Below are 70403 nucleotides of genomic sequence, written 5' to 3'. Positions count from 1 at the left end.
TGGGTGGAGATTAGAGATAGTAAGGGGAAAAAGTCACTGGTGGGAGTAGTTTATAGGCCCCCAAATAATAGCTTCACGGTGGGGCGGGCAATAATCAAGGGAATAATGGAGGCATGTGAAAAAGGAACAGCAGTAGTCATGGGGGATTTTAACCTACATATCGATTCGTCAAATCAAATCGCATGGGGTAGCCTGGAGGAGGAATTCATAGAATGCATACGGGATTGTTTCTTAGAACAGTATGTTACAGAACCTACAAGGGAGCAAGCTATCTTAGATCTGGTCCTGTGTAATGAGACAGGAAAAATAAACGATCTCCTAGTAAAAGATCCTCTTGGAATGAGTGATCGCAGTATGATTGAATTTGTAATACAGATTGAGGGCGAGTAAGTTGTATCAGAAACGATTGTACTATGCTTAAACAAAGAGGACTACAGTGGGATGAGGGCGGAGTTGGCTAAAGTAGACTGCAAACACAGCTTAAACGGTGGCACAATTGAGGAACAGTGGAGGACTTTTAAGGAGCTCTTTCATAGTGCGCAACAAAAATATATTCCAGTGAAAAAGAAGGGCGGTAAGAGAAGGGATAACCAGCCGTGGATAACCAAGGAAATAAAGGAGAGTATCAAATTAAAGACCAATGCGTATAAGGTGGCCAAGGTTAGTGGGAAACTAGAAGATTGGGAAAATTTTAAACAACAGCAAAGAATGACTAAAAAAAGCAATAAAGAAAGGAAAGATAGATTACGAAGGTAAACTTGCGCAAAACATAAAAACAGATAGTAAAAGCTTTTACCGATATATAAAACGGAAGAGAGTGACTCAAGTAAATGTTGGTCCCTTAGAAGATGAGAAGGGGGATTTAATAATGGGAAATGTGGAAATGGCTGAGACCTTAAACAATTATTTTGCTTCGGTCTTCACAGTGGAAGACACAAAAACCATGCCAAAAATTGCTGGTCACGGGAATGTGTGAAGGGAGGACCTTGAGATAATCACTATCACTAGGGAGGTAGTGCTGGACTGGCTAATGGGACTCAAGGTAGACAAGTCCCCTGGTCCTGATGAAATGCATCCCAGGGTATTAAAAGAGATGGCAGAAGTTATAGCAGATGCATTTGTTATAATGTACTAAAATTCTCTGGACTCTGGGGAGGTACCAGCGGATTGGAAAGCAGCTAATGTAACGCCTCTGTTTAAAAAAGGGGGCAGACAAAAGGCAGGTAACTATAGGCCGGTTAGTTTAACATCTGTAGTGGGGGAAATGCTTGAAACTATCATTAAGGAAGAAATAGCTCGACATCTAGATAGGAATAGTGCAATCAAGCAGATGCAGCATGGATTCATGAAAGGGAAATCATGTTTAACTAATTTACTGGAATTCTTTGAGGATATAACGAGCATTGTGGATAGAGGTGTACCGATGGATGTGGTGTATTTAGATTTCCAAAAGGCATTTGATAAGATGCCACACAAAAGGTTACTGCAGAAGATAGAGGTATGCGGAGTCAGAGGAAATATATTAGCATGGATAGAGAATTGGCTGGCTAACAGAAAGCAGAGAGTAGGGATCAATGGGTCCTTTTCGGGTTGGAAATCGGTGGTTAGTGGTGTGCCACAGGGATCGGTGCTGGGACCACAACTGTTTACAATATACATAGATGATCTGGAAGAGGGGACAGAATGTAGTGTAACAAAATTTGCAGATGACACAAAAATTAGTGGGAAAGCAGGTTGTGTAGAGGACACAGGGAGGCTGCAAATAGATTTGGATAGGTTAAGCAAATGGCCTAAGGTTTGGCAGATGGAATACAATGTCGGAAAGTGTGAGGTCATCTACCTTGGGAAAAAAAAAACAGTAAAAGGGAATATTATTTGAATGGGGAGAAATTACAACATGCTGAGGTGCAGAGGGACCTGGGGGTCCTTGTGCATGAAACTCTTTTGAGTTTACCTGCAAAACATAAAACATTAAGACCATGCCGCCCGACCTGGGTGACACAGCAGACATTTTCAAGGCCCCTTTTTTTAAAAATTATTTTTTTTGGTTTTTTTTTTGGGGCGCTAAAATCAAATTTTCCCAGTGCCCCCTATAAAAGGGGAGGGGGACACTAAAAGCACCGGCAATGAAAACAAATTAAACTTTAAAACGTAAAATCAAATTAAAATTTGGTTGCCGGGCGTGATGATGCACTCCAGTCACTCCGGTGCCCACCTCTCGCGGAAGGCCGCGAGCGTACCGGTGGACACCGCGTGCTCCATCTCCAAGGACACCCTGGACCGGATGTAAGAGCGGAAGAGAGGCAGGCAGTCAGGTTGAACGACCCCCTCGACCGCCCGCTGCCTGGACCGGCTGATGGCACCCTTGGCCGTGCCCAGGAGCAGTCCTACGAGGAGGCCTTCGGACCTACCCGCTCCCCTCCGCACAGGGTGCCCAAAGATCAGGAGAGTGGGACTGAAGTGCAGCCAGAATTTCAGGAGCAGCCCCTTCAAATAGTGGAACAGGGGCCGCAACCTTGTGCACTCCATAAAAACATGGAACACGGACTCCTCCAGACCGCAGAAATTGCAGGCGGCCTGGGAGTCCGTGAACCGGCTTAAAAATTTGTTGCACGGCACTGCTCCGTGCACCACCCTCCAGGCCAAGTCCCCGATGAATAGTGGGAGGACCCCTGCGTAGAGTGCCCTCCATCGGGGACCCCCGCCTCCTCCGGACGGCAAGATGGTACGCCATGGCGTGTCCGGACGGCCGGCGAGGATGGCAAAGTTGAGGGTGTGCAGGAGCAGCCCGTACAGGAAACCCCTCCGCGCGGAACTGAAAGGCACGGAGGGGATTTCCTCGAGGCGGCTCAAGTTGTGAGGCGCCGGTCCCCGAGGGAGGTTCCGGGGTTTGGCGCCGATGAGGAATTCCGTCCGGACGGGGGTCAGTTCGGACGGGATCTCCCCACGTGCTTGAGCCTCCTCGATGCACCTAACGGAGTCAGGGCCCAGAGCTGTTTTTAGCGACTCGATGGCATCGGCCGCGTGGCGGACGTTGGCAGAGTTTAGGCGCCGCGCCAGCGTGTCTGGCGCCATCCAGCCCGCTCCTCCGCCATCGAGCAGGTCCCTGACCCTGGTCACCTCACCAGCCACAGCCCTCTCTTCCGACCGCCACATAAAGCTTCGGCCGTGGAGGTACGGATTCCCGAGCAGCGGTTCCTGCAGGACGGCCGCCACTCCAGCCGGCGGAGAGCTGCGCTTGGTGGAGACTTTGTTCCAGACCCTGATGAGTTCCCTGTAAAAGACAGGCAGCTCCCGGAGGGCGGTCCTGGCACCCCCCAAGTTCACAAACAGGAGCTGCGTGTCATAATTGAGATCGAGCTGCTGGCGGAAGAAATACCTCGCCAGAGCACACCACCTAGGAGGGGGCTCGACGTAAAGGTATCTCTGCAGGGTCTGAAGATGGAAAGTCGCGAGCTGGGCGCTGACGCACACCAACGACTGACCGCCCTCCTCAAGCGGGAGACTCAGGACCGCGGCAGAGACCCAGTGCTTCCTGTTGTTCCAGAAGAAGTCCACCAGCTTCTTCTGTATCTTGGCGACAAACGCAGGGGGAGGGGTCAAAGTGACCAGCCGGTACCACAACATTGCGGCCACCAGCTGGTTTATGACTAGCGCTCGACCCCTGTAGGACAGCACTCGGAGCAGTCCTGTCCAGCGCCCTAGGCGAGCGGCGACCTTGGCCTCCAGCTCCTGCCAGTTCGCCGGCCAGGCTCCCTCGTCGGGGCTAAGGTAGACTCCCAGATAGAGGAGATGGGTCGTGCTCCAGGCAAAAGGCCTGAGCTCCTCCGGCAGGGAGTCCACCCGCCACTGACCCACCAGGAATCCGGAACATTTCTCCCAGTTGATCCTGGCGGAGGACGCGGCCGAGTAAATCTCCTGGCACTCACGCATCCTCGCAGGTCAGCGGGATCCTCTACCGCGAGGAGCACGTCATCGGCGTAAGCCGAGAGGACGACCTCCACGCCCGGCCCTTGCAGAGCCAGTCCCGTCAACCTCGTCCGCAAGAGGCGCAGGAAAGGCTCCACGCAAACAGCATATAACTGGCCGGACATGGGGCATCCCTGGCGCACCCCTCTCCTAAAGCGAAGGGGCGCCTTCAAGGACCCGTTAACCTTAATCAGACACTCCGCGGCGGCGTACAAAAGTCGGATCCGGGCGACGAAATGCGTCCCGAACCCGAAAGCGCGCAGAGTTCCGAGCAGATAGTCGTGATCCACCCTGTCGAACGCCTTCTCTTGGTCGAGGGATAGGAAGGCGACCGACAGACCAGCCTCCTGGGAACAATGGATGAGGTCCCGGACCAGATGGATGTTATCGTGGATTGTCCGGCCCGGGACTGTGTAGGACTGGTCGGGGTGGATCATGTGGTCCAGCACGGCACCAAGGCGAGCAGACATCGCCCTGGCGAAGATTTTGTAGTCCGTGCTGAGGAGGGAGACCGGGCGCCAGTTCTTAAGGAGGCGGAGATCGCCCTTCTTAGGCAGCAGGACGATGACTGCCCTGCGCCAAGAGAGGGGCATCTCCCCGGTCGCCAGACTTTCCCCCAGGACCCGCGCGTAGTCGCTCCCCAGGACGTCCCAGAACGCCCTGTGGAACTCCACGGTCAGCCCGTCCAGCCCCGGGGACTTTCCCCTCAAGAGCCGGGCGAGGGCACCGGTCAGCTCCGCCAGGCTTAGCGGAGCTTCCAGATTTTCGGCGCCCTCCGGGCTGACCTTCGGCAGGTCCTCCCACAAAACTCTACGCGCTTCCTCGCTGGACGGATCCGGAGAGAACAGAGCCCCGTAATATTCACGGACCCTGTTGTTGACGCCCTCCGGATCCGAGACGAGAGAGCCGTCGTCGGCCAGCAGCGTCAAGAGCTGCTTACGGACACTCTGCCTTTTTTCCAGCGAGTAGAAGAAGGGGGAGCCGCGGTCCAGATCCCGCAGGAACCGGATCCGCGACCTCACGAATGCGCCTCGGGACCCGACGAGCTGCAGGTCCTTCAGCGCGGCCTTCTTCGCTTCGTACACCGTCCGCAGGGCCGGGTCCTGGACGACTTGACCGAGACGGGCTTCCAGGTCGAGCACCTCTTTTTCTAGGCGCCCGACTCTGGCCGCCCGCCTCTTGGTCGACCCCCTCGCGTACTCTTGACAGAAGACGCGGACGTGAGCCTTGCCCACGTCCCACCATAGCCTCAAGGAGGGGAAGCTCCCCTGCTTCCTTCTCCAGTCGGACCAGAATCGACGGAACGAGTCCTGGAAACGCACGTCCTCCAGCAGCCGGTTGTTAAAGTGCCAGTACGCGGACCCCGTCCTCGCGCGGAGCGAAGCGAGCTCCGCCCACACCAGGTGGTGGTCCGAACACGGCACCGGCCGCATGGAGGCCGCCGGGACGCAGGAAACGTACGCCCGAGACACGTAAAGGCGGTCGACTCTAGACCATCCAACTCCAGGCCTCACCCAAGTAAAGGCGCTGGAGTCGGGGTGGAGATTTCGCCAGACGTCCACCAAGTCGAAGGACCTGACCAGGTCCCTCAACTTCTCCATCGCCGTCATGCACTGCGGGGCACCGGAGCGGTCCCTCGCCTCGAGGGTGCAGTTAAAATCCCCCCCGAGGACAATGCAGTCGCCGACGTCGACGGAGCCAAGAAGAGCGGACACCTCTTCAAAGAAGCGCGTTTGCTGCGGGCCGGGATGAGGGGCGTACACGTTCACGAGATGGAGCGGCACGTCCCCCAGGCGAACCGTTACGTGCAGCAAGCGGCCTGGCACGGGCTCCTCGACCCCCAAGATCTCCGGCTGAAAATGCGGGCCCAGCAAGATGGCCACCCCACTAGAAATGGCGGTGAGGTGGCTCATGCGGAACTCTCCTTGCCATTCCAGGAGCCACGTGGCTTCGTCTCCCGTCTTTCTTGCAGGAAGCACACCGCATATTTCCCCTCCCGCAGGAGCGAAAAATTGTCAAATCTACGGCGTGCCCCTCTGCCGCCGTTGATGTTGAGGCTGGCTATGGTTATCTTCATGGCAAAAGCATAGTGCAACCTCTACCTTAACCTATTGTGGGGGAGGGAGCGGAGTCTTTTGTTGAACTCCGCTCCCTCCGCAGCCCAGCGAGGAGTCCCTCGAGCTCTCGCAGCTCAAGGTGTTGCGCCTTTGTCAAAGGCCCGCCCGCGGCCAAGGTTTTGACGGCGGCGCGGACGGACGCCTTGATCAGCTCTGGCTCGGACCATTTTTCCAGGGCCAGTCGGGCTTGGTTGCAGCGACCCCGGCTCTGGGCCAAAAAGTCCCGGAGTTCCTTTGCAGGAATGAGGATGGTCTCGGCGGCGGCCGCGAGCAGATCCACCGCCTCGCTGGCGGTGGTCTCTAGTTCTTCTCCCGCATCCCCCACCGAGTCCCCATCCTCCTCCGGGAGGTGGCCGCCAGCAGCCGGCCCATCGACCGCACAAGGTACGGCAAATGAACCGGCCGCTCCAACCGGCCCTGGCTCTGCCCCGATCCCACCCCCAGGATCGTCAGCAGAGGAGCCCCCACTGGGCTCTTTTAAAAATGGTGCTGGGTCGGGAAATGACAGCGGAAGGGGTTCCCCCTCCGCCCCAGGAACTGGGGAACAAGGAGAGACCCGGCCATAGGAAATCCCCAGGCTCCCCAAGTGCACCAGCTCCAAAGTAAGGGGCGAGGGTGGGTGTTCCTCCCCCTCCCCGCTGCCACCCCCCGGCCCAGCATCTACAGTTTCATTAAAATCAGTTCGTGTGTCTGCCGGGTCGAGCGACTCCCGGGGGAAGTTGGGTATTGGCTGGGCGGGCTCAGGTTCGGCCTTTTCGGCCCCGCCCGCCTCAGTCCCCGGGACGCCCGGCCCGGCGGCAATGTATTCTTCCGCTGGCCCCACGCCCCCCACGACAGGCAGATCTTCCACTCCATCCCCAGGAGGCAGCGGCTGGGCAGCCTCGACTGCCTCACCCTCCCTGGGGACAGACTCTTCGCGCCTGCAGCGCAATTTGGGAGCGCTGGTGGGGGACGCGGGACACGCGGCGGGCACCGACTCCTCCGCGGAGGGATGTTGTTCCCCCTCCGCCTCATCGGAGCCGCGCCTCCTTTTGTTCCTGGGGGCGCGCGGAGGCAGGGAGACCCCCATGTCTGCCGAGGCCTCCCGCTCCGCCCCCCCCTTTTCCTTTCCTTTCCCGCGCCCGGGCCCCTCTGTGGTGTTATTCAAGGGCTCGGGCACGGGCTCGGGGCACCACGCGCTCGCCGGTGACTGGGTTGGGCTGAGCGCGGTGGTCAAATTATCTGGCGCACCGAGGGGACCCGCCTCTTGATGTTTTGCCTTCTTCCGCGCCTTCTTTCCGGTCGGACGCTCTCCCTCCCCCCCGCCGGAGGCCCTGAAAACAAAGGCCTCCGACGATGCCCGCGCACCTACGGCTCCCGGCACGCGGACGCAACTAGGGGGAGGGGTGGCGGCGGCGCCAGCCTTGGCCGCCTTCGGTGGTTTGGCGGCCTTGGAGGCGGGACAGTTCTTACGAACATGCCCCACCTCCCTGCAGGCATGGCACCGCACGCCGTCCGACGTCCAGAAGACGCGGTAGGCAGTCCCCTCGTGCACCACATTAAAATTCCCCTCCGTCGTGTCCTCCCGCGCCAGCCGGACAAAGAGCTGGCGGCGGAAGGAGAACACGTGGCGCAGGCTGTTCTCCCTGAGGCCGAGCGGTATGGGGTTGATCCCTGACCTTACCTCCCCCAGTTGTTGTAGGTGAGGGAGGAGGAGCTCAGCGGGAACAAAGGGCGGGACGTTCGACACGATGACCCTCTGCGCGGTGGCCTCGAGAGGATCCACCGGCAGGAACGTCCCGCCCACCGTGAGCCCCCTTTCGAGGGCCAGGGACACCGCCCGCTCCGACCCCAGGAAGAAAACAGCCTTCCCAGACATCTTGGAGGCCGCGACAATGGCCGAGGGGCTGACTACCCCAGCGATCGCCCGCACGCACTCTTCGATGCTCATTGTGGGGTGAGTGTAGCTCTTGACCCCGTGTTTCTTCGTAATGAGTCTGAATGGTGGCAGGGCAGCGGGTGGCGCAGGAGGTGCCGTGGAAGCGGTTGCCACCTGCGCATATGTCTTCGCTGGCGCTGCCACCGGCGTGGATGGGGTCGCCATCACGGGGTCCCTTTAAGGGCTACACCCACCCCAAAGTCACAGGCCTTAATGGTCTTTAATGGCCTCGTATATTTAACTGAGCAGAGGAGCCCTTAACGAGGCACCTCTCCCCTCGTTGACAATTGGGGAGAGGCCTTGCTCCCTCTGCTCAGTTGTCTTAATTGTTTTTTTTTAAATTAGGAAGAAAAGGGTTCTCAGAGAGAGAGGGGAGAAACAGAGGGTAACGGAGAGAGAGAGAGGGGGGTGGGAAGGGGGGGGGGCTGCAAGGGCAGGTCTCCCCTCGCAGCTGTGGGTGGGTGCACTCCCCAGATGGCAAAAACACACAAAAAACACAGTCTTTGGGATGGTCTTCAGGTGAGGGGAGAAGACGTCTTCACCTGGGATAGCTAGAGCCACCAGGCACACACTCCTCATGATGTTAATTGGGTGATTAAAGAATCTTCAGCCTGGTAGCTCCAGCTATCCCAGGCTAGGCAAATGTGGGGGGTGGGGGGGGTTCCAATTGTGGGGGGGGGCCTAGTTGTAAGCACGGCCCCCACGCACACTACCACACACACACACACCCCCCGCGATGTTCCGGCCCTCATTGGTCTTCTTTCCTCCCCCCACCGAAACAACAAAGTCTTTTTGGGAAATGCACCCACACCCACCTGTTGAAATGTAGAGTCTCCCTCCTTCCACACTGGTTTGTTGTTGGTTTTTCCCCCTCTCTCCAACTCCTTGCAGAAATGGTGAAAAGTTGGTAAATGTTTTCTGTTCTCCTCCTCTCCCTCTGGGTAAAAGTTGGTGGTGAAGCCCCTTCCTTCCTTCTCTTCCTGGGCTGGTCTCAGGGCTCTCCAGGCAGGAGCTCAAGTTGATAGCAGCTCTCTTCACTGCTCACAGCTCCAACTGAGCAGGACACGCCTCTACTGCTCCACAATTGGTCCTTGTGCATGAAACTCTTTTGAGTTAACCTGCAAAACATAAAACATGTATCCGTACCACCCGACCTGGATGACACACACAAGACATTTACAAGGCCCTTTTTTTTTTTTTTTTTGGGGGCACTAAAATCAAATTTTTCCTTTTTCCAGTGCCCCCTATAAAAGGAGAGGGGGACACTAAAAGCACCGGCAATTAAAACAAATTAAACTTTAAAACGTAAAATCAAATTAAAATTTGGTTGCCGGGCGTGATGATGCACTCCAGTCCCTCCGGTGCCCACCTCTCGCGGAAGGCCGCGAGCGTACCGGTGGACACCGCGTGCTCCATCTCCAAGGACACCCTGGACCGGATGTAAGAGCGGAAGAGAGGTAGGCAGTCAGGTTGAACGACCCCCTCGACCGCCCGCTGCCTGGACCGGCTGATGGCACCCTTGGCCGTGCCCAGGAGCAGTCCTACGAGGAGGCCCTCGGACCTACCCGCTCCCCTCCGCACAGGGTGTCCAAAGATCAGGAGAGTGGGACTGAAGTGCAGCCAGAATTTCAGGAGCAGCCCCTTCAAATAATGGAACAGGGGCTGCAACCTTGTGCACTCAATAAAAACATGGAACACGGACTCCTCCAGACCGCAGAAATTGCAGGTGGCCTGGGAGTCCGTGAACCGGCTTAAAAATTTGTTGCACGGCACTGCTCCGTGCACCACCCTCCAGGCCAAGTCCCCGATGAATAGTGGGAGGACCCCTGCGTAGAGTGCCCTCCATCGGGGACCCCCGCCTCCTCCGGACGGCAAGATGGTACGCCATGGCGTGTCCGGACGGCCGGCGAGGATGGCAAAGTTGAGGGTGTGCAGGAGCAGCCCGTACAGGAAACCCCTCCGCGCGGAACTGAAAGGCACGGAGGGGATTTCCCCGAGCGGCTCAAGTTGTGAGGCGCCGGCCCCCGAGGGAGGTTCCGGGGTTTGGCGCCGATGAGGAATTCCGTCCGGACGGGGGTCAGTTCGGACGGGATCTCCCCACGTGCTTGAGCCTCCTCGATGCACCTAACGGAGTCAGGGCCCAGAGCTGTTTTTAGCGACTCGATGGCATCGGCCGCGTGGCGGACGTTGGCAGAGTTTAGGCGCCGCGCCAGCGTGTCTGGCGCCATCCAGCCCGCTCCTCCGCCATCGAGCAGGTCCCTGACCCTGGTCACCTCACCAGCCACAGCCCTCTCTTCCGACCGCCACATGAAACCTCGGCCGTGGAGGTACGGATTCCCGAGCAGCGGCTCCTGCAGGACGGCCGCCACTCCAGCCGGCGGAGAGCTGCGCTTGGTGGAGACTTTGTTCCAGACCCTGATGAGTTCCCTGTAAAAGACAGGCAGCTCCCGGAGGGCGGTCCTGGCACCCCCCAAGTTCACAAACAGGAGCTGCGTGTCATAATTGAGGTCGAGCTGCTGGCGGAAGAAATACCTCGCCAGAGCGCACCACCTAGGAGGGGGCTCGACGTAAAGGTATCTCTGCAGGGTCTGAAGACGGAAAGTCGCGAGCTGGGTGCTGACGCACACCAACGACTGACCGCCCTCCTCAAGCGGGAGACTCAGGACCGCGGCAGAGACCCAGTGCTTCCTGTTGTTCCAGAAGAAGTCCACCAGCTTCTTCTGTATCTTGGCGACAAACGCAGGGGGAGGGGTCAAAGTGACCAGCCGGTACCACAACATTGCGGCCACCAGCTGGTTTATGACTAGCGCTCGACCCCTGTAGGACAGCACTCGGAGCAGTCCTGTCCAGCGCCCTAGGCGAGCGGCGACCTTGGCCTCCAGCTCCTGCCAGTTCGCCGGCCAGGCTCCCTCGTCGGGGCTAAGGTAGACTCCCAGATAGAGGAGATGGGTCGTGCTCCAGGCAAAAGGCCTGAGCTCCTCCGGCAGGGAGTCCACCCGCCACTGGCCCACCAGGAGTCCGGAACATTTCTCCCAGTTGATCCTGGCGGAGGACGCGGCCGAGTAAATCTCCTGGCACTCACGCATCCTCCGCAGGTCAGCGGGATCCTCTACCGCGAGGAGCACGTCATCGGCGTAAGCCGAGAGGACGACCTCCACGCCCGGCCCTTGCAGAGCCAGTCCCGTCAACCTCGTCCGCAAGAGGCGCAGGAAAGGCTCCACGCAAACGGCGTATAACTGGCCGGACATGGGGCATCCCTGGCGCACCCCTCTCCTAAAGCGAAGGGGCGCCGTCAAGGACCCGTTAACCTTAATCAGACACTCCGCGGCGGCGTACAAAAGTCGGATCCGGGCGACGAAATGCGTCCCGAACCCGAAAGCGCGCAGAGTTCCGAGCAGATAGTCGTGATCCACCCTGTCGAACGCCTTCTCTTGGTCGAGGGATAGGAAGACCAGCCTCCTGGGAACAATGGATGAGGTCCCGGACCAGATGGATGTTATCGTGGATTGTCCGGCCCGGGACCGTGTAGGACTGGTCGGGGTGGATCATGTGGTCCAGCACGGCACCAAGGCGAGCAGACATCGCCCTGGCGAAGATTTTGTAGTCCGTGCTGAGGAGGGAGACCGGGCGCCAGTTCTTAAGGAGGCGGAGATCGCCCTACTTAGGCAGCAGGACGATGACTGCCCTGCGCCAAGAGAGGGGCATCTCCCCGGTCGCCAGACTTTCCCCCAGGACCCGCGCGTAGTCGCTCCCCAGGACGTCCCAGAACGCCCTGTGGAACTCCACGGTCAGCCCGTCCAGCCCCGGGGATTTTCCCCTCGAGAGCCGGGCGAGGGCACCGGTCAGCTCCGCCAGGCTTAGCGGAGCTTCCAGATTTTCGGCGCCCTCCGGGCTGACCTTCGGCAGGTCCTCCCACAAAACTCTACGCGCTTCCTCGCTGGACGGATCCGGAGAGAACAGAGCCCCGTAATATTCACGGGCCCTGTTGTTGACGCCCTCCGGATCCGAGACGAGAGAGCCGTCGTCGGCCAGCAGCGTCAAGAGCTGCTTACGGACACTCTGCCTTTTTTCCAGCGAGTAGAAGAAGGGGGAGCCGCGGTCCAGATCCCGCAGGAACCGGATCCGCGACCTCACGAACGCGCCTCGGGACCCGACGAGCTGCAGGTCCTTCAGCGCGGCCTTCTTTGCTTCGTACACCGTCCGCAGGGCCGGGTCCTGGACGACTTGACCGAGACGGGCTTCCAGGTCGAGCACCTCTTTTTCTAGGCGCCCGACTCTGGCCGCCCGCCTCTTGGTCGACCCCCTCGCGTACTCTTGACAGAAGACGCGGACGTGAGCCTTGCCCACGTCCCACCATAGCCTCAAGGAGGGGAAGCCCCCCTGCTTCCTTCTCCAGTCGGACCAGAATCGACGGAACGAGTCCTGGAACCGCACGTCCTCCAGCAGCCGGTTGTTAAAGTGCCAGTACGCGGACCCCGTCCTCGCGCGGAGCGAAGCGAGCTCCGCCCACACCAGGTGGTGGTCCGAACACGGCACCGGCCGCATGGAGGCCGCCGGGACGCAGGAAACGTACGCCCGAGACACGTAAAGGCGGTCGACTCTAGACCATCCAACTCCAGGCCTCACCCAAGTAAAGGCGCTGGAGTCGGGGTGGAGATTTCGCCAGACGTCCACCAAGTCGAAGGACCTGACCAGGTCCCTCAACTTCTCCATCGCCGTCATGCACTGCGGGGCACCGGAGCGGTCCCTCGCCTCGAGGGTGCAGTTAAAATCCCCCCCGAGGACAATGCAGTCGCCGACGTCGACGGAGCCAAGAAGAGCGGACACCTCTTCAAAGAAGCGCGTCTGCTGCGGGCCGGGATGAGGGGCGTACACGTTCACGAGATGGAGCGGCACGTCCCCCAGGCGAACCGTTACGTGCAGCAAGCGGCCTGGCACGGGCTCCTCGACCCCCAAGATCTCCGGCTGAAAATGCGGGCCCAGCAAGATGGCCACCCCACTAGAAATGGCGGTGAGGTGGCTCATGCGGACCTCTCCTTGCCATTCCAGGAGCCACGTGGCTTCGTCTCCCGGAACGGTGTGGGTTTCTTGCAGGAAGCACACCGCATATTTCCCCTCCCGCAGGAGCGAAAAATTGTCAAATCTACGGCGTGCCCCTCTGCCGCCGTTGATGTTGAGGCTGGCTATGGTTATCTTCATGGCAAAAGCATAGTGCAACCTCTACCTTAACCTATTGTGGGGGAGGGAGCGGAGTCTTTTGTTGAACTCCGCTCCCTCCGCAGCCCAGCGAGGAGTCCCTCGAGCTCGCGCAGCTCAAGGTGCTGCTCCTTTGTCAAGGGCCCGCCCGCGGCCAAGGTTTTAACGGCGGCGCGGACAGACCCCTTGATCAGCTCTGGCTCGGACCATTTTTCCAGGGCCAGTCGGGCTTGGTCGCGGCGACCCCGGCTCTGGGCCAAAAAGTCCCGGAGTTCCTTTGCAGGAATGAGGAGGGCCTCAGCGGCGGCCGCGAGCAGATCCACCGCCTCACTGGCGGTGGTCTCTAGGTCTTCACCCGCGTCCCCCACCGAGTCCCCGTCCTCCTCCGGGAGGTGGCCGCCAGCAGCCAGCCCATCGACCGCACAAGGTACGGCAAATGAACCGGCCGCTCCAACCGGCCCTGGCACTGCCCCGATCCCACCCCCAGGATCGTCGGCAGAGGAGTCCCCACTGGGCTCTTTTAAAAATGGTGCTGGGTCGGGAAATGACAGCGGAAGGGGTTCCCCCTCCGCCCCAGGAACCGGAGAACAAGGAGAGACCCGGCCATAGGAGATCCCCAGGCTCCCCAAGTGCTCCAGCTCCAAAGTAAGAGGCGAGGGTGGGTGTTCCTCCCCCTCCCCGCTGCCACCCCCCGGCCCAGCATCTACAGTGTCATTAAAACCCATAAATAGTTTTTCCGCCGGGTCGAGCGACTCCCGGGGGAAGTTGGATAATAGCTGGGCGGGCTCAGGTTCGGCCTTTTCGGCCTCGCCCGCCTCAGTCCCCGGGACGCCCGGCCCGGCGGCTACGCATTCCTCCGCGGTCCCCACGCCCCCCACGACAGGCAGATCTTCCACTCCATCCCCGGGAGGCAGAGGCTGGGCAGCCTCAACTGTCTCACCCTCCCCGGGGACAGACTCCTCCCGCCTACGGCGCTGCTTGGGGGCGCTGGTTGGGGACGCGGGACACGCGGCGGGCACCGACTCCTCCACGGAGGGATGTTGTTCCCCCTCCGTCTCATCGGAGCCGCGCCTCCTTTTGTTCCTGGGGGCGCGCGGAGGCAGGGAGACCCCCATGTCTGCCGAGGCCTCCCGCTCCGCCCCCCCCTTTTCCTTTCCTTTCCCGTGCCCGGGCCCCTCCGTGGTGTTATTCAAGGGCTCGGCCACGGGCTCGGGGCACCACGCGCTCGCCGGTGACTGGGTTGGGCTGAGCGCGGTGGTCAAACTTTCCGGCGCACTGAGGGGACCCGCCTCTAGATGTCTTTTTTTTTAAAATTAGGAAGAAAAGGGTTCTCAGAGAGAGAGGGGAGAAACAGAGGGTAACGGAGAGAGAGAGAGGGGGGTGGGAAGGGCGGGGGGGCTGCAAGGGCAGGTCTCCCCTCGCAGCTGTGGGTGGGTGCACTCCCCAGATGGCAAAACACACAAGCACAGTCTTTGGGTTGGTCTTCAGGTGGGGGGAGAAGATGTCTTCACCTGGGGTAGCTAGAGCCACCAGGCACACACTCCTAAAGATGTTAATTGGGTTAATGAGAAAAAATCTTCAGCCTGGTAGCTCCAGCTATCCCAGGCTAGGCAAATGTGGGGGTTGGGGGGGGTTCAATTGTGGGGGGGGCCTAGTTGTAAGCAAGGCCCCCACACACACTACCACACACACACACACCCCCCGCGATGTTCCGGCCCTCAGTGGTCTTCTTTCCTCCCCCCACCGATACAACAAAGTCTTTTTGGGAAATGCACCCACACCCACCTGTAGAAATAGTAGAGTCTCCCTCCTTCCACACTGGATGTTGTTGGTCTTTTCCCCCTCTCTCCAACTCTTTGCAGAAATGGTAAAGATGTTGAAAAGTTTTCTGTTCTCCTCCTCTCCCTCTGGGTAAAAGTTGAAGGTGAAGCCCCTTCCTTCCTTCTCTTCCTGGGCTGGTCTCAGGGCTCTCCAGGCAGGAGCTCAAGTTGCTAGCAGCTTCCCTCACTGCTCACAGCTCCAACTGAGCAGGACACGCCTCCACTGCTCCACAATTGGTCCTTGTGCATGAAACTCTTTTGAGTTAACCTGCAAAAACATAAAACATTAAAACCATGCCACCCGACCTGGGTGACACAGCAGACATTTTCAAGGCCCCTTTTTTTTTGGTTTTTGTTTTTTTTTTTGGGGCGCTAAAATCAAATTTTTCCAGTGCCCCCTATAAAAGGGAAGGGGGACACTAAAAGCACCGGCAATTAAAACAAATTAAACTTAAAAACGTAAAATCAAATTAAAATTTGGTTGCCGGGCGTGATGATGCACTCCAGTCCCTCCGGTGCCCACCTCTCGCGGAAGGCCGCGAGCGTACCGGTGGACACCGCTTGCTCCATCTCCAAGGACACCCTGGACCAGATGTAAGAGCGGAAGAGAGGCAGGCAGTCAGGTTGAACGACCCCCTCGACCGCCCGCTGCCTGGACCGGCTGATGGCACCCTTGGCCGTGCCCAGGAGCAGTCCTACGAGGAGGCCTTCGGACCTACCCGCTCCCCTCCGCACAGGGTGCCCAAAGATCAGGAGAGTGGGACTGAAGTGCAGCCAGAATTTCAGGAGCAGCCCCTTCAAATAATAAAACAGGGGCTGCAACCTTGTGCATTCCATAAAAACATGGAACACGGACTCTTCCAGACCGCAGAAATTGCAGGCGGCCTGGGAGTCCGTGAACCGGCTTAAAAATTTGTTGCACGGCACTGCTCCGTGCACCACCCTCCAGGCCAAGTCCCCGATGAATAGTGGGAGGACCCCTGCGTAGAGTGCCCTCCATCGGGGACCCCCGCCTCATCCGGACGGCAAGATGGTACGCCATGGCGTGTCCGGACGGCCGGCGAGGATGGCAAAGTTGAGGGTGTGCAGGAGCAGCCCGTACAGGAAACCCCTCCGCGCGGAACTGAAAGGCACGGAGGGGATTTCCCCGAGGCGGCTCAAGTTGTGAGGCGCCGGCCCCCGAGGGAGGTTCCGGGGTTTGGCGCCGATGAGGAATTCCGTCCGGACGGGGGTCAGTTCGGACGGGATCTCCCCACGTGCTTGAGCCTCCTCGATGCACCTAACGGAGTCAGGGCCCAGAGCTGTTTTTAGCGACTCGATGGCATCGGCCGCATGGCGGACGTTGGCAGAATTTAGGCGCCGCGCCAGCGTGTCTGGCGCCATCCAGCCCGCTCCTCCGCCATCGAGCAGGTCCCTGACCCTGGTCACCTCACCAGCCACAGCCCTCTCTTCCGACCGCCACATAAAACCTCGGCCGTGGAGGTACGGATTCCCGAGCAGCGGTTCCTGCAGGACGGCCGCCACTCCAGCCGGCGGAGAGCTGCGCTTGGTGGAGACTTTGTTCCAGACCCTGATGAGTTCCCTGTAAAAGACAGGCAGCTCCCGGAGGGCGGTCCTGGCACCCCCCAAGTTCACAAACAGGAGCTGCGTGTCATAATTGAGGTCGAGCTGCTGGCGGAAGAAATACCTCGCCAGAGCGCACCACCTAGGAGGGGGCTCGACGTAAAGGTATCTCTGCAGGGTCTGAAGACGGAAAGTCGCGAGCTGGGCGCTGACGCACACCAACGACTGACCGCCCTCCTCAAGCGGGAGACTCAGGACCGCGGCAGAGACCCAGTGCTTCCTGTTGTTCCAGAAGAAGTCCACCAGCTTCTTCTGTATCTTGGCGACAAACGCAGGGGGAGGGGTCAAAGTGACCAGCCGGTACCACAACATTGCGGCCACCAGCTGGTTTATGACTAGCGCTCGACCCCTGTAGGACAGCACTCGGAGCAGTCCTGTCCAGCGCCCTAGGCGAGCGGCGACCTTGGCCTCCAGCTCCTGCCAGTTCGCCGGCCAGGCTCCCTCGTCGGGGCTAAGGTAGACTCCCAGATAGAGGAGATGGGTCGTGCTCCAGGCAAAAGGCCTGAGCTCCTCCGGCAGGGAGTCCACCCGCCACTGACCCACCAGGAGTCCGGAACATTTCTCCCAGTTGATCCTGGCGGAGGACGCGGCCGAGTAAATCTCCTGGCACTCACGCATCCTCCGCAGGTCAGCGGGATCCTCTATCGCGAGGAGCACGTCATCGGCGTAAGCCGAGAGGACGACCTCCACGCCCGGCCCTTGCAGAGCCAGTCCCGTCAACCTCGTCCGCAAGAGGCGCAGGAAAGGCTCCACGCAAACGGCGTATAACTGGCCGGACATGGGGCATCCCTGGCGCACCCCTCTCCTAAAGCGAAGGGGCGCCGTCAAGGACCCGTTAACCTTAATCAGACACTCCGCGGCGGCGTACAAAAGTCGGATCCGGGCGACGAAATGCGTCCCGAACCCGAAAGCGCGCAGAGTTCCGAGCAGATAGTCGTGATCCACCCTGTCGAACGCCTTCTCTTGGTCGAGGGATAGGAAGGCGACCGACAGACCAGCCTCCTGGGAACAATGGATGAGGTCCCGGACCAGATGGATGTTATCGTGGATTGTCCGGCCCGGGACCGTGTATGACTGGTCGGGGTGGATCATGTGGTCCAGCACGGCACCAAGGCGAGCAGACATCGCCCTGGTGAAGATTTTGTAGTCCGTGCTGAGGAGGGAGACCGGGCGCCAGTTCTTAAGGAGGCGGAGATCGCCCTTCTTAGGCAGCAGGACGATGACTGCCCTGCGCCAAGAGAGGGGCATCTCCCCGGTCGCCAGACTTTCCCCCAGGACCCGCGCGTAGTCGCTCCCCAGGACGTCCCAGAACGCCCTGTGGAACTCCACGGTCAGCCCGTCCAGCCCCGGGGATTTTCCCCTCGAGAGCCGGGCGAGGGCACCGGTCAGCTCCGCCACGCTTAGCGGAGCTTCCAGATTTTCGGCGCCCTCCGGGCTGACCTTCGGCAGGTCCTCCCACAAAACTCTACGCGCTTCCTCGCTGGACGGATCCGGAGAGAACAGAGCCCCGTAATATTCACGGGCCCTGTTGTTGACGCCCTCCGGATCCGAGACGAGAGAGCCGTCGTCGGCCAGCAGCGTCAAGAGCTGCTTACGGACACTCTGCCTTTTTTCCAGCGAGTAGAAGAAGGGGGAGCCGCGGTCCAGATCCCGCAGGAACCGGATCCGCGACCTCACGAACGCGCCTCGGGACCCGACGAGCTGCAGGTCCTTCAGCGCGGCCTTCTTTGCTTCGTACACCGTCCGCAGGGCCGGGTCCTGGACGACTTGACCGAGACGGGCTTCCAGGTCGAGCACCTCTTTTTCTAGGCGCCCGACTCTGGCCGCCCGCCTCTTGGTCGACCCCCTCGCGTACTCTTGACAGAAGACGCGGACGTGAGCCTTGCCCACGTCCCACCATAGCCTCAAGGAGGGGAAGCCCCCCTGCTTCCTTCTCCAGTCGGACCAGAATCGACGGAACGAGTCCTGGAACCGCACGTCCTCCAGCAGCCGGTTGTTAAAGTGCCAATACGCGGACCCCGTCCTCGCGCGGAGCGAAGCGAGCTCCGCCCACACCAGGTGGTGGTCCGAACACGGCACCGGCCGCATGGAGGCCGCCGGGACGCAGGAAACGTACGCCCGAGACACGTAGAGGCGGTCGACTCTAGACCATCCAACTCCAGGCCTCACCCAAGTAAAGGCGCTGGAGTCGGGGTGGAGATTTCGCCAGACGTCCACCAAGTCGAAGGACCCGACCAGGTCCCTCAACTTCTCCATTGCCGTCATGCACTGCGGGGCACCGGAGCGGTCCCTCGCCTCGAGGGTGCAGTTAAAATCCCCCCCGAGGACAATGCAGTCGCCGACGTCGACGGAGCCAAGAAGAGCGGACACCTCTTCAAAGAAGCGCGTCTGCTGCGGGCCGGGATGAGGGGCGTACACGTTCACGAGATGGAGCGGCACGTCCCCCAGGCGAACCGTTACGTGCAGCAAGCGGCCTGGCACGGGCTCCTCGACCCCCAAGATCTCCGGCTGAAAATGCAGGCCCAGCAAGATGGCCACCCCACTAGAAATGGCGGTGAGGTGGCTCATGCGGACCTCTCCTTGCCATTCCAGGAGCCACGTGGCTTCGTCTCCCGGAACGGTGTGGGTTTCTTGCAGGAAGCACACCGCATATTTCCCCTCCCGCAGGAGCGAAAAATTGTCAAATCTACGGCGTGCCCCTCTGCCGCCGTTGATGTTGAGGCTGGCTATGGTTATCTTCATGGCAAAAGCATAGTGCAACCACTACCTTAACCTATTGTGGGGGAGGGAGCGGAGTCTTTTGTTGAACTCCGCTCCCTCCGCAGCCCAGCGAGGAATCCCTCGAGCTCGCGCAGCTCAAGGTGCTGCTCCTTTGTCAAGGGCCCGCCCGCGGCCAAGGTTTTAACGGCGGCGCGGACAGACCCCTTGATCAGCTCTGGCTCGGACCATTTTTCCAGGGCCAGTCGGGCTTGGTCGCGGCGACCCCGGCTCTGGGCCAAAAAGTCCCGGAGTTCCTTTGCAGGAATGAGGAGGGCCTCAGCGGCGGCCGCGAGCAGATCCACCGCCTCACTGGCGGTGGTCTCTAGGTCTTCACCCGCGTCCCCCACCGAGTCCCCGTCCTCCTCCAGGAGGTGGCCGCCAGCAGCCAGCCCATCGACCGCACAAGGTACGGCAAATGAACCGGCCGCTCCAACCGGCCCTGGCACTGCCCCGATCCCACCCCCAGGATCGTCGGCAGAGGAGTCCCCACTGGGCTCTTTTAAAAATGGTGCTGGGTCGGGAAATGACAGCGGAAGGGGTTCCCCCTCCGCCCCAGGAACCGGAGAACAAGGAGAGACCTGGCCATAGGAGATCCCCAGGCTCCCCAAGTGCTCCAGCTCCAAAGTAAGAGGCGAGGGTGGGTGTTCCTCCCCCTCCCCGCTGCCACCCCCCGGCCCAGCATCTACAGTGTCATTAAAACCCATAAATTGTTTTTCCGCCGGGTCGAGCGACTCCCGGGGGAAGTTGGATAATAGCTGGGCGGGCTCAGGTTCGGCCTTTTCGGCCTCGCCCGCCTCAGTCCCCGGGACGCCCGGCCCGGCGGCTACGCATTCCTCCGCGGTCCCCACGCCCCCCACGACAGGCAGATCTTCCACTCCATCCCCGGGAGGCAGAGGCTGGGCAGCCTCAACTGTCTCACCCTCCCCGGGGACAGACTCCTCCCGCCTACGGCGCTGCTTGGGGGCGCTGGTTGGGGACGCGGGACACGCGGCGGGCACCGACTCCTCCACGGAGGGATGTTGTTCCCCCTCCGTCTCATCGGAGCCGCGCCTCCTTTTGTTCCTGGGGGCGCGCGGAGGCAGGGAGACCCCCATGTCTGCCGAGGCCTCCCGCTCCGCCCCCCCCTTTTCCTTTCCTTTCCCGTGCCCGGGCCCCTCCGTGGTGTTATTCAAGGGCTCGTGCACGGGCTCGGGGCACCACGTGCTCGCCGGTGACTGGGTTGGGCTGAGCGCGGTGGTCAAACTTTCCGGCGCACTGAGGGGACCCGCCTCTAGATGTCTCGTCTTCTTCCGCGCCTTCCTTCCGTTCGGACGCTCTCCCTCCCCCCCGCCGGAGGCCCTGAAAACAAAGGCCTCCGACGATGCCCGCGCACCCATGGCTCCCGGCACGCGGTCGCAACTAGGGGGAGGGGTGGCGGCGGCGCCAGCCTTGGCCGCCTTCGGTGGTTTGGCGGCCTTGGAGGCGGGGCAGTTCTTACGAACGTGCCCCACCTCCCTGCAGGCATGGCACCGCACGCCGTCCGACGTCCAGAAGACGCGGTAGGCAGTACCCTCGTGCACCACATTAAAGTGCCCTTCTGTCATGTCCTCCCGCGCCAGCCGGACAAAGAGCTGGCGGCGGAAGGAGAACACGTGGCGCAGGCTGTTCTCCCTGAGGCCGAGCGGTATGGGGTTGATCCCCGACCTTACCTCCCCCAGTTGGTGTAGGTGAGGGAGGAGGAGCTCAGCGGGAACAAAGGGCGGGACGTTTGAAATGATGACCCTCTGCGCGGTGGCCTCGAGAGGGTCCACCGGCAGGAACGCCCCGCCCACCGTGAGCCCCTTTTCAAGGGCCAGGGACACCGCCCGCTCCGACCCCAGGAAGAACACGGCCTTCCCAGACATCTTGGAGGCTGCGACAATGGCCGAGGGGCCGACTACCCCAGCCATCGCCCGCACGCACTCCTCGATGGTCATTGTGGGGTGAGTGTAGCTCTTGACCCCGTGTTTTTTAGTAATTAATCTAAATGGTGGCAGGGCAGCGGGTGGCGCAGGAGTTGCCGTGGATGTGGACACCGCCTGCGCATACGTCCTTGCTGGCCCTGCCACCGGCGTGGATGGGGTCGCCATCACGGGGTCCCTTTAAGGGCTACACCCACCCCAAAGTCACAGGCCTTAATGGTCTTAATTAGGCCTCTTATCTAAAAGACTGAAGCAGAGGAGCTCTTAACGAGGTACCTCTCCCCTAGTTGGCAATTGGGGAGAGGCCTTGCTCCCTCTGCTCAGTTGTCTTAATTGGTTTTTTTTTTTAATTAAATTTGGAAGGAAGGGCTCTCAGAGAGAGAGGGGAGAGAAACAGTGTAACAGAGAAAGAGAGAGGGGGGTGGGAAGGGGGGGGGGGACTGCGAGGGCAGGTCTCCCCTCGCAGCTGTGGGTGGGTGCACTCCCCAGATGGCAAAACAAAAAGTCTTTGGGGTGGTCTTCAGGTGGGGGGAGAAGATGTCTTCACCTGGGGTAGCTGGAGCCACCAGGCACACACTACCAACGATCTTTAATTGGGTGATTAAGAAAACAATCTTCAGCCTGGTAGCTCCAGCTATCCCAGGCTAGGCAAATGTGGGGGGTGGGGGGGGGGTTCCAATTGTGGGGGGGGCCTAGTTGTAAGCACGGCCCCCACGCACACTACCACACACACACACACCCCCCGCGATGTTCCGGCCCTCAGTGGTCTTCTTTCCTCCCCCCACCGATACAACAAAGTCTTTTTGGGAAATGCACCCACACCCACCTGTAGAAGATGTAGAGTCTCCCTCCTTCCACACTGGATGTTGTTTGTCTTTTCCCCCTCTCTCCAACTCTTTGCAGAAATGTAAAAAGATGTTCAAAGTTTTCTGCTTTTTCCTCCTCTCCCTCTGGATAAAGTTGGTGTTGAAGCCCCTTCCTTCCTTCTCTTCCTGGGATGGTCTCAGGGCTCTCCAGGCAGGAGCTCAAGTTGCTAGCAGCTTCCCTCACTGCTCACAGCTCCAACTGAGCAGGACACGCCTCCACTGCTCCACAATTGGTCCTTGTGCATGAAACTCTTTTGAGTTAACCTGCAAAACATAAAACATGTATCCGTGCCACCCGACCTGGATGACACACACAAGACATTTACAAGGCCCTTTTTTGTTTTTTTGGGGGTTTTTTTGTGGTTTTTCTTTTGGGCACTAAAAACAAATTTTTCCTTTTTCCAGTGCCCCCTATAAAAGGAGAGGGGGACACTAAAAGCACCGGCAATTAAAACAAATTAAACTTTAAAACGTAAAATCAAATTAAAATTTGGTTGCCGGGCGTGATGATGCACTCCAGTCCCTCCGGTGCCCACCTCTCGCGGAAGGCCGCGAGCGTACCGGTGGACACCGCGTGCTCCATCTCCAAGGACACCCTGGACCGGATGTAAGAGCGGAAGAGAGGCAGGCAGTCAGGTTGAACGACCCCCTCGACCGCCCGCTGCCTGGACCGGCTGATGGCACCCTTGGCCGTGCCCAGGAGCAGTCCTACGAGGAGGCCCTCGGACCTACCCGCTCCCCTCCGCACAGGGTGCCCAAAGATCAGGAGAGTGGGACTGAAGTGCAGCCAGAATTTCAGGAGCAGCCCCTTCAAATAATGGAACAGGGGCTGCAACCTCGTGCACTCAATAAAAACATGGAACATGGACTCCTCCAGACCGCAGAAATTGCAGGCGGCCTGGGAGTCCGTGAACCGGCTTAAAAATTTGTTGCACGGCACTGCTCCGTGCACCACCCTCCAGGCCAAGTCCCCGATGAATAGTGGGAGGACCCCTGCGTAGAGTGCCCTCCATCGGGGACCCCCGCCTCCTCCGGACAGCAAGATGGTACGCCATGGCGTGTCCGGACGGCCGGCGAGGATGGCAAAGTTGAGGGTGTGCAGGAGCAGCCCGTACAGGAAACCCCTCCGCGCGGAACTGAAAGGCACGGAGGGGATTTCCCCGAGGCGGCTCAAGTTGTGAGGCGCCGGCCCCCGAGGGAGGTTCCGGGGTTTGGCGCCGATGAGGAATTCCGTCCGGACGGGGGTCAGTTCGGACGGGATCTCCCCACGTGCTTGAGCCTCCTCGATGCACCTAACGGAGTCAGGGCCCAGAGCTGTTTTTAGCGACTCGATGGCATCGGCCGCGTGGCGGACGTTGGCAGAATTTAGGCGCCGCGCCAGCGTGTCTGGCGCCATCCAGCCCACTCCTCCGCCATCGAGCAGGTCCCTGACCCTGGTCACCTCACCAGCCACAGCCCTCTCTTCCGACCGCCACATAAAACCTCGGCCGTGGAGGTACGGATTCCCGAGCAGCGGCTCCTGCAGGACGGCCGCCACTCCAGCCGGCGGAGAGCTGCGCTTGGTGGAGACTTTGTTCCAGACCCTGATGAGTTCCCTGTAAAAGACAGGCAGCTCCCGGAGGGCGGTCCTGGCACCCCCCAAGTTCACAAACAGGAGCTGCGTGTCATAATTGAGGTCGAGCTGCTGGCGGAAGAAATACCTCGCCAGAGCACACCACCTAGGAGGGGGCTCGACGTAAAGGTATCTCTGCAGGGTCTGAAGACGGAAAGTCGCGAGCTGGGCGCTGACGCACACCAACGACTGACCGCCCTCCTCAAGCGGGAGACTCAGGACCGCGGCAGAGACCCAGTGCTTCCTGTTGTTCCAGAAGAAGTCCACCAGCTTCTTCTATATCTTGGCGACAAACGCAGGGGGAGGGGTCAAAGTGACCAGCCGGTACCACAACATTGCGGCCACCAGCTGGTTTATGACTAGCGCTCGACCCCTGTAGGACAGCACTCGGAGCAGTCCTGTCCAGCGCCCTAGGCGAGCGGCGACCTTGGCCTCCAGCTCCTGCCAGTTCGCCGGCCAGGCTCCCTCGTCGGGGCTAAGGTAGACTCCCAGATAGAGGAGATGGGTCGTGCTCCAGGCAAAAGGCCTGAGCTCCTCCGGCAGGGAGTCCACCCGCCACTGACCCACCAGGAGTCCGGAACATTTCTCCCAGTTGATCCTGGCGGAGGACGCGGCCGAGTAAATCTCCTGGCACTCACGCATCCTCCGCAGGTCAGCGGGATCCTCTACCGCGAGGAGCACGTCATCGGCGTAAGCCGAGAGGACGACCTCCACGCCCGGCCCTTGCAGAGCCAATCCCGTCAACCTCGTCCGCAAGAGGCGCAGGAAAGGCTCCACGCAAACAGCGTATAACTGGCCGGACATGGGGCATCCCTGGCGCACCCCTCTCCTAAAGCGAAGGGGCGCCGTCAAGGACCCGTTAACCTTAATCAGACACTCCGCGGCGGCGTACAAAAGTCGGATCCGGGCGACGAAATGCGTCCCGAACCCGAAAGCGCGCAGAGTTCCGAGCAGATAGTCGTGATCCACCCTGTCGAACGCCTTCTCTTGGTCGAGGGATAGGAAGGCGACCGACAGACCAGCCTCCTGGGAACAATGGATGAGGTCCCGGACCAGATGGATGTTATCGTGGATTGTCCGGCCCGGGACCGTGTATGACTGGTCGGGGTGGATCATGTGGTCCAGCACGGCACCAAGGCGAGCAGACATCGCCCTGGCGAAGATTTTGTAGTCCGTGCTGAGGAGGGAGACCGGGCGCCAGTTCTTAAGGAGGCGGAGATCGCCCTTCTTAGGCAGCAGGACGATGACTGCCCTGCGCCAAGAGAGGGGCATCTCCCCGGTCGCCAGACTTTCCCCAGGACCCGCGCGTAGTCGCTCCCCAGGACGTCCCAGAACGCCCTGTGGAACTCCACGGTCAGCCCGTCCAGCCCCGGGGATTTTCCCCTCGAGAGCCGGGCGAGGGCACCGGTCAGCTCCGCCAGGCTTAGCGGAGCTTCCAGATTTTCGGCGCCCTCCGGGCTGACCTTCGGCAGGTCCTCCCACAAAACTCTACGCGCTTCCTCGCTGGACGGATCCGGAGAGAACAGAGCCCCGTAATATTCACGGACCCTGTTGTTGACGCCCTCCGGATCCGAGACGAGAGAGCCGTCGTCGGCCAGCAGCGTCAAGAGCTGCTTACGGACACTCTGCCTTTTTTCCAGCGAGTAGAAGAAGGGGGAGCCGCGGTCCAGATCCCGCAGGAACCGGATCCGCGACCTCACAAACGCGCCTCGGGACCCGACGAGCTGCAGGTCCTTCAGCGCGGCCTTCTTCGCTTCGTACACCGTCCGCAGGGCCGGGTCCTGGACGACTTGACCGAGACGGGCTTCCAGGTCGAGCACCTCTTTTTCTAGGCGCCCGACTCTGGCCGCCCGCCTCTTGGTCGACCCCCTCGCGTACTCTTGACAGAAGACGCGGACGTGAGCCTTGCCCACGTCCCACCATAGCCTCAAGGAGGGGAAGCGCCCCTGCTTCCTTCTCCAGTCGGACCAGAATCGACGGAACGAGTCCTGGAACCGCACGTCCTCCAGCAGCCGGTTGTTAAAGTGCCAGTACGCGGACCCCGTCCTCGCGCGGAGCGAAGCGAGCTCCGCCCACACCAGGTGGTGGTCCGAACACGGCACCGGCCGCATGGAGGCCGCCGGGACGCAGGAAACGTACGCCCGAGACACGTAAAGGCGGTCGACTCTAGACCATCCAACTCCACGCCTCACCCAAGTAAAGGCGCTGGAGTCGGGGTGGAGATTTCGCCAGACGTCCACCAAGTCGAAGGACCCGACCAGGTCCCTCAACTTCTCCATCGCCGTCATGCACTGCGGGGCACCGGAGCGGTCCCTCGCCTCGAGGGTGCAGTTAAAATCCCCCCCGAGGACAATGCAGTCGCCGACGTCGACGGAGCCAAGAAGAGCGGACACCTCTTCAAAGAAGCGCGTTTGCTGCGGGCCGGGATGAGGGGCGTACACGTTCACGAGATGGAGCGGCACGTCCCCCAGGCGAACCGTTACGTGCAGCAAGCGGCCTGGCACGGGCTCCTCGACCCCCAAGATCTCCGGCTGAAAATGCGGGCCCAGCAAGATGGCCACCCCACTAGAAATGGCGGTGAGGTGGCTCATGCGGACCTCTCCTTGCCATTCCAGGAGCCACGTGGCTTCGTCTCCCGGAACGGTGTGGGTTTCTTGCAGGAAGCACACCGCATATTTCCCCTCCCGCAGGAGCGAAAAATTGTCAAATCTACGGCGTGCCCCTCTGCCGCCGTTGATGTTGAGGCTGGCTATGGTTATCTTCATGGCAAAAGCATAGTGCAACCTCTACCTTAACCTATTGTGGGGGAGGGAGCGGAGTCTTTTGTTGAACTCCGCTCCCTCCGCAGCCCAGCGAGGAGTCCCTCGAGCTCGCGCAGCTCAAGGTGCTGCTCCTTTGTCAAGGGCCCGCCCGCGGCCAAGGTTTTAACGGCGGCGCGGACAGACCCCTTGATCAGCTCTGGCTCGGACCATTTTTCCAGGGCCAGTCGGGCTTGGTCGCGGCGACCCCGGCTCTGGGCCAAAAAGTCCCGGAGTTCCTTTGCAGGAATGAGGAGGGCCTCAGCGGCGGCCGCGAGCAGATCCACCGCCTCACTGGCGGTGGTCTCTAGGTCTTCACCCGCGTCCCCCACCGAGTCCCCGTCCTCCTCTGGGAGGTGGCCGCCAGCAGCCAGCCCATCGACCGCACAAGGTACGGCAAATGAACCGGCCGCTCCAACCGGCCCTGGCACTGCCCCGATCCCACCCCCAGGATCGTCGGCAGAGGAGTCCCCAATGGGCTCTTTTAAAAATGGTGCTGGGTCGGGAAATGACAGCGGAAGGGGTTCCCCCTCCGCCCCAGGAACCGGAGAACAAGGAGAGACCCGGCCATAGGAGATCCCCAGGCTCCCCAAGTGCTCCAGCTCCAAAGTAAGAGGCGAGGGTGGGTGTTCCTCCCCCTCCCCGCTGCCACCCCCCGGCCCAGCATCTACAGTGTCATTAAAACCCATAAATAGTTTTTCCGCCGGGTCGAGCGACTCCCGGGGGAAGTTGGATAATAGCTGGGCGGGCTCAGGTTCGGCCTTTTCGGCCTCGCCCGCCTCAGTCCCCGGGACGCCCGGCCCGGCGGCTACGCATTCCTCCGCGGTCCCCACGCCCCCCACGACAGGCAGATCTTCCACTCCATCCCCGGGAGGCAGAGGCTGGGCAGCCTCAACTGTCTCACCCTCCCCGGGGACAGACTCCTCCCGCCGACGGCGCTGCTTGGGGGCGCTGGTTGGGGACGCGGGACACGCGGCGGGCACCGACTCCTCCACGGAGGGATGTTGTTCCCCCTCCGTCTCATCGGAGCCGCGCCTCCTTTTGTTCCTGGGGGCGCGCGGAGGCAGGGAGACCCCCATGTCTGCCGAGGCCTCCCGCTCCGCCCCCCCTTTTCCTTTCCTTTCCCGTGCCCGGGCCCCTCCGTGGTGTTATTCAAGGGCTCGGGCACGGGCTCGGGGCACCACGCGCTCGCCGGTGACTGGGTTGGGCTGAGCGCGGTGGTCAAACTTTCCGGCGCACTGAGGGGACCCGCCTCTAGATGTCTCGTCTTCTTCCGCGCCTTCCTTCCGTTCGGACGCTCTCCCTCCCCCCAGCCGGAGGCCCTGAAAACAAAGGCCCCCGACGATGCCCGCGCACCCATGGCTCCCGGCACGCGGTCGCAACTAGGGGGAGGGGTGGCGGCGGCGCCAGCCTTGGCCGCCTTCGGTGGTTTGGCGGCCTTGGAGGCGAGGCAGTTCTTACGAACATGCCCCACCTCCCTGCAGGCATGGCACCGCACGCCGTCCGACGTCCAGAAGACGCGGTAGGCAGTCCCCTCGTGCACCACATTAAAGTGCCCTTCTGTCATGTCCTCCCGCGCCAGCCGGACAAAGAGCTGGCGGCGGAAGGAGAACACGTGGCGCAGGCTGTTCTCCCTGAGGCCGAGCGGTATGGGGTTGATCCCCGACCTTACCTCCCCCAGTTGGTGTAGGTGAGGGAGGAGGAGCTCAGCGGGAACAAAGGGCGGGACGTTTGAAATGATGACCCTCTGCGCGGTGGCCTCGAGAGGGTCCACCGGCAGGAACGTCCCGCCCACCGTGAGCCCCTTTTCAAGGGCCAGGGACACCGCCCGCTCCGACCCCAGGAAGAACACGGCCTTCCCAGACATCTTGGAGGCTGCGACAATGGCCGAGGGGCCGACTACCCCAGCCATCGCCCGCACGCACTCCTCGATGGTCATTGTGGGGTGAGTGTAGCTCTTGACCCCGTGTTTTTTAGTAATTAATCTAAATGGTGGCAGGGCAGCGGGTGGCGCAGGAGGTGCCGTGGATGTGGACACCGCCTGCGCATACGTCCTTGCTGGCCCTGCCACCGGCGTGGATGGGGTCGCCATCACGGGGTCCCTTTAAGGGCTACACCCACCCCAAAGTCACAGGCCTTAATGGTCTTAATTAGGCCTCTTATCTAAAAGACTGAAGCAGAGGAGCTCTTAACGAGGTACCTCTCCCCTAGTTGGCAATTGGGGAGAGGCCTTGCTCCCTCTGCTCAGTTGTCTTAATTGGTTTTTTTTTTAAATTAAATTTGGAAGGAAGGGCTCTCAGAGAGAGAGGGGAGAGAAACAGTGTAACAGAGAAAGAGAGAGGGGGGTGGGAAGGGGGGGGGGGACTGCGAGGGCAGGTCTCCCCTCGCAGCTGTGGGTGGGTGCACTCCCCAGATGGCAAAACAAAAAGTCTTTGGGGTGGTCTTCAGGTGGGGGGAGAAGATGTCTTCACCTGGGGTAGCTGGAGCCACCAGGCACACACTACCAACGATCTTTAATTGGGTGATTAAGAAAACAATCTTCAGCCTGGTAGCTCCAGCTATCCCAGGCTAGGCAAATGTGGGGGGTGGGGGGGGGTTCCAATTGTGGGGGGGGCCTAGTTGTAAGCACGGCCCCCACGCACACTACCACGCACACACACACCCCCTGCGATGTTCCGGCCCTCAGTGGTCTTCTTTCCTCCCCCCACCGATACAACAAAGTCTTTTTGGGAAATGCACCCACACCCACCTGTAGAAGATGTAGAGTCTCCCTCCTTCCACACTGGATGTTGTTTGTCTTTTCCCCCTCTCTCCAACTCTTTGCAGAAATGTAAAAAGATGTTCAAAGTTTTCTGCTTTTTCCTCCTCTCCCTCTGGATAAAGTTGGTGTTGAAGCCCCTTCCTTCCTTCTCTTCCTGGGCTGGTCTCAGGGCTCTCCAGGCAGGAGCTCAAGTTGCTAGCAGCTTCCCTCACTGCTCACAGCTCCAACTGAGCAGGACACGCCTCCACTGCTCCACAATTGGTCCTTGTGCATGAAACTCTTTTGAGTTAACCTGCAAAACATAAAACATGTATCCATGCCACCCGACCTGGATGACACACACAAGACATTTACAAGGCCCTTTTTTGGTTTTTTTTGGGGTTTTTTGTGTTTTTTTTTTTTTGGGCACTAAAATCAAATTTTTCCTTTTTCCAGTGCCCCCTATAAAAGGAGAGGGGGACACTAAAAGCACCGGCAATTAAAACAAATTAAACTTTAAAACGTAAAATCAAATTAAAATTTGGTTGCCGGGCGTGATGATGCACTCCAGTCCCTCCGGTGCCCACCTCTCGCGGAAGGCCGCGAGCGTACCGGTGGACACCGCGTGCTCCATCTCCAAGGACACCCTGGACCGGATGTAAGAGCGGAAGAGAGGCAGGCAGTCAGGTTGAACGACCCCCTCGACCGCCCGCTGCCTGGACCGGCTGATGGCACCCTTGGCCGTGCCCAGGAGCAGTCCCACGAGGAGGCCCTCGGACCTACCCGCTCCCCTCCGCACAGGGTGCCCAAAGATCAGGAGTGTGGGACTGAAGTGCAGCCAGAATTTCAGGAGCAGCCCCTTCAAATAATGGAACAGGGGCTGCAACCTCGTGCACTCAATAAAAACATGGAACACGGACTCCTCCAGACCGCAGAAATTACAGGCGGCCTGGGAGTCCGTGAACCGGCTTAAAAATTTATTGCACGGCACTGCTCCGTGCACCACCCTCCAGGCCAAGTCCCCGATGAATAGTGGGAGGACCCCTGCGTAGAGTGCCCTCCATCGGGGACCCCCGCCTCCTCCGGACGGCAAGATGGTACGCCATGGCGTGTCCGGACGGCCGGCGAGGATGGCAAAGTTGAGGGTGTGCAGGAGCAGCCCGTACAGGAAACCCCTCCGCGCGGAACTGAAAGGCACGGAGGGGATTTCCCCGAGGCGGCTCAAGTTGTGAGGCGCCGGCCCCCGAGGGAGGTTCCGGGGTTTGGCGCCGATGAGGAATTCCGTCCGGACGGGGGTCAGTTCGGACGGGATCTCCCCACGTGCTTGAGCCTCCTCGATGCACCTAACGGAGTCAGGGCCCAGAGCTGTTTTTAGCGACTCGATGGCATCGGCCGCGTGGCGGACGTTGGCAGAGTTTAGGCGCCGCGCCAGCGTGTCTGGCACCATCCAGCCCGCTCCTCCGCCATCGAGCAGGTCCCTGACCCTGGTCACCTCACCAGCCACAGCCCTCTCTTCCGACCGCCACATGAAACCTCGGCCGTGGAGGTACGGATTCCCGAGCAGCGGCTCCTGCAGGACGGCCGCCACTCCAGCCGGCGGAGAGCTGCGCTTGGTGGAGACTTTGTTCCAGACCCTGATGAGTTCCCTGTAAAAGACAGGCAGCTCCCGGAGGGCGGTCCTGGCACCCCCCAAGTTCACAAACAGGAGCTGCGTGTCATAATTGAGGTCGAGCTGCTGGCGGAAGAAATACCTCGCCAGAGCACACCACCTAGGAGGGGGCTCGACGTAAAGGTATCTCTGCAGGGTCTGAAGACGGAAAGTCGCGAGCTGGGCGCTGACGCACACCAACGACTGACCGCCCTCCTCAAGCGGGAGACTCAAGACCGCAGCAGAGACCCAGTGCTTCCTGTTGTTCCAGAAGAAGTCCACCAGCTTCTTCTGTATCTTGGCGACAAACGCAGGGGGAGGGGTCAAAGTGACCAGCCGGTACCACAACATTGCGGCCACCAGCTGGTTTATGACTAGCGCTCGACCCCTGTAGGACAGCACTCGGAGCAGTCCTGTCCAGCGCCCTAGGCGAGCGGCGACCTTGGCCTCCAGCTCCTGCCAGTTCGCCGGCCAGGCTCCCTCGTCGGGGCTAAGGTAGACTCCCAGATAGAGGAGATGGGTCGTGCTCCAGGCAAAAGGCCTGAGCTCCTCCGGCAGGGAGTCCACCCGCCACTGACCCACCAGGAGTCCGGAACATTTCTCCCAGTTGATCCTGGCGGAGGACGTGGCCGAGTAAATCTCCTGGCACTCACGCATCCTCCGCAGGTCAGCGGGATCCTCTATCGCGAGGAGCACGTCATCGGCGTAAGCCGAGAGGACGACCTCCACGCCCGGCCCTTGCAGAGCCAATCCCGTCAACCTCGTCCGCAAGAGGCGCAGGAAAGGCTCCACGCAAACAGCGTATAACTGGCCGGACATGGGGCATCCCTGGCGCACCCCTCTCCTAAAGCGAAGGGGTGCCGTCAAGGACCCGTTAACCTTAATCAGACACTCCGCGGCGGCGTACAAAAGTCGGATCCGGGCGACGAAATGCGTCCCGAACCCGAAAGCGCGCAGAGTTCCGAGCAGATAGTCGTGATCCACCCTGTCGAACGCCTTCTCTTGGTCGAGGGATAGGAAGGCGACCGACAGACCAGCCTCCTGGGAGCAATGGATGAGGTCCCGGACCAGATGGATGTTGTCGTGGATTGTCCGGCCCGGGACCGTGTATGACTGGTCGGGGTGGATCATGTGGTCCAGCACGGCACCAAGGCGAGCAGACATCGCTCTGGCGAAGATTTTGTAGTCCGTGCTGAGGAGGGAGACCGGGCGCCAGTTCTTAAGGAGGCAGAGATCGCCCTTCTTAGGCAGCAGGACGATGACTGCCCTGCGCCAAGAGAGGGGCATCTCCCCGGTCGCCAGACTTTCCCCCAGGACCCGCGCGTAGTCGCCCCCCAGGACGTCCCAGAACGCCCTGTGGAACTCCATGGTCAGCCTGTCCAGCCCCGGGGATTTTCCCCTCGAGCGCCGGGCGAGGGCACCGGTCAGCTCCGCCAGGCTTAGCGGAGCTTCCAGATTTTCGGCGCCCTCCGGGCCGACCTTCGGCAGGTCCTCCCACAAAACTCTACGCGCTTCCTCGCTGGACGGATCCGGAGAGAACAGAGCCCCGTAATATTCACGGACCCTGTTGTTGACGCCCTCCGGATCCGAGACGAGAGAGCCGTCGTCGGCCAGCAGCGTCAAGAGCTGTTTACGGACACTCTGCCTTTTTTCCAGCGAGTAGAAGAAGGGGGAGCCGCGGTCCAGATCCCGCAGGAACCGGATCCGCGACCTCACGAACGCGCCTCGGGACCCGACGAGCTGCAGGTCCTTCAGCGCGGCCTTCTTAGCTTCGTACACCGTCCGCAGGGCCGGGTCCCGGACGACTTGACCGAGAAGCCCGACTCTGGCCGCCCGCCTCTTGGTCGACCCCCTCGCGTACTCTTGACAGAAGACGCGGACGTGAGCCTTGCCCACGTCCCACCATAGCCTCAAGGAGGGGAAGCCCCCCTGCTTCCTTCTCCAGTCGGACCAGAATCGACGGAACGAGTCCTGGAAACGCACGTCCTCCAGCAGCCGGTTGTTAAAGTGCCAGTACGCGGACCCCGTCCTCGCGCGGAGCGAAGCGAGCTCCGCCCACACCAGGTGGTGGTCCGAACACGGCACCGGCCGCATGGAGGCCGCCGGGACGCAGGAAACGTACGCCCGAGACACGTAAAGGCGGTCGACTCTAGACCATCCAACTCCAGGCCTCACCCAAGTAAAGGCGCTGGAGTCGGGGTGGAGATTTCGCCAGACGTCCACCAAGTCGAAGGACCCGACCAGGTCCCTCAACTTCTCCATCGCCGTCATGCACTGCGGGGCACCGGAGCGGTCCCTCGCCTCGAGGGTGCAGTTAAAATCCCCCCCGAGGACAATGCAGTCGCCGACGTCGACGGAGCCAAGAAGAGCGGACACCTCTTCAAAGAAGCGCGTTTGCTGCGGGCCGGGATGAGGGGCGTACACGTTCACGAGATGGAGCGGCACGTCCCCCAGGCGAACCGTTACGTGCAGCAAGCGGCCTGGCACGGGCTCCTCGACCCCCAAGATCTCCGGCTGAAAATGCGGGCCCAGCAAGATGGCCACCCCACTAGAAATGGCGGTGAGGTGGCTCATGCGGACCTTTCCTTGCCATTCCAGGAGCCACGTGGCTTCGTCTCCCGGAACGGTGTGGGTTTCTTGCAGGAAGCACACCGCATATTTCCCCTCCCGCAGGAGCGAAAAATTGTCAAATCTACGGCGTGCCCCTCTGCCGCCGTTGATGTTGAGGCTGGCTATGGTTATCTTCATGGCAAAAGCATAGTGCAACCTCTACCTTAACCTATTGTGGGGGAGGGAGCGGAGTCTTTTGTTGAACTCCGCTCCCTCCGCAGCCCAGCGAGGAGTCCCTCGAGCTCGCGCAGCTCAAGGTGCTGCTCCTTTGTCAAGGGCCCGCCCGCGGCCAAGGTTTTAACGGCGGCGCGGACGGACCCCTTGATCAGCTCCGGCTCGGACCATTTTTCCAGGGCCAGTCGGGCTTGGTCGCGGCGACCCCGGCTCTGGGCCAAAAAGTCCCGGAGTTCCTTTGCAGGAATGAGGAGGGCCTCAGCGGCGGCCGCGAGCAGATCCACCGCCTCGCTGGGGTGGTCTCTAGGTCTTCACCCGCGTCCCCCACCGAGTCCCCGTCCTCCTCCGGGAGGTGGCCGCCAGCAGCCGGCCCATCGACCGCACAAGGTACGGCAAATGAAACGGCCGGTCCAACCGGCCCTGGCTCTGCCCCGATCCCACCCCCAGTATCGTCGGCAGAGGAGTCCCCACTGGGCTCTTTTAAAAATGGTGCTGGGTCGGGAAATGACAGCGGAAGGGGTTCCCCCTCCGCCCCAGGAACCGGAGAACAAGGAGAGACCCGGCCATAGGAGATCCCCAGGCTCCCCAAGTGCTCCAGCTCCAAAGTAAGAGGCGAGGGTGGGTGTTCCTCCCCCTCCCCGCTGCCACCCCCTGGCCCAGCATCTACAGTGTCATTAAAACCCATAAATTGTTTTTCCGCCGGGTCGAGCGACTCCCGGGGGAAGTTGGATAATAGCTGGGCGGGCTCAGGTTCGGCCTTTTCGGCCTCGCCCGCCTCAGTCCCCGGGACGCCCGGCCCGGCGGCTACGCATTCCTCCGCGGTCCCCACGCCCCCCACGACAGGCAGATCTTCCACTCCATCCCCGGGAGGCAGAGGCTGGGCAGCCTCAACTGTCTCACCCTCCCCGGGGACAGACTCTTCGCGCCTGCAGCGCAATTTGGGAGCGCTGGTGGGGGACGCGGGACACGCGGCGGGCACCGACTCCTCCGCGGAGGGATGTTGTTCCCCCTCCGCCTCATCGGAGCCGCGCCTCCTTTTGTTCCTGGGGGTGCGCGGAGGCAGGGAGACCCCCATGTCTGCCGAGGCCTCCCGCTCCGCCCCCCCCTTTTCCTTTCCTTTCCCGCGCCCGGGCCCCTCTGTGGTGTTATTCAAGGGCTCGGGCACGGGCTCAGGGCACCACGCGCTCGCCGGTGACTGGGTTGGGCTGAGCGCGGTGGTCAAATTATCTGGCGCACCGAGGGGACCCGCCTCTAGATGTTTTGCCTTCTTCCGCGCCTTCTTTCCGGTCGGACGCTCTCCCTCCCCCCCGCCGGAGGCCCTGAAAACAATGGCCTCCGACGATGCCCGCGCACCCATGGCTCCCGGCACGCGGACGCAACTAGGGGGAGGGGTGGCGGCGGCGCCAGCCTTGGCCGCCTTCGGTGGTTTGGCGGCCTAGGAGGCGGGGCAGTGCTTGCGAACGTGCCCCACCTCCCTGCAGGCATGGCACCGCACGCCGTCCGATGTCCAGAAGACGCGGTAGGCAGTCCCCTCGTGCACCACATTAAAGTTCCCCTCCGTCGTCTCCTCCCGCGCCAGCCGGACAAAGAGCTGGCGGCGGAAGGAGAACACGTGGCGCAGGCTGTTCTCCCTGAGGCCGAGCGGTATGGGGTTGATCCCCGACCTTACCTCCCCCAGTTGGTGTAGGTGAGGGAGGAGGAGCTCAGCGGGAACAAAGGGCGGGACGTTTGAAATGATGACCCTCTGCGCGGTGGCCTCGAGAGGGTCCACCGGCAGGAACGTCCCGCCCACCGTGAGCCCCTTTTCAAGGGCCAGGGACACCGCCCGCTCCGACCCCAGGAAGAACACGGCCTTCCCAGACATCTTGGAGGCTGCGACAATGGCCGAGGGGCCGACTACCCCAGCCATCGCCCGCACGCACTCCTCGATGGTCATTGTGGGGTGAGTGTAGCTCTTGACCCCGTGTTTTTTAGTAATTAATCTAAATGGTGGCAGGGCAGCGGGTGGCGCAGGAGGTGCTGTGGATGTGGACACCGCCTGCGCATACGTCCTTGCTGGCCCTGCCACCGGCGTGGATGGGGTCGCCATCACGGGGTCCCTTTAAGGGCTACACCCACCCCAAAGTCACAGGCCTTAATGGTCTTTAATGGCCTCGTATATTTAACTGAGCAGAGGAGCCCTTAACGAGGCACCTCTCCCCTCGTTGACAATTGGGGAGAGGCCTTGCTCCCTCTGCTCAGTTGTCTTAATTGGGTTTTTTTTTTTAAATTAGGAAGAAAAGGGGCCTCAGAGAGAGAGGGGAGAAACAGAGGGTAACGGAGAAAGAGAGAGGGGGGGTGGGAAGGGGGGGGGCTGCGAGGGCAGGTCTCCCCTCGCAGCTGTGGGTGGGTGCACTCCCCAGATGGCAAAACACACAAAAAACACAGTCTTTGGGTTGGTCTTCAGGTGGGGGGAGAAGACGTCTTCACCTGGGGTAGCTAGAGCCACCAGGCACACAATCCTAAACGATCTTTAATAGGGAGATTAATGACAATCTTCAGCCTGGTAGCTCCAGCTATCCCAGGCTAGGCAAATGTGGGGGGGTGGGGGGGGTTCCAATTGTGGGGGGGGGCCTAGTTGTAAGCACGGCCCCCACACACACTACCACACACACACACACACCCCCCGCGATGTTCCGGCCCTCAGTGGTCTTCTTTCCTCCCCCCACCGATACAACAAAGTCTTTTTGGGAAATGCACCCACACCCACCTGCAGAATGTAGAGTCTCCCTCCGTCCACACTGGATGTTGTTGGTCTTTTCCCCCTCTCTCCAACTCCTTGCAGAATGGTAAAAAAGTTGAAATGTTTTCTGTTCTCCTCCTCTCCCTCTGGGTAAAGTTGGTGGTGAAGCCCCTTCCCTCCTTCTTTTCCTGGGCTGGTCTCAGGGCTCTCCAGGCAGGAGCTCAAGTTGCTAGCAGCTTCCCTCACTGCTCACAGCTCCAACTGAGCAGGACACGCCTCCACTGCTCCACAATTGGTCCTTGTGCATGAAACTCTTTTGAGTTAACCTGCAGAAACATAAAACATTAAAACCATGCCACCCGACCTGGGTGACACAGCAGACATTTTCAAGGCCCCTTTTTTTTTTGGTTTTTGTTTTTTTTTTGGGGGCGCTAAAATCAAATTTTCCCAGTGCCCCCTATAAAAGGGGAGGGGGACACTAAAAGCACCGGCAATTAAAACAAATTAAACTTTAAAACGTAAAATCAAATTAAAATTTGGTTGCCGGGCGTGATGATGCACTCCAGTCCCTCCGGTGCCCACCTCTCGCGGAAGGCCGCGAGCGTACCAGTGGACACCGCGTGCTCCATCTCCAAGGACACCCTGGACCGGATGTAAGAGCGGAAGAGAGGCAGGCAGTCAGGTTGAACGACCCCCTCGACCGCCCGCTGCCTGGACCGGCTGATGGCACCCTTGGCCGTGCCCAGGAGCAGTCCTACGAGGAGGCCTTCGGACCTACCCGCTCCCCTCCGCACAGGGTGCCCAAAGATCAGGAGAGTGGGACTGAAGTGCAGCCAGAATTTCAGGAGCAGCCCCTTCAAATAGTGGAACAGGGGCTGCAACCTTGTGCACTCCATAAAAACATGGAACACGGACTCCTCCAGACCGCAGAAATTGCAGGCGGCCTGGGAGTCCGTGAACCGGCTTAAAAATTTGTTGCACGGCACTGCTCCGTGCACCACCCTCCAGGCCAAGTCCCCGATGAATAGTGGGAGGACCCCTGCGTAGAGTGCCCTCCATCGGGGACCCCCGCCTCCTCCGGACGGCAAGATGGTACGCCATGGCGTGTCCGGACGGCCGGCGAGGATGGCAAAGTTGAGGGTGTGCAGGAGCAGCCCGTACAGGAAACCCCTCCGCGCGGAACTGAAAGGCACGGAGGGGATTTCCCCGAGGCGGCTCAAGTTGTGAGGCGCCGGCCCCCGAGGGAGGTTCCGGGGTTTGGCGCCGATGAGGAATTCCGTCCGGACGGGGGTCAGTTCGGACGGGATCTCTCCACGTGCCTGAGCCTCCTCGATGCACCTAACGGAGTCAGGGCCCAGAGCTGTTTTTAGCGACTCGATGGCATCGGCCGCGTGGCGGACGTTGGCAGAATTTAGGCGCCGCGCCAGCGTGTCTGGCGCCATCCAGCCCGCTCCTCCGCCATCGAGCAGGTCCCTGACCCTGGTCACCTCACCAGCCACAGCCCTCTCTTCCGACCGCCACATAAAGCCTCGGCCGTGGAGGTACGGATTCCCGAGCAGCGGTTCCTGCAGGACGGCCGCCACTCCAGCCGGCGGAGAGCTGCGCTTGGTGGAGACTTTGTTCCAGACCCTGATGAGTTCCCTGTAAAAGACAGGCAGCTCCCGGAGGGCGGTCCTGGCACCCCCCAAGTTCACAAACAGGAGCTGCGTGTCATAATTGAGGTCGAGCTGCTGGCGGAAGAAATACCTCGCCAGAGCGCACCACCTAGGAGGGGGCTCGACGTAAAGGTATCTCTGCAGGGTCTGAAGACGGAAAGTCGCGAGCTGGGCGCTGACGCACACCAACGACTGACCGCCCTCCTCAAGCGGGAGACTCAAGACCGCGGCAGAGACCCAGTGCTTCCTGTTGTTCCAGAAGAAGTCCACCAGCTTCTTCTGTATCTTGGCGACAAACGCAGGGGGAGGGGTCAAAGTGACCAGCCGGTACCACAGCATTGCGGCCACCAGCTGGTTTATGACTAGCGCTCGACCCCTGTAGGACAGCACTCGGAGCAGTCCTGTCCAGCGCCCTAGGCGAGCGGCGACCTTGGTCTCCAGCTCCTGCCAGTTCGCCGGCCAGGCTCCCTCGTCGGGGCAAAGGTAGACTCCCAGATAGAGGAGATGGGTCGTGCTCCAGGCAAAAGGCCTGAGCTCCTCCGGCAGGGAGTCCACCCGCCACTGACCCACCAGGAGTCCGGAACATTTCTCCCAGTTGATCCTGGCGGAGGACGCGGCCGAGTAAATCTCCTGGCACTCACGCATCCTCCGCAGGTCAGCGGGATCCTCTATCGCGAGGAGCACGTCATCGGCGTAAGACGAGAGGACGACCTCCACGCCCGGCCCTTGCAGAGCCAGTCCCGTCAACCTCGTCCGCAAGAGGCGCAGGAAAGGCTCCACGCAAACGGCGTATAACTGGCCGGACATGGGGCATCCCTGGCGCACCCCTCTCCTAAAGCGAAGGGGCGCCGTCAAGGACCCGTTAACCTTAATCAGACACTCCGCGGCGGCGTACAAAAGTCGGATCCGGGCGGCGAAATGCGTCCCGAACCCGAAAGCGCACAGAGTTCCGAGCAGATAGTCGTGATCCACCCTGTCGAACGCCTTCTCTTGGTCGAGGGATAGGAAGGCGACCGACAGACCAGCCTCCTGGGAACAATGGATGAGGTCCCGGACCAGATGGATGTTATCGTGGATTGTCCGGCACGGGACCGTGTATGACTGGTCGGGGTGGATCATGTGGTCCAGCACGGCACCAAGGCGAGCAGACATCGCCCTGGCGAAGATTTTGTAGTCCGTGCTGAGGAGGGAGACCGGGCGCCAGTTCTTAAGGAGGCGGAGATCGCCCTTCTTAGGCAGCAGGACGATGACTGCCCTGCGCCAAGAGAGGGGCATCTCCCCGGTCGCCAGACTTTCCCCCAGGACCCGCGCGTAGTCGCTCCCCAGGACGTCCCAGAACGCCCTGTGGAACTCCACGGTCAGCCCGTCCAGCCCCGGGGATTTTCCCCTCGAGAGCCGGGCGAGGGCACCGGTCAGCTCCGCCAGGCTTAGCGGAGCTTCCAGATTTTCGGCGCCCTCCGGGCCGACTTTCGGCAAGTCCTCCCACAAAACTCTACGCGCTTCCTCGCTGACGGATCCGGAGAGAACAGAGCCCCGTAATATTCACGGACCCTGTTGTTGACGCCCTCCGGATCCGAGACGAGAGAGCCGTCGTCGGCCAGCAGCGTCAGGAGCTGCTTACGGACACTCTGCCTTTTTTCCAGCGAGTAGAAGAAGGGGGAGCCGCGGTCCAGATCCCGCAGGAACCGGATCCGCGACCTCACGAACGCGCCTTGGGACCCGACGAGCTGCAGGTCCTTCAGCGCGGCCTTCTTCGCTTCGTACACCGTCCGCAGGGCCGGGTCCTGGACGACTTGACCGAGACGGGCTTCCAGGTCGAGCACCTCTTTTTCTAGGCGCCCGACTCTGGCCGCCCGCCTCTTGGTCGACCCCCTCGCGTACTCTTGACAGAAGACGCGGACGTGAGCCTTGCCCACGTCCCACCATAGCCTCAAGGAGGGGAAGCCCCCCTGCTTCCTTCTCCAGTCGGACCAGAATCGACGGAACGAGTCCTGGAACCGCACGTCCTCCAGCAGCCGGTTGTTAAAGTGCCAGTACGCGGACCCCGTCCTCGCGCGGAGCGAAGCGAGCTCCGCCCACACCAGGTGGTGGTCCGAACACGGCACCGGCCGCATGGAGGCCACCGGGACGCAGGAAACGTACGCCCGAGACACGTAAAGGCGGTCGACTCTAGACCATCCAACTCCAGGCCACACCCAAGTAAAGGCGCTGGAGTCGGGGTGGAGATTTCGCCAGACGTCCACCAAGTCGAAGGACCCGACCAGGTCCCTCAACTTCTCCATCGCCGTCATGCACTGCGGGGCACCGGAGCGGTCCCTCGCCTCGAGGGTGCAGTTAAAATCCCCCCCGAGGACAATGCAGTCGCCGACGTCGACGGAGCCAAGAAGAGCGGACACCTCTTCAAAGAAGCGCGTCTGCTGCGGGCCGGGATGAGGGGCGTACACGTTCACGAGATGGAGCGGCACGTCCCCCAGGCGAACCGTTACGTGCAGCAAGCGGCCTGGCACGGGCTCCTCGACCCCCAAGATCTCCGGCTGAAAATGCGGGCCCAGCAAGATGGCCACCCCACTAGAAATGGCGGTGAGGTGGCTCATGCGGACCTCTCCTTGCCATTCCAGGAGCCACGTGGCTTCGTCTCCCGGAACGGTGTGGGTTTCTTGCAGGAAGCACACTGCATATTTCCCCTCCCGCAGGAGCGAAAAATTGTCAAATCTACGGCGTGCCCCTCTGCCGCCGTTGATGTTGAGGCTGGCTATGGTTATCTTCATGGCAAAAGCATAGTGCAACCTCTACCTTAACCTATTGTGGGGGAGGGAGCGGAGTCTTTTGTTGAACTCCGCTCCCTCCGCAGCCCAGCGAGGAGTCCCTCGAGCTCGCGCAGCTCAAGGTGCTGCTCCTTTGTCAAGGGCCCGCCCGCGGCCAAGGTTTTAACGGCGGCGCGGACGGACCCCTTGATCAGCTCCGGCTCGGACCATTTTTCCAGGGCCAGTCGGGCTTGGTCGCGGCGACCCCGGCTCTGGGCCAAAAAGTCCCGGAGTTCCTTTGCAGGAATGAGGAGGGCCTCAGCGGCGGCCGCGAGCAGATCCACCGCCTCACTGGCGGTGGTCTCTAGGTCTTCACCCGCGTCCCCCACCGAGTCCCCGTCCTCCTCCGGGAGGTGGCCGCCAGCAGCCGGCCCATCGACCGCACAAGGTACGGCAAATGAACCGGCCGCTCCAACCGGCCCTGGCACTGCCCCGATCCCACCCCCAGGATCGTCGGCAGAGGAGTCCCCACTGGGCTCTTTTAAAAATGGTGCTGGGTCGGGAAATGACAGCGGAAGGGGTTCCCCCTCCGCCCCAGGAACCGGAGAACAAGGAGAGACCCGGCCATAGGAGATCCCCAGGCTCCCCAAGTGCTCCAGCTCCAAAGTAAGAGGCGAGGGTGGGTGTTCCTCCCCCTCCCCGCTGCCACCCCCCGGCCCAGCATCTACAGTTTCATTAAAAACAGTAAATTGTGTTTCTGCCGGGTCGAGCGTCTCCCGGGGGAAGTTGGGTATTGGCTGGGCGGGCTCAGGTTCGGCCTTTTCGGCCTCGCCCGCCTCAGTCCCCGGGACGCCCGGCCCGGCGGCTACGCATTCCTCCGCGGTCCCCACGCCCCCCACGACAGGCAGATCTTCCACTCCATCCCCGGGAGGCAGAGGCTGGGCAGCCTCAACTGTTTCACCCTCCCCGGGGACAGACTCCTCCCGCCTACGGCGCTGCTTGGGGGCGCTGGTTGGGGACGCGGGACACGCGGCGGGCACCAGCTCCTCCACGGAGGGATGTTGTTCCCCCTCCGTCTCATCGGAGCCGTGCCTCCTTTTGTTCCTGGGGGCGCGCGGAGTCAGGGAGACCTCCATGTCTGCCGAGGCCTCCCGCTCCGCCCCCCCCTTTTCCTTTCCTTTCCCGCGCCCGGGCCCCTCTGTGGTGTTATTCAAGGGCTCGGGCACGGGCTCGGGGCACCACGCGCTCGCCGGTGACTGGGTTGGGCTGAGCGCGGTGGTCAAATTATCTGGCGCACCGAGGGGACCCGCCTCTAGATGTTTTGCCTTCTTCCGCGCCTTCTTTCCGGTCGGACGCTCTCCCTCCCCCCCGCCGGAGGCCCTGAAAACAAAGGCCTCCGACGATGCCCGCGCACCCATGGCTCCCGGCACGCGGACGCAACTAGGGGGAGGGGTGGCGGCGGCGCCAGCCTTGGCCGCCTTCGATGGTTTGGCGGCCTTGGAAGCGGGGCAGTTCTTACGAACATGCCCCACCTCCCTGCAGGCATGGCACCGCACGCCGTCCGACGTCCAGAAGACGCGGTAGGCAGTCCCCTCGTGCACCACATTAAAATTCCCCTCCGTCGTGTCCTCCCGCGCCAGCCGGACAAAGAGCTGGCGGCGGAAGGAGAACACGTGGCGCAGGCTGTTCTCCCTGAGGCCGAGCGGTATGGGGTTGATCCCTGACCTTACCTCCCCCAGTTGTTGTAGGTGAGGGAGGAGGAGCTCAGCGGGAACAAAGGGCGGGACGTTTGAAATGATGACCCTCTGCGCGGTGGCCTCGAGAGGGTCCACCGGCAGGAACGTCCCGCCCACCGTGAGCCCCTTTTCGAGGGCCAGGGACACCGCCCGCTCCGACCCCAGGAAGAACACGGCCTTCCCAGACATCTTGGAGGCTGCGACAATGGCCGAGGGGCCGACTACCCCAGCCATCGCCCGCACGCACTCCTCGATGGTCATTGTGGGGTGAGTGTAGCTCTTGACTCCGTGTTTTTTAGTAATGAGTCTGAAAGGTGGCAGGGCAGCGGGTGGCGCAGGAGGGGCCGTGGAAGCGGTTGCCACCTGCGCATATGTCTTCGCTGGCCCTGCCACCGGCGTGGATGGGGTCGCCATCACGGGGTCCCTTTAAGGGCTACACCCACCCCAAAGTCACAGGTCTTAATGGTCTTTAATGGCCTCGTGTATTTAACTGAGCAGAGGAGCCCTTAACGAGGCACCTCTCCCCTCGTTGACAATTGGGGAGAGGCCTTGCTCCCTCTGCTCAGTTGTCTTAATTGGGTTTTGTTTTTTAAAATTAAGAAGAAAAGGGGCCTCAGAGAGAGAGGGGAGAAACAGAGGGTAACGGAGAAAGAGAGAGGGGGGTGGGAAGGGGAGGGGGGGCTGCGAGGGCAGGTCTCCCCTCGCAGCTGTGGGTGGGTGCACTCCCCAGATGGCAAAACACAAAAGTCTTTGGGGTGGTCTTCAGGTGGGGGGAGAAGACGTCTTCACCTGGGGTAGCTGGAGCCACCAGGCACACAATCCTAAACGATCTTTAATAGGATGATTAATGACAATCTTCAGCCTGGTAGCTCCAGCTATCCCAGGCTAGGCAAATGTGGGGGGGGTGGGGGGGGTTCCAATTGTGGGGGGGGCCTAGTTGTAAGCACGGCCCCCACGCACACTTCCACACACACACACACCCCCCGCGATGTTCCGGCCCTCAGTGGTCTTCTTTCCTCCCCCCACCGATACAACAAAGTCTGTTTGGGGAAATGCACCCACACCCACCTGTAGAATGTTGGGTCTCCCTCCTTCCACACTGGATGTTGTTGGTTTTTCCCCCTCTCTCCAACTCCTTGCAGAATGGTAAAGTTGTTAAAGTTTTCTGTTCTCCTCCTCTCCCTCTGGATAGAAGTTGAAGGTGAAGCCCCTTCCTTCCTTCTGTTCCTGGGCTGGTCTCAGGGCTCTCCAGGCAGGAGCTCAGGTTGCTAGCTGCTTCCCTCACTGCTCACAGCTCCAACTGAGCAGGACACGCCTCTACTGCTCTACCATTGGTCCTGGTGATTGAAACTCTTTTGAGTTTACCTGCAAAACATAAAAACATTAAACGGTGCCACCCGACCTGGGTGACACACCAGACATTTACAAGGCCCTTTTTTCCTTTTTTTTGTTTTTTTTTTTGTGTTTTTTGCTTTTTTTTTTTGGGCACTAAAATCACAATTTCTCCGGTGCCCCCTATAAAAGGGAAGGGGACACTAAAAGCACCGGCAATTAAAACAAATTAAACTTTAAAACGTAAAATCAAATTAAAATTTGGTTGCCGGGCGTGATGATGCACTCCAGTCCCTCCGGTGCCCACCTCTCGCGGAAGGCCGCGAGCGTACCGGTGGACACCGCGTGCTCCATCTCCAAGAACACCCTGGACCGGATGTAAGAGCGGAAGAGAGGCAGGCAGTCAGGTTGAACGACCCCCTCGACCGCCCGCTGCCTGGACCGGCTGATGGCACCCTTGGCCGTGCCCAGGAGCAGTCCTACGAGGAGGCCTTCGGACCTACCCGCTCCCCTCCGCACAGGGTGCCCAAAGATCAGGAGAGTGGGACTGAAGTGCAGCCAGAATTTCAGGAGCAGCCCCTTCAAATAGTGGAACAGGGGCTGCAACCTTGTGCATTCAATAAAAACATGGAACACGGACTCCTCCAGACCGCAGAAATTGCAGGCGGCCTGGGAGTCCGTGAACCGGCTTAAAAATTTATTGCACGGCACTGCTCCGTGCACCACCCTCCAGGCCAAGTCCCCGATGAATAGTGGGAGGACCCCTGCGTAGAGTGCCCTCCATCGGGGACCCCCGCCTCCTCCGGACGGCAAGATGGTACGCCATGGCGTGTCCGGACGGCCGGCGAGGATGGCAAAGTTGAGGGTGTGCAGGAGCAGCCCGTACAGGAAACCCCTCCGCGCGGAACTGAAAGGCACGGAGGGGATTTCCCCGAGGCGGCTCAAGTTGTGAGGCGCCGGCCCCCGAGGGAGGTTCCGGGGTTTGGCGCCGATGAGGAATTCCGTCCGGACGGGGGTCAGTTCGGACGGGATCTCCCCATGTGCTTGAGCCTCCTCGATGCACCTAACGGAGTCAGGGCCCAGAGCTGTTTTTAGCGACTCGATGGCATCGGCCGCGTGGCGGACGTTGGCAGAATTTAGGCGCCGCGCCAGCGTGTCTGGCGCCATCCAGCCCGCTCCTCCGCCATCGAGCAGGTCCCTGACCCTGGTCACCTCACCAGCCACAGCGCTCTCTTCCGACCGCCACATAAAACCTCGGCCGTGGAGGTACGGATTCCCGAGCAGCGGCTCCTGCAGGACGGCCGCCACTCCAGCCGGCGGAGAGCTGCGCTTGGTGGAGACTTTGTTCCAGACCCTGATGAGTTCCCTGTAAAAGACAGGCAGCTCCCGGAGGGCGGTCCTGGCACCCCCCAAGTTCACAAACAGGAGCTGCGTGTCATAATTGAGGTCGAGCTGCTGGCGGAAGAAATACCTCGCCAGAGCACACCACCTAGGAGGGGGCTCGACGTAAAGGTATCTCTGCAGGGTCTGAAGACGGAAAGTCGCGAGCTGGGCGCTGACGCACACCAACGACTGACCGCCCTCCTCAAGCGGGAGACTCAAGACCGCGGCAGAGACCCAGTGCTTCCTGTTGTTCCAGAAGAAGTCCACCAGCTTCTTCTGTATCTTGGCGACAAACGCAGGGGGAGGGGTCAAAGTGACCAGCCGGTACCACAGCATTGCGGCCACCAGCTGGTTTATGACTAGCGCTCGACCCCTGTAGGACAGCACTCGGAGCAGTCCTGTCCAGCGCCCTAGGCGAGCGGCGACCTTGGCCTCCAGCTCCTGCCAGTTCGCCGGCCAGGCTCCCTCGTCGGGGCTAAGGTAGACTCCCAGATAGAGGAGATGGGTCGTGCTCCAGGCAAAAGGCCTGAGCTCCTCCGGCAGGGAGTCCACCCGCCACTGACCCACCAGGAGTCCGGAACATTTCTCCCAGTTGATCCTGGCGGAGGACGCGGCCGAGTAAATCTCCTGGCACTCACGCATCCTCCGCAGGTCAGCGGGATCCTCTATCGCGAGGAGCACGTCATCGGCGTAAGCCGAGAGGACGACCTCCACGCCCGGCCCTTGCAGAGCCAGTCCCGTCAACCTCGTCCGCAAGAGGCGCAGGAAAGGCTCCACGCAAACGGCGTATAACTGGCCGGACATGGGGCATCCCTGGCGCACCCCTCTCCTAAAGCGAAGGGGCGCCGTCAAGGACCCGTTAACCTTAATCAGACACTCCGCGGCGGCGTACAAAAGTCGGATCCGGGCGACGAAATGCGTCCCGAACCCGAAAGCGCGCAGAGTTCCGAGCAGATAGTCGTGATCCACCCTGTCGAACGCCTTCTCTTGGTCGAGGGATAGGAAGGCGACCGACAGACCAGCCTCCTGGGAACAATGGATGAGGTCCCGGACCAGATGGATGTTATCGTGGATTGTCCGGCCCGGGACCGTGTATGACTGGTCGGGGTGGATCATGTGGTCCAGCACGGCACCAAGGCGAGCAGACATCGCCCTGGCGAAGATTTTGTAGTCCGTGCTGAGGAGGGAGACCGGGCGCCAGTTCTTAAGGAGGCGGAGATCGCCCTTCTTAGGCAGCAGGACGATGACTGCCCTGCGCCAAGAGAGGGGCATCTCCCCGGTCGCCAGACTTTCCCCCAGGACCCGCGCGTAGTCGCTCCCCAGGACGTCCCAGAACGCCCTGTGGAACTCCACGGTCAGCCCGTCCAGCCCCGGGGATTTTCCCCTCGAGAGCCGGGCGAGGGCACCGGTCAGCTCCGCCAGACTTAGCGGAGCTTCCAGATTTTCGGCGCCCTTTGGGCCGACCTTCGGCAGGTCCTCCCACAAAACTCTACGCGCTTCCTCGCTGGACGGATCCGGAGAGAACAGAGCCCCGTAATATTCACGGACCCTGTTGTTGACGCCCTCCGGATCCGAGACGAGAGAGCCGTCGTCGGCCAGCAGCGTCAAGAGCTGCTTACGGACACTCTGCCTTTTTTCCAGCGAGTAGAAGAAGGGGGAGCCGCGGTCCAGATCCCGCAGGAACCGGATCCGCGACCTCACGAACGCGCCTCGGGACCCGACGAGCTGCAGGTCCTTCAGCGCTGCCTTCTTCGCTTCGTACACCGTCCGCAGGGCCGGGCCCTGGACGACTTGACCGAGACGGGCTTCCAGGTCGAGCACCTCTTTTTCTAGGCGCCCGACTCTGGCCGCCCGCCTCTTGGTCGACCCCCTCGCGTACTCTTGACAGAAGACGCGGACGTGAGCCTTGCCCACGTCCCACCATAGCCTCAAGGAGGGGAAGCCCCCCTGCTTCCTTCTCCAGTCGGACCAGAATCGACGGAACGAGTCCTGGAACCGCACGTCCTCCAGCAGCCGGTTGTTAAAGTGCCAGTACGCGGACCCCGTCCTCGCGCGGAGCGAAGCGAGCTCCGCCCACACCAGGTGGTGGTCCGAACACGGCACCGGCCGCATGGAGGCCGCCGGGACGCAGGAAACGTACGCCCGAGACACGTAAAGGCGGTCGACTCTAGACCATCCAACTCCAGGCCTCACCCAAGTAAAGGCGCTGGAGTCGGGGTGGAGATTTCGCCAGACGTCCACCAAGTCGAAGGACCCGACCAGGTCCCTCAACTTCTCCATCGCCGTCATGCACTGCGGGGCACCGGAGCGGTCCCTCGCCTCGAGGGTGCAGTTAAAATCCCCCCCGAGGACAATGCAGTCGCCGACGTCGACGGAGCCAAGAAGAGCGGACACCTCTTCAAAGAAGCGCGTTTGCTGCGGGCCGGGATGAGGGGCGTACACGTTCACGAGATGGAGCGGCACGTCCCCCAGGCGAACCGTTACGTGCAGCAAGCGGCCTGGCACGGGCTCCTCGACCCCCAAGATCTCCGGCTGAAAATGCGGGCCCAGCAAGATGGCCACCCCACTAGAAATGGCGGTGAGGTGGCTCATGCGGACCTCTCCTTGCCATTCCAGGAGCCACGTGGCTTCGTCTCCCGGAACGGTGTGGGTTTCTTGCAGGAAGCACACCGCATATTTCCCCTCCCGCAGGAGCGAAAAATTGTCAAATCTACGGCGTGCCCCTCTGCCGCCGTTGATGTTGAGGCTGGCTATGGTTATCTTCATGGCAAAAGCATAGTGCAACCTCTACCTTAACCTATTGTGGGGGAGGGAGCGGAGTCTTTTGTTGAACTCCGCTCCCTCCGCAGCCCAGCGAGGAGTCCCTCGAGCTCGCGCAGCTCAAGGTGCTGCTCCTTTGTCAAGGGCCCGCCCGCGGCCAAGGTTTTAACGGCGGCGCGGACAGACCCCTTGATCAGCTCTGGCTCGGACCATTTTTCCAGGGCCAGTCGGGCTTGGTCGCGGCGACCCCGGCTCTGGGCCAAAAAGTCCCGGAGTTCCTTTGCAGGAATGAGGAGGGCCTCAGCGGCGGCCGCGAGCAGATCCACCGCCTCACTGGCGGTGGTCTCTAGGTCTTCACCCGCGTCCCCCACCGAGTCCCCGTCCTCCTCCGGGAGGTGGCCGCCAGCAGCCAGCCCATCGACCGCACAAGGTACGGCAAATGAACCGGCCGCTCCAACCGGCCCTGGCACTGCCCCGATCCCACCCCCAGGATCGTCGGCAGAGGAGTCCCCACTGGGCTCTTTTAAAAATGGTGCTGGGTCGGGAAATGACAGCGGAAGGGGTTCCCCCTCCACCCCAGGAACCGGAGAACAAGGAGAGACCCGGCCATAGGAGATCCCCAGGCTCCCCAAGTGCTCCAGCTCCAAAGTAAGAGGCGAGGGTGGGTGTTCCTCCCCCTCCCCGCTGCCACCCCCCGGCCCAGCATCTACAGTTTCATTAAAATCAGTTTGTGTTTCTGCCGGGTCGAGCGACTCCCGGGGGAAGTTGGGTATTGGCTGGGCGGGCTCAGGTTCGGCCTTTTCGGCCCCGCCCGCCTCAGTCCCCGGGACGCCCGGCCCGGCGGCTACGCATTCCTCCGCGGTCCCCACGCCCCCCACGACAGGCAGATCTTCCACTCCATCCCCAGGAGGCAGCGGCTGGGCAGCCTCGACTGCCTCACCCTCCCCGGGGACAGACTCTTCGCGCCTGCAGCGCAATTTGGGAGCGCTGGTGGGGGACGCGGGACACGCGGCGGGCACCGACTCCTCCGCGGACGGATGTTGTTCCCCCTCCGCCTCATCGGAGCCGCGCCTCCTTTTGTTCCTGGGGGTGCGCGGAGGCAGGGAGACCCCCATGTCTGCCGAGGCCTCCCGCTCCCCCCCCCCCTTTTCCTTTCCTTTCCCGTGCCCGGGCCCCTCCGTGGTGTTATTCAAGGGCTCGGGCACGGGCTCGGGGCACCACGCGCTCGCCGGTGACTGGGTTGGGCTGAGCGCGGTGGTCAAACTTTCCGGCGCACTGAGGGGACCCGCCTCTAGATGTTTCTTCTTGTTCCGCACCTTCTTTCCGCTCGGACGCTCTCCCTCCCCCCCGCCGGAGGCCCTGAAAACAAAGGCCTCCGACGATGCCCGCGCACCTACGGCTCCCGGCACGCGGACGCAACTAGGGGGAGGGGTGGCGGCGGCGCCAGCCTTGGCCGCCTTCGGTGGTTTGGCTGCCTTGGAGGCGGGGCAGTTCTTACGAACATGCCCCACCTCCCTGCAGGCATGGCACCGCACGCCGTCCGACGTCCAGAAGACGCGGTAGGCAGTCCCCTCGTGCGCCACATTAAAATTCCCCTCCGTCGTGTCCTCCCGCGCCAGCCGGACAAAGAGCTGGCGGCGGAAGGAGAACACGTGGCGCAGGCTGTTCTCCCTGAGGCCGAGCGGTATGGGGTTGATCCCCGACCTTACCTCCCCCAGTTGTTGTAGGTGAGGGAGGAGGAGCTCAGCGGGAACAAAGGGCGGGACGTTTGAAATGATGACCCTCTGCGCGGTGGCCTCGAGAGGGTCCACCGGCAGGAACGTCCCGCCCACCGTGAGCCCCTTTTCGAGGGCCAGGGACACCGCCCGCTCCGACCCCAGGAAGAACACGGCCTTCCCAGACATCTTGGAGGCTGCGACAATGGCCGAGGGGCCGACTACCCCAGCCATCGCCCGCACGCACTCCTCGATGGTCATTGTGGGGTGAGTGTAGCTCTTGACCCCGTGTTTTTTAGTAATGAGTCTGAAAGGTGGCAGGGCAGCGGGTGGCGCAGGAGGGGCCGTGGAAGCGGTTGCCACCTGCGCATATGTCTTCGCTGGCCCTGCCACCGGCGTGGATGGGGTCGCCATCACGGGGTCCCTTTAAGGGCTACACCCACCCCAAAGTCACAGGTCTTAATGGTCTTTAATGGCCTCGTATATTTAACTGAGCAGAGGAGCCCTTAACGAGGCACCTCTCCCCTCGTTGACAATTGGGGAGAGGCCTTGCTCCCTCTGCTCAGTTGTCTTAATTGGGTTTTGTTTTTTTTTTAAATTAGGAAGAAAAGGGGCCTCAGAGAGAGAGGGGAGAAACAGAGGGTAACGGAGAAAGAGAAAGGGGGGGGTGGGAAGGGGGGGGGGGCTGCGAGGGCAGGTCTCCCCTTGCAGCTGTGGGTGGGTGCACTCCCCAGATGGCAAAACACACAAAAAAACACAGTCTTTGGGTTGGTCTTCAGGTGGGGGGAGAAGACGTCTTCACCTGGGGTAGCTAGAGCCACCAGGCACACAATCCTAAACGATCTTTAATGGGATGATTAATGACAATCTTCAGCCTGGTAGCTCCAGCTATCCCAGGCTAGGCAAATGTGGGGGGGTGGGGGGGGGTTCCAATTGTGGGGGGGGCCTAGTTGTAAGCAAGGCCCCCACACACACTTCCACACACACACACACACCCCCCGCGATGTTCCGGCCCTCAGTGGTCTTCTTTCCTCCCCCCACCGATACAACAAAGTCTGTTTGGGGAAATGCACCCACACCCACCTGTAGAATGTTGGGTCTCCCTCCTTCCACACTGGATGTTGTTGGTTTTTCCCCCTCTCTCCAACTCCTTGCAGAATGGTAAAGTTGTTAAAGTTTTCTGTTCTCCTCCTCTCCCTCTGGATAGAAGTTGAAGGTGAAGCCCCTTCCTTCCTTCTGTTCCTGGGCTGGTCTCAGGGCTCTCCAGGCAGGAGCTCAGGTTGCTAGCTGCTTCCCTCACTGCTCACAGCTCCAACTGAGCAGGACACGCCTCTACTGCTCTACCATTGGTCCTTGTGATTGAAACTCTTTTTGGAGTTCACCTGCAAAACATAAAACATTAAACGGTGCCACCCGACCTGGGTGACACTCCAGACATTTACAAGGCCCTTTTTTCCCCCCCTTTTTTTTTTTTTTTTGGGCACTAAAATCACAATTTTTCCCCAGTGCCCCCTATAAAAGGGAAGGGGACACTAAAAGCACCGGCAATTAAAACAAATTAACTTTAAAACGTAAAATCAAATTAAAATTTGGTTGCCGGGCGTGATGATGCACTCCAGTCCCTCCGGTGCCCACCTCTCGCGGAAGGCCGCGAGCGTACCGGTGGACACCGCGTGCTCCATCTCCAAGGACACCCTGGACTGGATGTAAGAGCGGAAGAGAGGCAGGCAGTCAGGTTGAACGACCCCCTCGACCGCCCGCTGCCTGGACCGGCTGATGGCACCCTTGGCCGTGCCCAGGAGCAGTCCTACGAGGAGGCCTTCGGACCTACCCGCTCCCCTCCGCACAGGGTGCCCAAAGATCAGGAGAGTGGGACTGAAGTGCAGCCAGAATTTCAGGAGCAGCCCCTTCAAATAATGGAACAGGGGCTGCAACCTTGTGCACTCAATAAAAACATGGAACACGGACTCCTCCAGACCGCAGAAATTGCAGACGGCCTGGGAGTCCGTGAACCGGCTTAAAAATTTGTTGCACGGCACTGCTCCGTGCACCACCCTCCAGGCCAAGTCCCCGATGAATAGTGCGAGGACCCCTGCGTAGAGTGCCCTCCATCGGGGACCCCCGCCTCCTCCGGACGGCAAGATGGTACGCCATGGCGTGTCCGGACGGCCGGCGAGGATGGCAAAGTTGAGGGTGTGCAGGAGCAGCCCGTACAGGAAACCCCTCCGCGCGGAACTGAAAGGCACGGAGGGGATTTCCCCGAGGCGGCTCAAGTTGTGAGGCGCCGGCCCCCGAGGGAGGTTCCGGGGTTTGGCGCCGATGAGGAATTCCGTCCGGACGGGGGTCAGTTCGGACGGGATCTCCCCACGTGCTTGAGCCTCCTCGATGCACCTAACGGAGTCAGGGCCCAGAGCTGTTTTTAGCGACTCGATGGCATCGGCCGCGTGGCGGACGTTGGCAGAGTTTAGGCGCCGCGCCAGCGTGTCTGGCGCCATCCAGCCCGCTCCTCCGCCATCGAGCAGGTCCCTGACCCTGGTCACCTCACCAGCCACAGCCCTCTCTTCCGACCGCCACATGAAGCCTCGGCCGTGGAGGTACGGATTCCCGAGCAGCGGCTCCTGCAGGACGGCCGCCACTCCAGCCGGCGGAGAGCTGCGCTTGGTGGAGACTTTGTTCCAGACCCTGATGAGTTCCCTGTAAAAGACAGGCAGCTCCCGGAGGGCGGTCCTGGCACCCCCCAAGTTCACAAACAGGAGCTGCGTGTCATAATTGAGGTCGAGCTGCTGGCGGAAGAAATACCTCGCCAGAGCGCACCACCTAGGAGGGGGCTCGACGTAAAGGTATCTCTGCAGGGTCTGAAGACGGAAAGTCGCGAGCTGGGCGCTGACGCACACCAACGACTGACCGCCCTCCTCAAGCGGGAGACTCAAGACCGCGGCAGAGACCCAGTGCTTCCTGTTGTTCCAGAAGAAGTCCACCAGCTTCTTCTGTATCTTGGCGACAAACGCAGGGGGAGGGGTCAAAGTGACCAGCCGGTACCACAGCATTGCGGCCACCAGCTGGTTTATGACTAGCGCTCGACCCCTGTAGGACAGCACTCGGAGCAGTCCTGTCCAGCGCCCTAGGCGAGCGGCGACCTTGGCCTCCAGCTCCTGCCAGTTCGCCGGCCAGGCTCCCTCGTCGGGGCTAAGGTAGACTCCCAGATAGAGGAGATGGGTCGTGCTCCAGGCAAAAGGCCTGAGCTCCTCCGGCAGGGAGTCCACCCGCCACTGACCCACCAGGAGTCTGGAACATTTCTCCCAGTTGATCCTGGCGGAGGACGCGGCCGAGTAAATCTCCTGGCACTCACGCATCCTCCGCAGGTCAGCGGGATCCTCTATCGCGAGGAGCACGTCATCGGCGTAAGCCGAGAGGACGACCTCCACGCCCGGCCCTTGCAGAGCCAGTCCCGTCAACCTCGTCCGCAAGAGGCGCAGGAAAGGCTCCACGCAAACGGCGTACAACTGGCCGGACATGGGGCATCCCTGGCGCACCCCTCTCCTAAAGCGAAGGGGCGCCGTCAAGGACCCGTTAACCTTAATCAGACACTCCGCGGCGGCGTACAAAAGTCGGATCCGGGCGACGAAATGCGTCCCGAACCCGAAAGCGCGCAGAGTTCCGAGCAGATAGTCGTGATCCACCCTGTCGAACGCCTTCTCTTGGTCGAGGGATAGGAAGGCGACCGACAGACCAGCCTCCTGGGAACAATGGATGAGGTCCCGGACCAGATGGATGTTATCGTGGATTGTCCGGCCCGGGACCGTGTATGACTGGTCGGGGTGGATCATGTGGTCCAGCACGGCACCAAGGCGAGCAGACATCGCCCTGGCGAAGATTTTGTAGTCCGTGCTGAGGAGGGAGACCGGGCGCCAGTTCTTAAGGAGGCGGAGATCGCCCTTCTTAGGCAGCAGGACGATGACTGCCCTGCGCCAAGAGAGGGGCATCTCCCCGGTCGCCAGACTTTCCCCCAGGACCCGCGCGTAGTCGCTCCCCAGGACGTCCCAGAACGCCCTGTGGAACTCCACGGTCAGCCCGTCCAGCCCCGGGGATTTTCCCCTCGAGAGCCGGGCGAGGGCACCGGTCAGCTCCGCCAGGCTTAGCGGAGCTTCCAGATTTTCGGCGCCCTTCGGGCCGACCTTCGGCAGGTCCTCCCACAAAACTCTACGCGCTTCCTCGCTGGACGGATCCGGAGAGAACAGAGCCCCGTAATATTCACGGACCCTGTTGTTGACGCCCTCCGGATCCGAGACGAGAGAGCCGTCGTCGGCCAGCAGCGTCAAGAGCTGCTTACGGACACTCTGCCTTTTTTCCAGCGAGTAGAAGAAGGGGGAGCCGCGGTCCAGATCCCGCAGGAACCGGATCCGCGACCTCACGAACGCGCCTCGGGACCCGACGAGCTGCAGGTCCTTCAGCGCGGCCTTCTTCGCTTCGTACACCGTCCGCAGGGCCGGGTCCTGGACGACTTGACCGAGACGGGCTTCCAGGTCGAGCACCTCTTTTTCTAGGCGCCCGACTCTGGCCACCCGCCTCTTGGTCGACCCCCTCGCGTACTCTTGACAGAAGACGCGGACGTGAGCCTTGCCCACGTCCCACCATAGCCTCAAGGAGGGGAAGCCCCCCTGCTTCCTTCTCCAGTCGGACCAGAATCGACGGAACGAGTCCTGGAACCGCACGTCCTCCAGCAGCCGGTTGTTAAAGTGCCAGTACGCGGACCCCGTCCTCGCGCGGAGCGAAGCGAGCTCCGCCCACACCAGGTGGTGGTCCGAACACGGCACCGGCCGCATGGAGGCCGCCGGGACGCAGGACACGTACGCCCGAGACACGTAAAGGCGGTCGACTCTAGACCATCCAACTCCAGGCCTCACCCAAGTAAAGGCGCTGGAGTCGGGGTGGAGATTTCGCCAGACGTCCACCAAGTCGAAGGACCCGACCAGGTCCCTCAACTTCTCCATCGCCGTCATGCACTGCGGGGCACCGGAGCGGTCCCTCGCCTCGAGGGTGCAGTTAAAATCCCCCCCGAGGACAATGCAGTCGCCGACGTCGACGGAGCCAAGAAGAGCGGACACCTCTTCAAAGAAGCGCGTCTGCTGCGGGCCGGGATGAGGGGCGTACAAGTTCACGAGATGGAGCGGCACGTCCCCCAGGCGAACCGTTACGTGCAGCAAGCGGCCTGGCACGGGCTCCTCGACCCCCAAGATCTCCGGCTGAAAATGCGGGCCCAGCAAGATGGCCACCCCACTAGAAATGGCGGTGAGGTGGCTCGTGCGGACCTCTCCTTGCCATTCCAGGAGCCACGTGGCTTCGTCTCCCGGAACGGTGTGGGTTTCTTGCAGGAAGCACACCGCATATTTCCCCTCCCGCAGGAGCGAAAAATTGTCAAATCTACGGCGTGCCCCTCTGCCGCCGTTGATGTTGAGGCTGGCTATGGTTATCTTCATGGCAAAAGCATAGTGCAACCTCTACCTTAACCTATTGTGGGGGAGGGAGCGGAGTCTTTTGTTGAACTCCGCTCCCTCCGCAGCCCAGCGAGGAGTCCCTCGAGCTCGCGCAGCTCAAGGTGCTGCTCCTTTGTCAAGGGCCCGCCCGCGGCCAAGGTTTTAACGGCGGCGCGGACAGACCCCTTGATCAGCTCTGGCTCGGACCATTTTTCCAGGGCCAGTCGGGCTTGGTCGCGGCGACCCCGGCTCTGGGCCAAAAAGTCCCGGAGATCCTTTGCAGGAATGAGGAGGGCCTCAGCGGCGGCCGCGAGCAGATCCACCGCCTCACTGGCGGTGGTCTCTAGGTCTTCACCCGCGTCCCCCACCGAGTCCCCGTCCTCCTCCGGGAGGTGGCCGCCAGCAGCCAGCCCATCGACCGCACAAGGTACGGCAAATGAACCGGCCGCTCCAACCGGCCCTGGCACTGCCCCGATCCCACCCCCAGGATCGTCGGCAGAGGAGTCCCCACTGGGCTCTTTTAAAAATGGTGCTGGGTCGGGAAATGACAGCGGAAGGGGTTCCCCCTCCGCCCCAGGAACCGGAGAACAAGGAGAGACCCGGCCATAGGAGATCCCCAGGCTCCCCAAGTGCTCCAGCTCCAAAGTAAGAGGCGAGGGTGGGTGTTCCTCCCCCTCCCCGCTGCCACCCCCCGGCCCAGCATCTACAGTTTCATTAAAATCAGTTTGTGTTTCTGCCGGGTCGAGCGACTCCCGGGGGAAGTTGGGTATTGGCTGGGCGGGCTCAGGTTCGGCCTTTTTGGCCCCGCCCGCCTCAGTCCCCGGGACGCCCGGCCCGGCGGCTACGCATTCCTCCGCGGTCCCCACGCCCCCCACGACAGGCAGATCTTCCACTCCATCCCCAGGAGGCAGCGGCTGGGCAGCCTCGACTGCCTCACCCTCCCCGGGGACAGACTCTTCGCGCCTGCAGCGCAATTTGGGAGCGCTGGTGGGGGACGCGGGACACGCGGCGGGCACCGACTCCTCCGCGGAGGGATGTTGTTCCCCCTCCGCCTCATCGGAGCCGCGCCTCCTTTTGTTCCTGGGGGTGCGCGGAGGCAGGGAGACCCCCATGTCTGCCGAGGCCTCCCGCTCCGCCCCCCCCCTTTTCCTTTCCTTTCCCGCGCCCAGGCCCCTCTGTGGTGTTATTCAAGGGCTCGGGCACGGGCTCGGGGCACCACGCGCTCGCCGGTGACTGGGTTGGGCTGAGCGCGGTGGTCAAATTATCTGGCGCACCGAGGGGACCCGCCTCTAGATGTTTTGCCTTCTTCCGCGCCTTCTTTCCGGTCGGACGCTCTCCCTCCCCCCCGCCGGAGGCCCTGAAAACAAAGGCCTCCGACGATGCCCGCGCACCTACGGCTCCCAGCACGCAGACGCAACTAGGGGGAGGGGTGGCGGCGGCGCCAGCCTTGGCCGCCTTCGGTGGTTTGGCTGCCTTGGAGGCGGGGCAGTTCTTACGAACATGCCCCACCTCCCTGCAGGCATGGCACCGCACGCCGTCCGACGTCCAGAAAACGCGGTAGGCAGTCCCCTCGTGCACCACATTAAAATTCCCCTCCGTTGTGTCCTCCCGCGCCAGCCGGACAAAGAGCTGGCGGCGGAAGGAGAACACGTGGCGCAGGCTGTTCTCCCTGAGGCCGAGCGGTATGGGGTTGATCCCTGACCTTACCTCCCCCAGTTGTTGTAGGTGAGGGAGGAGGAGCTCAGCGGGAACAAAGGGCGGGACGTTTGAAATGATGACCCTCTGCGCGGTGGCCTCGAGAGGGTCCACCGGCAGGAACGTCCCGCCCACCGTGAGCCCCTTTTCGAGGGCCAGGGACACCGCCCGCTCCGACCCCAGGAAGAACACGGCCTTCCCAGACATCTTGGAGGCTGCGACAATGGCCGAGGGGCCGACTACCCCAGCCATCGCCCGCACGCACTCCTCGATGGTTATTGTGGGGTGAGTGTAGCTCTTGACCCCGTGTTTTTTAGTAATGAGTCTGAAAGGTGGCAGGGCAGCGGGTGGCGCAGGAGGGGCCGTGGAAGCGGTTGCCACCTGCGCATATGTCTTCGCTGGCCCTGCCACCGGCGTGGATGGGGTCGCCATCACGGGGTCCCTTTAAGGGCTACACCCACCCCAAAGTCACAGGCCTTAATGGTCTTTAATGGCCTCGTATATTTAACTGAGCAGAGGAGCCCTTAACGAGGCACCTCTCCCCTCGTTGACAATTGGGGAGAGGCCTTGCTCCCTCTGCTCAGTTGTCTTAATTGGGTTTTGTTTTTTTTTTAAATTAGGAAGAAAAGGGGCCTCAGAGAGAGAGGGGAGAAACAGAGGGTAACGGAGAAAGAGAAAGGGGGGGGTGGGAAGGGGGGGGGGGGCTGCGAGGGCAGGTCTCCCCTTGCAGCTGTGGGTGGGTGCACTCCCCAGATGGCAAAACACACAAAAAAACACAGTCTTTGGGTTGGTCTTCAGGTGGGGGGAGAAGACGTCTTCACCTGGGGTAGCTAGAGCCACCAGGCACACAATCCTAAACGATCTTTAATGGGATGATTAATGACAATCTTCAGCCTGGTAGCTCCAGCTATCCCAGGCTAGGCAAATGTGGGAGGGTGGGGGGGGGTTCCAATTGTGGGGGGGGCCTAGTTGTAAGCAAGGCCCCCACACACACTTCCACACACACACACACACCCCCCGCGATGTTCCGGCCCTCAGTGGTCTTCTTTCCTCCCCCCACCGATACAACAAAGTCTGTTTGGGGAAATGCACCCACACCCACCTGTAGAATGTTGGGTCTCCCTCCTTCCACACTGGATGTTGTTGGTTTTTCCCCCTCTCTCCAACTCCTTGCAGAATGGTAAAGTTGTTAAAGTTTTCTGTTCTCCTCCTCTCCCTCTGGATAGAAGTTGAAGGTGAAGCCCCTTCCTTCCTTCTGTTCCTGGGCTGGTCTCAGGGCTCTCCAGGCAGGAGCTCAGGTTGCTAGCTGCTTCCCTCACTGCTCACAGCTCCAACTGAGCAGGACACGCCTCTACTGCTCTACCATTGGTCCTTGTGATTGAAACTCTTTTGAGTTTACCTGCGAAAACATAAAACATTAGAGTGCCACCCGACCTGGGTGACACTCCAGACATTTACAAGGCCCTTTTTTTCCCCCCTTTTTTTTTTGTTTTTTTTTGTGTTTTTCTTTTTTTCGTTTTTTTTTTGGGCACTAAAATCACAATTTTTCCCCAGTGCCCCCTATAAAAGGGAAGGGGACACTAAAAGCACCGGCAATTAAAACAAATTAACTTTAAAACGTAAAATCAAATTAAAATTTGGTTGCCGGGCGTGATGATGCACTCCAGTCCCTCCGGTGCCCACCTCTCGCGGAAGGCCGCGAGCGTACCGGTGGACACCGCGTGCTCCATCTCCAAGGACACCCTGGACTGGATGTAAGAGCGGAAGAGAGGCAGGCAGTCAGGTTGAACGACCCCCTCGACCGCCCGCTGCCTGGACCGGCTGATGGCACCCTTGGCCGTGCCCAGGAGCAGTCCTACGAGGAGGCCTTCGGACCTACCCGCTCCCCTCCGCACAGGGTGCCCAAAGATCAGGAGAGTGGGACTGAAGTGCAGCCAGAATTTCAGGAGCAGCCCCTTCAAATAATGGAACAGGGGCTGCAACCTTGTGCACTCAATAAAAACATGGAACACGGACTCCTCCAGACCGCAGAAATTGCAGACGGCCTGGGAGTCCGTGAACCGGCTTAAAAATTTGTTGCACGGCACTGCTCCGTGCACCACCCTCCAGGCCAAGTCCCCGATGAATAGTGGGAGGACCCCTGCGTAGAGTGCCCTCCATCGGGGACCCCCGCCTCCTCCGGATGGCAAGATGGTACGCCATGGCGTGTCCGGACGGCCGGCGAGGATGGCAAAGTTGAGGGTGTGCAGGAGCAGCCCATACAGGAAACCCCTCCGCGCGGAACTGAAAGGCACGGAGGGGATTTCCCCGAGGCGGCTCAAGTTGTGAGGCGCCGGCCCCCGAGGGAGGTTCCGGGGTTTGGCGCCGATGAGGAATTCCGTCCGGACGGGGGTCAGTTCGGACGGGATCTCCCCACGTGCTTGAGCCTCCTCGATGCACCTAACGGAGTCAGGGCCCAGAGCTGTTTTTAGCGACTCGATGGCATCGGCCGCGTGGCGGACGTTGGCAGAGTTTAGGCGCCGCGCCAGCGTGTCTGGCGCCATCCAGCCCGCTCCTCCGCCATCGAGCAGGTCCCTGACCCTGGTCACCTCACCAGCCACAGCCCTCCCTTCCGACCGCCACATGAAGCCTCGGCCGTGGAGGTACGGATTCCCGAGCAGCGGCTCCTGCAGGACGGCCGCCACTCCAGCCGGCGGAGAGCTGCGCTTGGTGGAGACTTTGTTCCAGACCCTGATGAGTTCCCTGTAAAAGACAGGCAGCTCCCGGAGGGCGGTCCTGGCACCCCCCAAGTTCACAAACAGGAGCTGCGTGTCATAATTGAGGTCGAGCTGCTGGCGGAAGAAATACCTCGCCAGAGCGCACCACCTAGGAGGGGGCTCGACGTAAAGGTATCTCTGCAGGGTCTGAAGACGGAAAGTCGCGAGCTGGGCGCTGACGCACACCAACGACTGACCGCCCTCCTCAAGCGGGAGACTCAAGACCGCGGCAGAGACCCAGTGCTTCCTGTTGTTCCAGAAGAAGTCCACCAGCTTCTTCTGTATCTTGGCGACAAACGCAGGGGGAGGGGTCAAAGTGACCAGCCGGTACCACAGCATTGCGGCCACCAGCTGGTTTATGACTAGCGCTCGACCCCTGTAGGACAACACTCGGAGCAGTCCTGTCCAGCGCCCTAGGCGAGCGGCGACCTTGGCCTCCAGCTCCTGCCAGTTCGCCGGCCAGGCTCCCTCGTCGGGGCTAAGGTAGACTCCCAGATAGAGGAGATGGGTCGTGCTCCAGGCAAAAGGCCTGAGCTCCTCCGGCAGGGAGTCCACCCGCCACTGACCCACCAGGAGTCCGGAACATTTCTCCCAGTTGATCCTGGCGGAGGACGCGGCCGAGTAAATCTCCTGGCACTCACGCATCCTCCGCAGGTCAGCGGGATCCTCTACCGCGAGGAGCACGTCATCGGCGTAAGCCGAGAGGACGACCTCCACGCCCGGCCCTTGCAGAGCCAGTCCCGTCAACCTCGTCCGCAAGAGGCGCAGGAAAGGCTCCACGCAAACAGCATATAACTGGCCGGACATGGGGCATCCCTGGCGCACCCCTCTCCTAAAGCGAAGGGGCGCCGTCAAGGACCCGTTAACCTTAATCAGACACTCCGCGGCGGCGTACAAAAGTCGGATCCGGGCGACAAAATGCGTCCCGAACCCGAAAGCGCGCAGAGTTCCGAGCAGATAGTCGTGATCCACCCTGTCGAACGCCTTCTCTTGGTCGAGGGATAGGAAGGCGACCGACAGACCAGCCTCCTGGGAACAATGGATGAGGTCCCGGACCAGATGGATGTTATCGTGGATTGTCCGGCCCGGGACCGTGTATGACTGGTCGGGATGGATCATGTGGTCCAGCACGGCACCAAGGCGAGCAGACATCGCCCTGGCGAAGATTTTGTAGTCCGTGCTGAGGAGGGAGACCGGGCGCCAGTTCTTAAGGAGGCGGAGATCGCCCTTCTTAGGCAGCAGGACGATGACTGCCCTGCGCCAAGAGAGGGGCATCTCCCCGGTCGCCAGACTTTCCCCCAGGACCCGCGCGTAGTCGCTCCCCAGGACGTCCCAGAACGCCCTGTGGAACTCCACGGTCAGCCCGTCCAGCCCCGGGGATTTTCCCCTCGAGAGCCGGGCGAGGGCACCGGTCAGCTCCGCCAGGCTTAGCGGAGCTTCCAGATTTTCGGCGCCCTCCGGGCTGACCTTCGGCAGGTCCTCCCACAAAACTCTATGCGCTTCCTCGCTGGACGGATCCGGAGAGAACAGAGCCCCGTAATATTCACGGACCCTGTTGTTGATGCCCTCCGGATCCGAGACGAGAGAGCCGTCGTCGGCCAGCAGCGTCAAGAGCTGCTTACGGACACTCTGCCTTTTTTCCAGCGAGTAGAAGAAGGGGGAGCCGCGGTCCAGATCCCGCAGGAACCGGATCCGCGACCTCACGAACGCGCCTCGGGACCCGACGAGCTGCAGGTCCTTCAGCGCGGCCTTCTTCGCTTCGTACACCGTCCGCAGGGCCGGGTCCTGGACGACTTGACCGAGACGGGCTTCCAGGTCGAGCGCCTCTTTTTCTAGGCGCCCGATTCTGGCCGCCCGCCTCTTGGTCGACCCCCTCGCGTACTCTTGACAGAAGACGCGGACGTGAGCCTTGCCCACGTCCCACCATAGCCTCAAGGAGGGGAAGCCCCCCTGCTTCCTTCTCCAGTCGGACCAGAATCGACGGAACGAGTCCTGGAACCGCACGTCCTCCAGCAGCCGGTTGTTAAAGTGCCAGTACGCGGACCCCGTCCTCGCGCGGAGCGAAGCGAGCTCCGCCCACACCAGGTGGTGGTCCGAACACGGCACCGGCCGCATGGAGGCCGCCGGGACGCAGGAAACGTACGCCCGAGACACGTAAAGGCGGTCGACTCTAGACCATCCAACTCCAGGCCTCACCCAAGTAAAGGCGCTGGAGTCAGGGTGGAGATTTCGCCAGACGTCCACCAAGTCGAAGGACCCGACCAGGTCCCTCAACTTCTCCATCGCCGTCATGCACTGCGGGGCACCGGAGCGGTCCCTCGCCTCGAGGGTGCAGTTAAAATCCCCCCCGAGGACAATGCAGTCGCCGACGTCGACGGAGCCAAGAAGAGCGGACACCTCTTCAAAGAAGCGCGTCTGCTGTGGGCCGGGATGAGGGGCGTACACGTTCACGAGATGGAGCGGCACGTCCCCCAGGCGAACCGTTACGTGCAGCAAGCGGCCTGGCACGGGCTCCTCGACCCCCAAGATCTCCGGCTGAAAATGCGGGCCCAGCAAGATGGCCACCCCACTAGAAATGGCGGTGAGGTGGCTCATGCGGACCTCTCCTTGCCATTCCAGGAGCCACGTGGCTTCGTCTCCCGGAACGGTGTGGGTTTCTTGCAGGAAGCACACCGCATATTTTCCCTCCCGCAGGAGCGAAAAATTGTCAAATCTACGGCGTGCCCCTCTGCCGCCGTTGATGTTGAGGCTGGCTATGGTTATCTTCATGGCAAAAGCATAGTGCAACCTCTACCTTAACCTATTGTGGGGGAGGGAGCGGAGTCTTTTGTTGAACTCCGCTCCCTCCGCAGCCCAGCGAGGAGTCCCTCGAGCTCGCGCAGCTCAAGGTGCTGCTCCTTTGTCAAGGGCCCGCCCGCGGCCAAGGTTTTAACGGCGGCGCGGACGGACCCCTTGATCAACTCCGGCTCGGACCATTTTTCCAGGGCCAGTCGGGCTTGGTCGCGGCGACCCCGGCTCTGGGCCAAAAAGTCCCGGAGTTCCTTTGCAGGAATGAGGAGGGCCTCAGCGGCGGCCGCGAGCAGATCCACCGCCTCACTGGCGGTGGTCTCTAGTTCTTCTCCCGCGTCCCCCACCGAGTCCCCGTCCTCCTCCGGGAGGTGGCCGCCAGCAGCCGGCCCATCGACCGCACAAGGTACGGCAAATGAACCGGCCGCTCCAACCGGCCCTGGCACTGCCCCGATCCCACCCCCAGGATCGTCGGTAGAGGAGTCCCCACTGGGCTCTTTTAAAAATGGTGCTGGGTCGGGAAATGACAGCGGAAGGGGTTCCCCCTCCGCCCCAGGAACCGGGGAACAAGGAGAGACCCGGCCATGGGAAATCCCCAGGCTCCCCAAGTGCACCAGCTCCAAAGTAAGGGGCGAGGGTGGGTGTTCCTCCCCCTCCCCGCTGCCACCCCCCGGCCCAGCATCTACAGTGTCATTAAAACCCATAAATTGTTTTTCCGCCGGGTCGAGCGACTCCCGGGGGAAGTTGGATAATAGCTGGGCGGGCTCAGGTTCGGCCTTTTCGGCCTCGCCCGCCTCAGTCCCCGGGACGCCCGGCCCGGCGGCTACGCATTCCTCCGCGGTCCCCACGCCCCCCACGACAGGCAGATCTTCCACTCCATCCCCGGGAGGCAGAGGCTGGGCAGCCTCAACTGTCTCACCCTCCCCGGGGACAGACTCCTCCCGCCTACGGCGCTGCTTGGGGGCGCTGGTTGGGGACGCGGGACACGCGGCGGGCACCAACTCCTCCACGGAGGGATGTTGTTCCCCCTCCGTCTCATCGGAGCCGTGCCTCCTTTTGTTCCTGGGGGCGCGCGGAGGCAGGGAGACCCCCATGTCTGCCGAGGCCTCCCGTTCCGCCCCCCCCTTTTCCTTTCCTTTCCCGTGCCCGGGCCCCTCCGTGGTGTTATTCAAGGGCTCGGGCACGGGCCCGGGGCACCACGCGCTCGCCGGTGACTGGGTTGGGCTGAGCGCGGTGGTCAAACTTTCCGGCGCACTGAGGGGACCCGCCTCTAGATGTCTCGTCTTCTTCCGCGCCTTCCTTCCGTTCGGACGCTCTCCCTCCCCCCCGCCGGAGGCCCTGAAAACAAAGGCCCCCGACGATGCCCGCGCACCCATGGCTCCCGGCACGCGGTCGCAACTAGGGGGAGGGGTGGCGGCGGCGCCAGCCTTGGCCGCCTTCGGTGGTTTGGCGGCCTTGGAGGCGGGGCAGTTCTTACGAACGTGCCCCACCTCCCTGCAGGCATGGCACCGCACGCCGTCCGACGTCCAGAAGACGCGGTAGGCAGTCCCCTCGTGCACCACATTAAAGTGCCCTTCTGTCATGTCCTCCCGCGCCAGCCGGACAAAGAGCTGGCGGCGGAAGGAGAACACGTGGCGCAGGCTGTTCTCCCTGAGGCCGAGCGGTATGGGGTTGATCCCCGACCTTACCTCCCCCAGTTGGTGTAGGTGAGGGAGGAGGAGCTCAGCGGAAACAAAGGGCGGGACGTTTGACACGATGACCCTCTGCGCGGTGGCCTCGAGAGGGTCCACCGGCAGGAACGTCCCGCCCACCGTGAGCCCCTTTTCAAGGGCCAGGGACACCGCCCGCTCCGACCCCAGGAAGAACACGGCCTTCCCAGACATCTTGGAGGCTGCGACAATGGCCGAGGGGCCGACTACCCCAGCCATCGCCCGCACGCACTCCTCGATGGTCATTGTGGGGTGAGTGTAGCTCTTGACCCCGTGTTTTTTAGTAAGTAATCTAAATGGTGGCAGGGCAGCGGGTGGCGCAGGAGGTGCCGTGGATGTGGACACCGCCTGCGCATACGTCCTTGCTGGCCCTGCCACCGGCGTGGATGGGGTCGCCATCACGGGGTCCCTTTAAGGGCCACACCCACCCCAAAGTCACAGGCCTTAATGGTCTTAATTGGCCTCGTATATTGACTGAGCAGAGGAGCCCTTAATGAGGTACCTCTCCCCTAGTTGGCAATTGGGGAGGGGCCTTGCTCCCTCTGCTCAGTTGTCTTAATTGGTTTTGTTTTTTTTGTAAATTTGGAAGGAAGAGGCCTCAGAGAGAGAGGGGAGAAACAGAGTAGCAGAGAAAGAGAGAGGGGGGTGGGAAGGGGGGGGGGGCTGCGAGGGCAGGTCTCCCCTCGCAGCTGTGGGTGGGTGCACTCCCCAGATGGCAAAACACAAAAGTCTTTGGGTTGGTCTTCAGGTGGGGGGAGAAGATGTCTTCACCTGGGGTAGCTGGAGCCACCAGGCACTCCTAACGATCTTTAATTGGGTGATTAAGAAAAACAACAATCTTCAGCCTGGTAGCTCCAGCTATCCCAGGCTAGGCAATTGGGGGGGGCGGGGGGGTGGGGGGGGTTCCAATTGTGGGGGGGGCCCAGTTGTAAGCAAGGCCCCCACACACACTACCACACACACACACACCCCCCGCGATGTTCCGGCCCTCAGTGGTCTTCTTTCCTCCCCCCACCGATACAACAAAGTCTGTTTGGGGAAATGCACCCACACCCACCTGTAGAATGTTGGGTCTCCCTCCTTCCACACTGGATGTTGTTGGTCTTTTCCCCCTCTCTCCAACTCCTTGCAGAATGGTAAAGTTGTTTCAAAGTTTTCTGTTCTCCTCCTCTCCCTCTGGGTAAAGTTGAAGGTGAAGCCCCTTCCTTCCTTCTCTTCCTGGGCTGGTCTCAGGGCTCTCCAGGCAGGAGCTCAAGTTGCTAGCTCCTTCTCTCACTGCTCACAGCTCCAACTGAGCAGGACACGCCTCCACTGCTCCACGATTGGTTCCTTGTGCATGAAACTCTTTTAGAGTCTACCTGCAAAACATAAACATTAAACTGTGCCACCCGACCTGGGTGACACACCAGACATTTACAAGGCCCTTTTTTCCTTTTTTTGGTTTTTTTTTTTGTGTTTTTTGTTTTTTTTTTGGTTTTTTTTTGGGCACTAAAATCACAATTTCTCCGGTGCCCCCTATAAAAGGGAAGGGGACACTAAAAGCACCGGCAATTAAAACAAATTAAACTTTAAAACGTAAAATCAAATTAAAATTTGGTTGCCGGGCGTGATGATGCACTCCAGTCCCTCCGGTGCCCACCTCTCGCGGAAGGCCGCGAGCGTACCGGTGGACACCGCGTGCTCCATCTCCAAGGACACCCTGGACCGGATGTAAGAGCGGAAGAGAGGCAGGCAGTCAGGTTGAACGACCCCCTCGACCGCCCGCTGCCTGGACCGGCTGATGGCACCCTTGGCCGTGCCCAGGAGCAGTCCTACGAGGAGGCCTTCGGACCTACCCGCTCCCCTCCGCACAGGGTGCCCAAAGATCAGGAGGGTGGGACTGAAGTGCAGCCAGAATTTCAGGAGCAGCCCCTTCAAATAATGGAACAGGGGCTGCAACCTCGTGCACTCAATAAAAACATGGAACACGGACTCCTCCAGACCGCAGAAATTGCAGGCGGCCTGGGAGTCCGTGAACCGGCTTAAAAATTTGTTGCACGGCACTGCTCCGTGCACCACCCTCCAGGCCAAGTCCCCGATGAATAGTGGGAGGACCCCTGCGTAGAGTGCCCTCCATCGGGGACCCCCGCCTCCTACGGATGGCAAGATGGTACGCCATGGCGTGTCCGGACGGCCGGCGAGGATGGCAAAGTTGAGGGTGTGCAGGAGCAGCCCGTACAGGAAACCCCTCCGCGCGGAACTGAAAGGCACGGAGGGGATTTCCCCGAGGCGGCTCAAGTTGTGAGGCGCCGGCCCCCGAGGGAGGTTCCGGGGTTTGGCGCCGATGAGGAATTCCGTCCGGACGGGGGTCAGTTCGGACGGGATCTCCCCACGTGCTTGAGCCTCCTCGATGCACCTAACGGAGTCAGGGCCCAGAGCTGTTTTTAGCGACTCGATGGCATCGGCCGCGTGGCGGACGTTGGCAGAGTTTAGGCGCCGCGCCAGCGTGTCTGGCGCCATCCAGCCCGCTCCTCCGCCATCGAGCAGGTCCCTGACCCTGGTCACCTCACCAGCCACAGCCCTCTCTTCCGACCGCCACATAAAGCCTCGGCCGTGGAGGTACGGATTCCCGAGCAGCGGCTCCTGCAGGACGGCCGCCACTCCAGCCGGCGGAGAGCTGCGCTTGGTGGAGACTTTGTTCCAGACCCTGATGAGCTCCCTGTAAAAGACAGGCAGCTCCCGGAGGGCGGTCCTGGCACCCCCCAAGTTCACAAACAGGAGCTGCGTGTCATAATTGAGGTCGAGCTGCTGGCGGAAGAAATACCTCGCCAGAGCGCACCACCTAGGAGGGGGCTCGACGTAAAGGTATCTCTGCAGGGTCTGAAGACGGAAAGTCGCGAGCTGGGCGCTGACGCACACCAACGACTGACCGCCCTCCTCAAGCGGGAGACTCAAGACCGCGGCAGAGACCCAGTGCTTCCTGTTGTTCCAGAAGAAGTCCACCAGCTTCTTCTGTATCTTGGCGACAAACGCAGGGGGAGGGGTCAAAGTGACCAGCCGGTACCACAGCATTGTGGCCACCAGCTGGTTTATGACTAGCGCTCGACCCCTGTAGGACAGCACTCGGAGCAGTCCTGTCCAGCGCCCTAGGCGAGCGGCGACCTTGGCCTCCAGCTCCTGCCAGTTCGCCGGCCAGGCTCCCTCGTCGGGGCTAAGGTAGACTCCCAGATAGAGGAGATGGGTCGTGCTCCAGGCAAAAGGCCTGAGCTCCTCCGGCAGGGAGTCCACCCGCCACTGACCCACCAGGAGTCCGGAACATTTCTCCCAGTTGATCCTGGCGGAGGACGCGGCCGAGTAAATCTCCTGGCACTCACGCATCCTCCGCAGGTCAGCGGGATCCTCTATCGCGAGGAGCACGTCATCGGCGTAAGCCGAGAGGACGACCTCCACGCCCGGCCCTTGCAGAGCCAGTCCCGTCAACCTCGTCCGCAAGAGGCGCAGGAAAGGCTCCACGCAAACGGCGTATAACTGGCCGGACATGGGGCATCCCTGGCGCACCCCTCTCCTAAAGCGAAGGGGCGCCGTCAAGGACCCGTTAACCTTAATCAGACACTCCGCGGCGGCGTACAAAAGTCGGATCCGGGCGACGAAATGCGTCCCGAACCCGAAAGCGCGCAGAGTTCCGAGCAGATAGTCGTGATCCACCCTGTCGAACGCCTTCTCTTGGTCGAGGGATAGGAAGGCGACCGACAGACCAGCCTCCTGGGAGCAATGGATGAGGTCCCGGACCAGATGGATGTTTCCTTGTGCATGAATCCCAAAAAGTTAGTTTGCAGGTGCAGCAGGCAATCAGGAAGGCAAATGGAATGTTGGCCTTCATTGCGAAAGAGATGGAGTACAAAAGCAGGGAGGTGTTGCTGCAACTGTATAAGGTATTGGTAAGGCCGCACCTGGAGTACTGCGTGCAGTTTTGGTCACCTTACTTGAGGAAGGATATACTGGCTCTAGAGGGGGTACAGAGACGATTCCGGAGATGAGGGGGTTACCTTATGATGATAGATTGAGTAGACTGGGTGTTTACTCGTGGGAGTTCAGAAGGATGAGGGGTGATCTTATAGAAACATTTAAAATAATGAAAGGGATCGACAAGATAGAGGCAGAGAGGTTGTTTCCACTGGTAGGGGAGACTAGAACTAGGGGGCACAGCCTCAAAATACGGGGGAGCCAATTTAAAACCGTGTTGAGAAGGAATTTCTTCTCCCAGAGGGTTGTGAATCTGTGGAATTCTCTGCCCAAGGAAGCAGTTGAGGCTAGCTCGTTGAATGTATTCAAGTCACAGATAGATAGATTTTTAACCAATAAGGGAATTAAGGGTTACGGGGAGCGGGCGGGTAAGTGGAGCTGAGTCCACGGCCCGATCAGCCATGATCTTGTTGAATGGTGGAGCAGGCTTGAGGGGCTAGATGGCCTACTCCTGTTCCTAATTCTTATGTTCTTATGTTCTTACAAGCGGTGATCAGGATGTCATCTTGGACCACGACGGTTCTGGCAACGGAATTCAGTCGACTTTCCATATTCCTCTGGAATATTGCTGCAGTGGAGCGAATTCCGAAAGGGCACCTGTGGTAACTAAACAGTCCTTTGTGCGTGTTGATGCATGTAAGTCTCTTCGCCGTCTCGACCAACTCCTGTGTCATACAGGCCGACGTCAAGTCCAGTTTTGTGAATGACTTCCCTCCGGCTTGCGTCGCAAACAAGTCATCAGCCTTCGGTAATGGGTACTGATCTTGTTTTGAAACCCTGTTGATCGTAGCCTTGTAGTCTCCACAGATTCTGACCACGCCATTATTTTTCAGCACAGGAACAATGGGGCTGGCCCATTCATTAAATTCGACCAGTGATATCCCTTCACACTAGAGTCTGTCCAGTTCAATTTCGACCTTCTCCCTCATCATATATGGCACTGCCCGAGCTTTATGATGGATGGGTCTTGCATCTGAGTCCACATGGATCTGCACCTTGGCTCCCGTGAAGTTGCCGATACCTGGTTCGAACAGCGAGGGGAACTTGCTCAATACTTGGGCACATGTATTTTCCGATGACGACGCCTTTATGTCATTCTAGTTGCATCTGATTTTCTCCAACCAGCTCCTGCCGAGCAGCGATGAGCCATTGCCTGGAACAATCCACAGCGGTAACTTGTGAACCGCACCGTTATATGACACATTAATTAGTGCACTGCCAGTCACCTTTATCAGTTCTTTGGTGTACGTGCGCAGCTTGGCGTTAACAGGGCTCAGCCTGGGCCTCACAGCTTATTAAATGCCCTCTCATTCATGATCGATTGACTTGCCCCTGTGTCCAGTTCCATCGATACCGGTATCCCGTTCAACTTCACATTAATCAAAATTGGTCTATTTTTGGTTATGAAGGAGTACAGTCCATACACTTCCTCCTCTGGCATCTCAGATTGCGTATCCGGATCTGTGTTCGTCTGACTCTCATCCTCCATGTGGTGTGTCGCAGCTTGCTTATTCATTCGCAGCCACTTGCGCTTGAGAGCCCCACTCTCAGACTTTGCAACTATATTGCTTGAATCGGCACTGCTGGTGCCGATGATTTATCCCACAATGCCAACACGGAGAAGTCGGATACATTCCCGCTGGCGGACTTTGGGCAGCCACAGGTTCCACGAACACAGCCGGATAGGCCCTGCCATGTGCCTCTCTGCCGAACGCCGAATCAATTGCATTTACAGTATTTGCCAAGATTCGGTTCTGCTTTAGATTCCTGTCCATCGTGGCCCTTTTTAAATCCAACTCCTCCACCGCCAGAAGTTTGCACAGGATCATGGTTGATATCGATAACAAAGAAGTCCCGCAGCATGTCTGCCAACACCGTCCCGAACTTGCACGGTCCCGCTAGACGTCTCGGGTCGGCAACGAATTCCGCCGCGCTCTGGCCCTCCAATCAAACGTGTATAAAAGCTGTATCTCGAGATGACGATGCCGTCATCTGGCTTGAGGTGCTCCCGTATCAATGTACACAACTCCTCGTACGTTTTCTCTGTTGGATCACTAGGCATGAGTCGATTCTTTATCTGACCGTAGATCTTTGAATCGCACACCGTGAGGAACACGGGCCGGCGCCGATCTGCATCGTCGA

This window comes from Pristiophorus japonicus, chromosome 6 (genome assembly GCF_044704955.1).
Source record: "Pristiophorus japonicus isolate sPriJap1 chromosome 6, sPriJap1.hap1, whole genome shotgun sequence".
Lineage (NCBI taxonomy): Eukaryota > Metazoa > Chordata > Chondrichthyes > Pristiophoridae > Pristiophorus > Pristiophorus japonicus.
The sequence above is the reverse complement of the archived record's forward strand: the minus strand, read 5'-3'. Positions refer to the sequence as shown.